The sequence below is a fragment of the Perognathus longimembris genome, chromosome 26 (genome assembly GCF_023159225.1).
Source record: "Perognathus longimembris pacificus isolate PPM17 chromosome 26, ASM2315922v1, whole genome shotgun sequence".
Classification (NCBI taxonomy): domain Eukaryota; kingdom Metazoa; phylum Chordata; class Mammalia; order Rodentia; family Heteromyidae; genus Perognathus; species Perognathus longimembris.
The window spans coordinates 1,014,228-1,086,316 of NC_063186.1; the positions used below are offsets into that span (position 1 = coordinate 1,014,228).

The 72,089-nt window shown below is 45.1% G+C and overlaps 1 protein-coding gene across 2 annotated transcripts; it reads right to left on the bottom strand.

Moving 5' to 3' along the window:
- Positions 1–4,535: 4,535 nt before the first annotated feature.
- On the bottom strand, positions 4,536–40,449 carry Agtr1 (angiotensin II receptor type 1). 2 transcript variants are annotated; one of them, XM_048334613.1, is made up of 4 exons: positions 40,401–40,449; positions 31,030–31,113; positions 7,105–7,216; positions 4,536–6,585 (listed from the first exon to the last, which is right to left on the bottom strand). In XM_048334613.1, exon 4 carries the CDS (start codon positions 6,537–6,539, stop codon positions 5,460–5,462), a length of 1,080 nt encoding a protein of 359 aa, XP_048190570.1. In that variant the 5' UTR covers positions 6,540–6,585; positions 7,105–7,216; positions 31,030–31,113; positions 40,401–40,449; the 3' UTR covers positions 4,536–5,459. The 2 variants fall into 2 exon arrangements, with proteins under 2 accessions (XP_048190570.1, XP_048190569.1); XM_048334612.1 differs by lacking the exon at positions 7,105–7,216.
- Between the last annotated feature and the right edge of the window lie 31,640 nt (positions 40,450–72,089).

Consider the following 72,089-nt stretch of genomic DNA (forward strand, 5'->3'; position numbering starts at 1 on the left):
TACACTGCAATGAAATTTTGCAATTTATGGCTTTGTACTGATCAGCTCGTGTTACTAGGCAACAGCCTGTGTGTTGCTCCCTCAAATTCTTCTTTAATGTCTGGCATCAGTACAAATGCTAGCTTTAAGAAATCATAATGAACTATTGTAGACACTGATGTAGAAAGCGAAATGGAAGTTGTGATGTCGACAAAGGAAGCAATGTGAAAAAAATACCTTTGATGGAAAACAATAAGAATATTTAGAGCTTAACTCTATGCCCCTCGTGGGGAGAGAATGGTTCCACATGAATTTAATGGTCATGTAGCTGCTTGGCTGTTAAGTGGGCCTGGTTTGGGGCACTTACGCCACCATATTTGTGATGGTTATTTTAATTAAGTACCCTGCAGGATATTCCATGACTAGGCACATGTGGCATTGATGTCTGCTTGCTGTGAACCCACATGCCTTTGAGAGAAGATAAAGCCCAGAAAGAGATACAGCAGCTCTCTCCTTCCATCTTTAAATATAGTCAGCCTGAGAGAGTGCGTGGCTACTCAGACTAAATCTTAGAATACACACCAAGTCTTAGCATTCTCATTCCACAGGAGAGAGATGATAGCATGTTCCTCAAAGCAGCACCGAGTTAAAAGGCAAGGGAAGCGCAACGGCGTCCTCAGGAACGCTTGGTGGCTGAGAATGAGTCAGGGGTATCCTCGAGGCCACGGTGGAATGTCTGTGCTGTCCTTGGCTCGTGGTTTGGAAGTATCTTCTGGTATGAATGATTTCGGGGTTTGGAATTTGTTATTATTCTCAGGCAGCATACACAATATTTCAAAATTAGTCCCTGTGCCAAGACCAACAAAAGTCATCGTTTGAGGGGAAGCTCCCAGAGTTTTATTTTAACCCCAATACTGGAAATGCTTGAGATGTGGAAGACCTTCCCCTTACCTGCCAAGGTGCGTGAGATTAGAGTTCACATTCTGGCAGCGGCCTGACCTGAGGTATTCACTGTTCCTCACCATTCAAGCTGAGATAAGTCGAGAGAGATCTGGACCCAGAAGACCTTTTCATAGGAAGCACACCTCTCAGCCCCACTGCACGGGGGTCTGTAGCCTCCCATGGTCCTCAGGAGAAGCACCTAGAAACTTTAAACTTGGGAGCACTGTGCCAACAGCACTGTTCTTGAGCCGGCCCTAGGCCTCTCTGCAGCAGGCCCTTTGCTTTGCAAGCTCGGAAAGACCATTCGTGAGATATATCCCAGTTCATTGGATGCCTTAGCTCAGATCTATTTCTCATCTTAGAGGGAAAAAATGTTTATTTATTTTTGGCACTGGGGATTGAATTTAGGGCCTTGTAGTTGTGTAGGCAGGTGCTTTTCCTCTTGAGTCATACTCCCAGTCCCTGCTCCCCCTCCTTAACTGTGTTGTTTTTCATGTAGGGTCTCCAGTATATGCCCAGGACATTCTGAGCTGCACTCCACCTGCTTACACTGTCTGTGTAACCGGGATGATAGGCGGAAGCCACAGCACCCAGCTATCCATTGAGATAAAGGTCTTACGTTTCTTCCACCCCAGCTGGCCTAGTACTGTGATCCGTCAGGTCTCAGCCTCATGAGTAGCTAGGATTATAAGTGTGAGACACCATGCCTAGTGTATTTAATTTTTCGAATGAAGCCTTTATGGGACATAGGAAAAAAAATCAAGAATTTGGCCCGGGGGGCATGCATGCTTCATCATCAGGAAGCAAAGTGAGCATAATAGCAAAATGGCTTTTAATAGGTTCAAAATTAACATCATTTATTCATCAAATTTCTATCTCATGTTATAGATAAATATTTTTCCATCATGCTGCTCGAAGGGAAAAATCTTATGGTGCTTAAACTCTTAAAGGTTTATTTATCCAAAGCTTCCTTGTGTTTGAATGATTTAGAATTAAATATGGATAAGGCTAAATTGTCTCCTTCTGTGTTACATATTTTGAAAAAATAGCTGTCATATTTCTAATTCTGTCTATCTCCATCTGATTGTGGAAATTTAGTTTTTAGCTCATTAAAAAATTTCTCAAGCATGTTGGGTTGGCTTGATGAAGGAAGGCCTTTTCTTCTGGATTTCAGTGGCAGGCGCGGGGGGGGGGGGGAGACAGAAGGCTATCCTTATTGGGTCTGTGGAATCTAGAAAGTTCCCAGGCCACTGGGCCTCACGTGGAGGGTTAGTGGGCTCCCAAACTGAGTTGACACCCTTCCCTCTCAGGATTTCCTGGCCCAAGTTATGCTTTGTTTTTTTTTTTAAACAACTACTCAGGAAACAGAAGAGCATGTCACCATCTTGGGGAGATCTGTGCCACCTCAGGCAGATCTTTGCCACCTTGGGTGGGGGAATCTGTGCCATTGTGGGGATCTGTGCCATCTCGAGGAGCTCTCTCCCGGTGGACAAAAACTTGTAACCGTGGGCTTTTCAGTGCCCTCCATCCCACCTAGCTCTGGGTCCTTTTCCATGACACCTCTTCCCCCTGGCATACACATGGCAGGGTATCCCATCCCTCGTGTTCAGAAGGTGACATTGCAGAGGCTTAGTCCATTTGATTTAGATAGGAAGTCTTGGGACTAGGGTCCTATTAACTTGTGCTGGATGGCTGGTGGACAAGGTGCCAGGCACGAGAAGAAAGAGCAGGAAAAAGCACTTAGAGATGAGCTACAGATCATTGTATTCTGGTCTCTTCATTTCAGACATGGATGCTGGGTCCAAAGTACAAGGTGGCCGGTGATACAGCTGTGTTTCAGAGACTGGTTGAAACAGGTCCTGGAACATTGCCGTCCCGGTGAAGATGGCTTCCCCAGCTGCATGGGGTCCCAATCTCACATCTCACAAATGTCAGCCCCAAGAGGGGGCCAAGTATTCAGCTTTAGCCACCTAAACATATCTTTGGGAAACGAATGGGTATGTTTCTACCTTGGACCAATTTATTGTGGCCTAGGGATGTACTTCAGCAGAAACCAACTCCTTGTGCCATTGTACTTCCTTGGTGAAGTGGAAATTTTCCACTGTAAGGGGAGAAGGGACACTGCAAATGGTTTGACAAGTGTCTGATATACAAATAGACAACGTAATTGTATGTTAATTATATGTTAAATTAAATTGAATGCTGGCGATGAACTCAGGACGTTGTACTTACTAGCCAAGTACTCTATCACAGAGTTAGACTCCCAGCCCATAAAGAGTGTATCTTTACTGACACATCAAAAGTTAATTTGGAAATTGGACTCTGATCATGAACTCTGCTATTTGGTTTCTTCCATTTCCTTAATCCCTTTTCATCTATCCTTCAATCCCCTTAAGACCTCTGATGTCGTCCTACAGTGGACAATTTTTCCTATCCTTCAGCTTGAAGTACCTAAAATTCATGAAATTGTGCCCTTTGTATACCATTTTTTCTAGCTTGCTTCTCTCCCTAAGTTTGGGTTTCCTTATCCTCTGATTGGTCTAAGTCCAGATCCAATATGGCCTTAGGGCCCTTGGTATCTACGGGCAGCTCCCTGGGAGCCCACAGCCTCATGTCTCCCCTCATTCTCTGTTCCTTGCTTGCTCCTGGTTTGCTTTGCTCTCTGCCCTCAGGGATCTCACCTTTTATATAAACACCCTTTTCCCACTTTTGTGACTTTCCTGAGTTGCTTACTGTTCTCTGGGTTCCTAAGTTGGCACACATTGTTGGGGAAAACAATTCCTTAGTGCTTAGTTATGGAAGAATCTGTGGACGTGAAACGGTGAGTCTTTCCACGGCCATCAAGTTACTTCTCACATGTCTATGTTTCATACTGCCCTCCCCAGCTGGTAGAAAGCCTGTCATACCTTGCGAGTGGTACATGACACAACTCTATGACATGGCAAAGCCTGTCATGCATTGTCAGATCTATGTCCATAAGTCTAGTTCCCCAAGAGCAAGTTAAAGCAAGCAAAATTCATTAAACTCATGAAAAAGAAGGGATTTGTTCATGAGGTAATAAGAATTCAAACACATAGCTTTAGAGTTCTGTTGGGCATCTGGATTTTTAAGGGACATAATGATATTCCAAGACCAAGGAGTCTAGTTATACTTAAAATATGTTCATGAAGAATAAGTCGCGGCAACCCATCACATGTTGGCACATGACCTGTGCTTAATATTAAGCAGGTCTCACTGAATGAGAAGGCATAGCCACCAAGCTCATCAAGATCTGTTCCACAAACGAGACAGGTAAAATTACAGTTTAAGGAAACAAAAATGAAGCATGACATTGTGATGTTCTTCCCAGTAATTACATTAGATAAGGGATATCTAAATATTGTTATCTTGCAGAATGTGGACTTTTTGGTGTTATATAAAAAGACTTGTGGACGTTCATAATGTTACTTCCATGTTGTTCAGTAAAACAAACTACTTTCCTCTTTATCTTTTCGATGGCAGGATACCAAAAAAATCTGTAATTACTACTAAATTGCTCCTTGTATAGACCTGGGAATTAAAATATTAGTTATTTTAAAATAAATCAGCATCTATTTTAAGTGATGAAGGATACATACATTGCAATAAAATTACTTTATTTCAAGGGAAATACAACTTTGTCAGATTTAAATCAAATGACCCCGGTTTAGGGATATACATATACATGTAGACCACGTACTTTTCTCCAACAGTAAAGATACTCTTTTGATAGTTTTTTTAAAGTCATAAAGCATATTTTATGATATACAATCTTTGTACCACAAACTATATACATTTCTCAGGTATGGACTAAGGCAAACGGACATGACTGGCAAGCCACAATTGTACAATACAGATAATAGCTTTACAAGTTTAGCTTTCACGTGAGACTTTAGGAACACCATGAGACAAGTGACCATTTTGCTACGGTCGGCAGTGTGCCTGCTTAAGACACTGGCTGAATTCACGAAGGTTCAGAAACTCGACAATTCCAACATAGGAAATCTTTGTACAGAATATACAGTAAGAAGTGCAACTGGGCCACAGTCTCTGACAGGTAAGCAGACACGAACACTTTGCTGCCTTTTGCAAGCTAAGCAGAATGACCTTGAACGTCTGTCCTGCTGCTAGTTCTGTGCCTTTTTGTGGAAGTCAAAACTGACAGAACATGAAGAGCTGGTGGTGTGCATGTGGGCAGGGGAGTTTGGGGAGAATGCATTGCTGCCAGTGGGATCTTCAAGGTCCACACCAGCCACCAGTTTCTGACATCATTCTTTGAATGGCCATCAGGGATGCCATTGGAATCGTGGCCAACTGTGGCTTTGTTTTGATGCAAAGGCAGAGAGGAAAGCTTTTATTCAGAGCTTTAGAGAAGTAGCTGGAACTTTCTTGATCCATTTTCTGCTTAAATCCAGGCGGTTGCTACTCCTTTGGTGTCAGGGTACCTGGGAGGAATGTTTCTCTGGGTCCTTCTTCCTGGTCCTTTCTTTGGGTCTCTTCACAGACTGGCTTTGTCAGCCTCACTCTACCTCAAAGCCCGGGGCTGGCTTCTTGGTAGAAGAGCCCAGGTGATCTGAAGGACGGTAGGAAAGTGTGCTCATCTTTGTAGAGAGAGTTGAGTGGGATTTGGCCTTCGGGGGAATATATTTCAGAAGCTGGAGGAAATACTTTTTAAACTTTTTCCCCAGAAAACCGTAGAAGAGGGGATTCAAGCAGTTGTTAAAATAAGCTAAGCAAATGGTGATGGGCAGGGCAGTGTCCACAACGTCGGAGACTGTGCAGTCACGGATGACACCCAGCTGGATCAGCACATCCAGAAAGGTGAAGATCTGGTGCGGCACCCAGGAAAAGAAAAAGAAAAGCACGATCGCCATGATGATCTTAAAAATGTCGTCGTTCCTCGGCTTGTTCTTCTGGATTTCATAGGCCCTCTTCAGCGCTTTCCAGATCAGGGTATAACTGGTCAGAATGATCAGAAAGGGGAATGTGAAGCCCAGGATATTTTTGGTCAGGCCTAGTCCTATGGGGACGGTGGAGTTTTGAGACTCGTAGTGGAAAGCACACACGGTGATATTGGTGTTCTCGATGAAGTAGACATTTCGGTGGATGACAGAAGGTAAGCTAGCCAAGCCAGCCAGTAGCCAAATAACAATGCAGGTGATTTTGGCCACCAGCATGGTACGGCGGAGGCGTGACTTCATGGGGTGCACAATGGCCAGGTAGCGATCGATGCTCAGACACGTGAGCAGAAACACACTGGCATAGAGGTTGAAACTCACACTGGCGGAGGCGATCTTGCACAAGTAGTTGCCGAAGGGCCAGCGGTATTCCATCGCTGTGTAGACAGCCCACAGGGGCAAAGTCAACAAAAAGCACAGGTCAGCCAGTGCTAGGTTCAGAAGGAAAACACTGGCCACCGTCTTCAGTTTCATGTAAAAGTAGATGACAATCACCACCAAGCTGTTCCCAAAGATTCCCACCACAAAAATGATGCTGTAGAGGGTGGGAATCATGACAAATATGTAGCCATGTCTCCCAGCTTTTGGGCAGTCATCCTGGATTCTTCTGATGCCATCTTCGGTAGAGGAGTTGAGAATCATTTTTATCTCCTGGGATGAATGGTCTCAGGCACTGTACCAAATGCACCTGGAGAAAATGGAGATGTAAAGGTTAAGAAAATCCCATAACTTTCAGTTGTAAGCAATTTCATTTCTCAGTTATAAATCCAGTAACTCAACTCTAGTCTTAGCAAAACAAAAAACCCCATTAGATTGTAGTTTTCTGAGGAGACACAGTAAACAGATGAAGTCAGAAGTTATACATTTAATTTCTAGAACACATTGCCTTTGTAGACAATGGTAAGTGCCTTCTGAAGAAATGGAAATACATTTCTATGTGGTTGAATCCATGTGCACACTGAAACTGTAGAAGGCTCTAGCAAAGCAAGTTATTCAGAATAACTGGAGAAGTTTTCCTGAAGTAAGCAAGGGTAATTACTTTTATCCTCCAAACTGTGAAGTAGCCACACTGTAGTCATTAAACACTTAATTTCATTTCACAATCTTTATTTTAGTATAAAAATCTTTAGCTGCATCCCTTAAATGGCCAGACTTTAGGTTATTGAGGAATAGGTTATTTAACAGGAATATGAGGGTAGCTCAATACCTCCAGGAATCACATTCCTTTCATAGTTGTACAGCCTCTTCAGGCAGGATCTGCTTTTTATTTAACTTCCATCTCAGGCTGGCAAACCGTCTTGAATATCCAGCTTGCATTCCTGCTAGCCAGCAGTGGAGTTAACTGAGGCTATTTGTGTCTCAAAGATGTCAAATGAATAAAGTCAGAACTTGGTCAACAAAACGTAACTGTAGCAAGGGTCTGGGTGATCACCAGTTCTTTAAGATTTTAGGAAGAATCAGACACACAGGGAGAGTCACAAAGAATTCTGCAGATGTTTATGAAATGGGGAGGCTGGTGGACCTGGCGGCATCTTGGCCACATGGTGGGTAAGGAATTGGGTTTAACTAGGGCCATCTTGTCTTCATGGTGGAGGAAGGTGAAGTCCCACCTTCCAGATGAATTCAGGCAGAGTAGGGGACTTGGACGACGACAGGTTACTGAACCTGTCAATCCTGTGCCTTGAACTTCCCACTGTGAACTCATAGTCTAGAAAGCAGAAGATGGAACGTAGGATGAACTCTGTCCAACCAGGCTCTAGGGAGGGTTGACTAGTTCTTCTTCAGCCACTCTCCCTGCCCCCAAGGCCTTGCTGACTCTCTTCATTCATCTTATTCTGGTTATTGAACTCTTGCCAGTACAGAGGAATGATTTCCTTAGATAAATATTCTTTACTGAAAGTTAATTATTACATGAAAGGTTTGGGGGCTAGCAGTCATCCATGCCTGAACAGAGATTAATTTATCGATTTGCTATTCTAATGCCTACTTGTCATCCGCTGGATTCTGCCTAGGATGAAAAAATTAGAAATGTCAAGGCCAAAGAATCTCAAGAGTTGAAAGAGGTCCTGAATGACGTCCACGATTGGAAATCAAGACTAGCTCCGCTTGGGCAAAAGGACGCTGAAAAATAGGAAGGGCAATAATACAAAAGAATCCCTTGGGAGCCCTGAACTGTCGGGGGACAAGGAGGAATTCTCTTCCCCCACCTCCTGCCCCTTGCGATCCTATGCTGACGTGGACACGAGTCAGGTAGATCTCTGGGTCCTGTGTTAGGAGTGGAGTTTTGTTAGTCTGAAACCCAATATTGACAATGGGGTAGGAGGAGGAAATGGTGGTGTGTGAGAGAGGAGCCGCTTAAGCTTAGCTTTTGACTCCCATCTGCTTCACCAGCTGAGACAGCCTCTCCTTCATCTCCACAGATCCACACTGACCAGCACTGAACATGGAAAGAGTTATTCTCAAAGCATGAGGAGCATCCCAGGAAATTTACTGACTCATTACTTTAATGAGCATGTCGTATATTCAGAGACAGTGGGCATAGCACTGACTACATTAATTAGAAAAAAAAATTTTACATAGGCATTTTAATAATGACCCAAACTCCTCATCTTATAAGGACACAGATTTTTTGTCATATTGGAGAGTGGAGGAATGCTTGGAGGGATTTTAGGGGATGGAAATCAGAGCTGCAGACAGCAATCTAGCAGGCATCCATCCATCTGTCTCATAGTCCCTGAATCCCTGTGCTGAGTAAATGTCATGGACACAGAGGGGAGGCCAGTGCCCTTCCCCTCCTTGGTGTTTAAGTCTAGCTGGGGGGCAGGAAATTTAGGAACAGTGTGCCATGGCAGGGGTGCCTGGAGTGTCTGTGCTTTCAGGAAATGGAGAAGGATGGAACTCTGGCATAGACCACAGATAAGACCCCCCGCCTCCCCAAGACTGAGATGAACAAACAGGGGACAGTGGGAGCCCTTTTTCCACTTTGGAGCTGGTGGAGAGAAGCTAAAGTGGGAGAGGGAAGGAGAGCGGGAAGAGGAGGTAGGGAGAAGGAGAGAGGGAGAGGGCAGGAGAGGAGGAGAGGGGGAGAGGAAGCACCAGGGCCTTCTAGGATCACCGACACCCAGTTTTAGTGACGGTAGCTGCGTTTCAGTGACACACTGCTTCTCTTGCTGGCAGGGCTATTGGCAGATGGAAAGATGATCAAGTCAGGAACTGACTGGTGCTAAGTTATAGTTAAATAGATGTAAGAAGTTCTGCATCCCACTTCACAGTAGGGGACTATAGATAATGACCACGTGTTGTATTATTTCAGAAACTAGAAGGTCGGAATGTTTTGACCATACAGAAACGAGAAGGATTGGAGGAGAAAGGGATGCTTAGTCCACTTTACCCATTACGTAATGGGCACAGGAGTGGTTCCCAACTCACATATACAACTCTAATGGCTTCATGAATTTGTTAAAAAAATAAATGTAATAATGATGCAAAAACTACAGGATGATCTCCTTCTTCCTGTTTCCCGACTTCTGGGTCTTGCCATGTCTCGTACCCAGGCCCCCTGCTTATGCAGATCCCAGAGCACCATTTCCCATGGGAAGAGAGAGCTGGATTCCCATCTTCCAGACTCCCATCATGGCGGGCCATGCACACCTGTGGCTGCGGGCACCTGAGCCTCTGTTTCCTCATCTGGGGGATGGGAAGAGAGTCTTACTGTCCGTGACCACTGTAGGAATTGAATGAGACGAGTCGAAGCATGGGGTGTGTTTCAAATGGGAAGTGGGAAGTGTAGATTATTCTTTTATGTCTTTTGAAAGTCAGGCCAGCGTGGACTCATGGCAGCCAGCAGTAAAGAAATTATGAGAGGAAAAAAAAAATGGCTTGCCATTGGTAAGTGCTTTACGTTGCCATTTAAAGGTTAGAAACTCCAAGCTGTTCTTCTGAGGTACACGTAAAAGAAAATCTTAAACAGCTGAACAAACTTTCCATGAGTCAGTCAGGTGGGAACTTCCCATCTGCTGCAAACACAGAAGGTGGCTCGTGGCGGCCGAGGTGCCTTTATTCCACTCTCACTTGCATTTGTAGAAGATGCTTTCTGCTTCCTGAGAGCTTCCCTTGCTCCACAAGACAGGTGTATGAAAGGATCCTTCCTTCCTTCCTTCCTTCCTTCCTTCCTTCCTTCCTTCCTTCCTTCCTTCCTTCCTTCCTCCCTCCCTCCCTCCCTCCCTCCCTCCCTTCCTTCCTTCCTTCCTTTCTTCCTCCCTCCCTCCCTCACTCACTCCCCCTTCCTCCCTCCCTTCCTTCCTTGGCTTGAGTGGATGGCTGTGAAACTTGCTGCTTCTGGAAGACTTTTTATGGTAGTTTCATGGCAGTTTATGAACTTAGTTTTAAACTCCTACTTCTTTTTTTTCCCCTAAAGATACTCTACATCAGGTCCACTACCCACGGGTCTACTGAAGTTTTCTAGTCCTCGGTCATGAATAGGCTAGGATTTTCTAGTTCCTGTCTTTCCTTTCAGTTGCCTTCAGTATACAAGTCTAGTGGGCCCTGACTCCCACACTGTGAAATCACTAGGTCTCTATCTCCATTGTGTATCCACTGATCCATTGTGCAGACATGTGACCTGGTAGGTGCCGTTTGGACCAACAGAAAAGGCATTTCTGTGACGGCTTACTTCACATCTTCATGTCTAAGTTGCTGTGCACCTAATGTGGAGGTGACAGCTGAGTTGCTGGGACCAGACAGATGTTGTGCTATAGACCTGTCTGCACAGGGAGTGCCCAGGGTCTTCCCAGCTGAGCTTGCTACAGGCTGGGGACAGAGGAGCCAAGCAAACCACCTGGCATGGTGCAGAAAGTGTCTAGAATTGGTTTTGAGTCATAGGTGTAGGAAATCACAATTCCACAGCTGGTGGGTCTGGTTGGACTTTCCCTCCTGAAAATGCATTCCTTGGAAATGATTTTGCTCAGTCTTGCCACTCCAGGGTGAATATTTTCCTCCACACAGAACATATTTTATTAAAACTATTGATGTAAATATGTAGTAGGTACGCAAGACACAGTCTCTTCAAATTCAAGGAATAGCTCCACGATGTGTCTCAGAGATAGATGGCCCTCAGTCCTCTTCCCACGTTAAGATGACCTACTGTGCTCTGACCACCCCCACCCCCCCACCCCCCCCCAGAGAAGGGAAAACAGAGCAACCAACTGCCTTTGTTCTGCATGCACTGGTTGTACTCAGCTATGGTGATGGGGGCTAAGTCTTTTGCCATTCCCAACCGGCCCACCTCTTGCTTCATCTAAAGTAACTCCAGATCCCAGGAACCCAGCCTCACGAAGGGGAATTCAGAAGTCCTTTCCAACCTGTGACAGAAATGTCAATGAAAGTCATATGTCAATCCTGCATTTCAGTTTCTTGGCAATTCTTCAAAACTGGAACACCAAACCCAAACTAAATTTCTCCTTGCTTTAGAAACCCCTTCCTAAATTATAGTTTAAACAACTCAGTTGTTATCCCCAAACAGTTGGCTGTTCATATATTTACTTTGTTTTAGAAAGAAAAGATAGGGATGAAAGAAATGCAACCAAGTCCGACTCGTGTGCTTTACAAGCCTTTCTTCGGCGTGCTGGGTGAGCAGACCATGGTGTCACATCCACTGTAGTCCTGGAAGCCTGGAGGAAGGCAGGCTCCAGAGACTGGGAGAGGAGGAAAATGAGAACTCCCTTGGAAGGCCGCCTGGGTATAAATGAATGCCTGTCCTTTTACACTCCCAAATTCTTCCAACATATGAACTCACAGAATTTCCCCACAAAAAAGTCATCCCCCATTTCAGCAGCTCAACATCCTGGCCGCCAGGGAGGGAACTCTTGCTTTCAGAGCATGAGTCCTGACGGTCCCCGGAGGGTCTGGAGGTCTCAGAAGAGAGGGGCAGCTGCAGCCAGTGTGGCCTCCTGCAGTGATGCCGTGTCATCTTGTGAGCAGAAACCCCAGCCCCGCTCACGGGACCACTTCACGTCCACATCTCTGAAACCGTGTTCAGTGGCGGAAGCTGTCCTTCTCCCGAGATCTCACTTTAAGGGGAGCATGGGAAAATGACTGCCTAGACAAGGGAGCATGAATGAATTATTATTATTTCTGTGCTGTACTTGAACTCAAAGCCTCAGTGCTGTCCCTGAGCTTTAATGCTCAAGGCTAGATAGAGCTCTACTACCCGAACCACGGCTCCATTTGGCTTGCTTTGGTGGTTAATTGGAGAGAAGAGTCTGAGAGACTTTCCTGCCTTGGCTGGCTTTGAATCTTGATCCTCAGATCTCAGCCTGCAAAGTAGTTAAGACTACAGGCCTGAACCCCTGGTTCCCAGCCTGCATAAGTCTTTCTCTTTTTGCTTGAATTTTTTCACATTCTATATCAAACAGATGAACTCTGTATTAAAGACAACAAAATAGAAAGACTTTTGACCTTTCACTCAAGATGAATGAAAAAACCACCATATAAGACTATTATAGTCATAGTTCCCTCCCTCCCCTTATTCTCTCTCTTGTTTCCTGGTGACCCAGGGTAATGGAGTCAAGGGTACAGTTCTGTTCTTATCTGTTCTGTCCCATTTATGACTAAAGCTGAGAGTGTCAGGCGCCTGCTTTACTTACAGTCACTAAGAGGTGAGAGGTACAGACAGATGGGTTCACGGTTGAAAAAATTAAAAGCATGTCCTCAAGTTATGGAGTTATGATCACTCTGTCCTCTAACTGTGGTGTGTGCTCATTGTCCAGAGAGCTCATACTACATGAACCGCCTCTCAGATTTTTTGTGGCAAAATATAACTTTTTAAAGGTTAACAGTTGATGTGGCTCATTTGCCCAGACAGAAACATGCAGCCGAAGGTAGAGAGCTGGGAAAGAACATCACAGCAATGTGTGATTTAATATTTGGAGTATTATATTACCTATGTGTTGAAGAGTTGAGGGGCTAATGTCCCAAGAAAGGAAACACAGTGAGAGTTACATTGATTTGACTTGATCTTAGTTGTACTTTTTGTGAAACCACAGTTTTGCATGCCTGGATAAACTGAGAGACTGCAGATCTATCTGGCAGAGACATCTCTGCCCTGGCAGAGAGCCTGTTCTGCTGCTAACTAGCCACGCGATCTTAACACCGGTAAATGCCACCTCTCACTTGCTGATTCCTTAAATATTACCAAGTATTTAGTGTGAGAACACCAGCACCTGCTCTCACTTCTGTTTCACAGTTTGACATGATTAAACTCAGGTCCACGGAAGGTAGAGAATACAAGCTTTTTCTGACACGAGGGAAAGCCACAGACATTTAATGAAAGAAACCTCCCATCTTGAAAAGATGCTGGGAAAAATTGAATTCCAAGCTCTGGCAGAAATACTTTTCTTCATGATTATAATCTAATGCTTATATTAAAAAAGACATATTGCAAGGCATCTTATTAGTGCTGAAGGACAAAGGTAAAGCGGTAGACATTGAACGTCTCCATTCAAGACGGTGACAGCAGTGTTTGGCTCTGAGTCCAGATGTGATCACAGACCTTTTGCTTGGCTTACGGAGTGTTCGAAGCCTTTAGGGTTTGGTGCTCCGTCATTTACTGATCTCCACCATTCCCTGGGCTCTGATTCTTTAGTCAGCACTGTCCAAAAGAAACGTAACGGGAGCCACATGGGTGATTTGTGATTTGCCGTGCCATGCTAGGCGCAGTACTGTGAGCCGTCAGCACTCAGGAATCTGGTAGAAATGCAAGCCTCAGCCTTCACCCCAGACCTGAGGGTAGATTCAGAAGACCGCTTTTAAGGAACTCTCCAGGCACTGCTTGAAAAACACGGCACTGCAGGCAGCTAAACGTGCGACTCTGGCTTATAATTATTATTAATAGAAATAAATTTAGGGGAACAACCAGAGTACCCTCAATTACGGTATTTTAGTATGGTCTTACAGAGGCACTAAAAAGTGTGGGCTGGCTGCAAAAATAACTAGAGCAAACAGGCTGGAGGTGTGCATTAGAGCATTAGAATACCTGCTTAGCAAGTGCAGAGCCCTGAGTTCAAACCTCAGCACCTCAGATCAAACCAAAGCAAGCCCACATAAGAGACAACATGGAAGCATGGAGAAACTCCCAAGGACGGCTTAAGAATTAGGCTTCAAAGTGTGCATTTCTTTTACCCACTAAGGACTGGAAGCTTGCCTAGCAGGATGCCAGCTGATAAAAGTCTCCTTTCACCTCTCACAAGAAACTGAGTTTCTTTTAACCTGGGCGGAGTGAGGCTCCATTTCCACGCTGCTAGGGAAAGGAAGATCTGTGCCTGGGGGGAGGGAGCTATGGAGGGAGGGAGCACAATGCTGCCATCGAGACAGAGAGAGAGAGAGAGAGAGAGAGGGAGGGAGGGAGAGACAGACAGACAAAGAGAGAGAGAGAGACAGAGAGAGAGACAGAGAGAGAATTAGGGCAGTAGGAGAGCTCCACGGTGAAAACCGCGTGGTCTGGCGCCGGCACATGACTTCGCGACCCCTGGCTGGGGAGCCTGGCTGGCCGCGGCACCTGTGACTCATTCCTCGAGAAGGTGGTGACAGTGGCGCTCATGAGGATGATGAAGGAGTTGCAGATATCCCCACACCCTGCCCGTGCACTGCTGGGAATGTCAAACGAGATCGTGGATGAGGAGGATGAGGAGGGGCTGGAACCTCAGGACTCCCTGACTACGTGTTTCCACAGCAAGCACATTTGGGGTACTGCACGGGGTGACGCACGTGAAGATGGAGTACAATCAAGGGTGGACTTGAGGCGCCAATGAGCTAGTGGGGCTAACTAAACACGTCTGCCACTTTTCCAGGTCCTCTTGTATTTCTATATGATCTGAGAATGTCAAAATTAAAATGACACTAGTCCACTGGTTGTAATACAAAATTCAGACCATTAACTTAACGTCAGCTCCGTGTGCTTTCTCATTAAAGAACTTGTGATAAGTAAGAGGCTTGGAGGCCAGGACAATTAAAAGTAAACAACACTTTAGCAACTCAAACCTAAGGTGACATCCTGGAGAGTTACAGACGTCACCGGTCAGATTTGAAATGGAAATAAATCCCCAGTATTTTTGTGTAATCTGAGAAGGACTTTTTTTTTTTTAAGAGCTCTTTCCAGCAGGGCTGAATAAGAGAATGCCCAGTGTTTGCCCTTGGATGGCTTGTCCCTCCTTGAAGCGAAAGGCGAAATGCCTCCTTGGGCTGTGGAGTGGGCAGAAGGGGCCACTGGGGGGTGAGGAGGGCCTGTCTGAGCGCACAGGGCCACCCCACGCCCACCTCCGGTGTCCAGCCTTGTTCTCACCTGACGCGTGTCCACTTTTATCCTAAGCGGTGAAATCGTTCGGGTGAGCAGCTGTGGATGCTGGTCCAGTCTTCCCGACCTCCGCGCTAGCAGCAAGCTTGTCGCTGCTTTGCGGTGAGGGTTCACCCTGTGCTCCGGCTCCCCCGCCGCTCGGCCGGCCCTCTGACTCCCCGTTGTAGCTCACGACCCCAAAGCAACCGTGGTCAGGGAGTGGGGCCCGGGAGGAAGGAGAGGACCATGATTCCACTGGGGCCAGCAGAGATGTCCAATGACAGACAGATGCAGTGGAAACACCGACGTTCTCGTTTTTATGAACAAACAGTGCTGGCTGAACTTCAGTTCCTTTGTGATTTCAAAATAGTTGCAGTGACTTCGTTCCAGCCGAAGATCATGGCTGTTTGAAATCTTTTGTTTGTTCCCTCCCCCCCCCCCCCATCCATTTTTGATCCTTTGTAAGGGGAGTGTGTCTTATGAATCAAACTGAGAGGGAGAAAATGAATTCTCATCCTCAGGCCTAGAGAAATGTTTGCATCGGACTTGTCTACATGTAGAAGTCGCTGGGAGCATGTAAACGTTTATTTCTGGGCCATTAGCTATGCGTCAGAGGATGGGGATGCCCTCTGACCTTTCCATAGAGGAAGGCAGGGCGTGGAGAGATGACGGAGGATGTCAGTCTCATCCTTCCAGGAGTGTCACTCAGACACGAAGTGGCAGACAAGGGTCTAATTAAGCCCATCGAATACAGAACTGCTTTATTCTCCTCTGTATTTCTAACTCTCAATAGCTAGGCTCACCATGAAGAGTAAGATGACTGATGTTTAAATGAGTATTTACTATGGGCTGAAGGTCATGCTGAATGTCTCTTTTTTTGGCCAGTCCTGGGCCTTGGACTCGGGGCCTGAGCACCGTCCCTGGCTTCTTCCCGCTCAAGGCTAGCACTCTGCCACCTGAGCCACAGCGCCCCTTCTGGCCGTTTTCCACATATTTGGTGCTGGGGAATCGAACCGAGAGCTTCATGTGTAGGAGGCGAGCACTCTTGCCACTAGGCCATATTCCCAGCCCATGCTGAATGTCTTAATCTCTATGAGAGCCATTTCTCTTTTCCAGAGGAGGAAGCATGATGAGAGAATGGGTCCCTAGATTTTTCTGACCTTCTGTAAGTTGTGTTACCAGGCTATGTTATTGTCATTAATACATACATACAATACATACACACACATCTTTAGTCTCAATCAGGAGTAACTTTTCCTTCTGGCACGCTGACACTCTGATCTCATTTTCAACAGTGGCAGGGGAATCTAGTGGGTGGACACCAGTGGTGGTAGTAATTATTTGGCTGGTCCCCGGTTACCGCGCTGATGGCTAAGTGACTCTAGGGATCTATAGGGCGGGAGGCAGCCATCTAGTCTGGAAGTCAAGCTCTGCCCTCTGGTGGCACAGCACTGTTCTCAGTGGGGCCGGGAGAGCGCCCCTTCTGCGTGCTTGGGGTTGCATTGGCATTTGCAGAATCTGAATGCAAATCCAGTTGTGCGTTCGCTTTTAGGCTCCTCTCTGTGGAACAGCATGTGGCACACAACATGCCATCAGGTCTCTCATTCGGACTAAACCAAGCAGAGTGAGGAGGAGCGAGGGAACATGTACCTAGAGACAAAACCGATACTCTTCATAGGTTTGCAAACCAGAGTTCTGTCACAGCTTGATTTCTTGCCACTTGCTGCCTCTACAAAATTACTCTTCTCACCCACAGGGGCAGACGATATTCATTGTTGTAGCCCAGAAAGAACATCCCCAGGGGGGAGGAGGAAGCTTTCTAAATAGCAATGTCAATAGATTTCTATGACCAAAATTCCATGCCCACAGTTTTAATAGCTTGTTGGTTCCTGTGGTATATTCCCTTCAAGTTTCTTATAGACTGGTTCAGGAAGAAAAGCACCAGGACATCTGAAAGAGTGGCTCTGTTGGGGGACATCACGGCCCCTCTTTTCCATTAAGAACTCGATTCTCTTACTGTGGAAACTCTGTGGACCTCTCTTATCTCTGAGCGCAGCCTTTTCTGTATGCCCGTGCCAAACGGCTAACGTTTGAGTGAGGCATTTGAAGTCATGCTACGTGACTCCATGGGAGACTAACAAGGTCACTCACAAGGCCTTTTCAGGGAGAACATCAGAGCTTTCAAACGATGCACACAGCCTGTCCTGGGTAATCAGGGTAAAACAGAAATGAAGAAAAAGCCAGGAAGTAACAACAACAACAACAACAACAACAACAACAACAACAAAAAGACATGATTGAATGGAAGCAATCAGAATTAGGAGTGAAGAGATATGGCAGATGCCGAGGTGGGATCTTAATATGTAAGTCCAGAGCTCTGAACGCATGAGCAACAGAAGAAGTTGAAGCATGAGAATCAGTCAATTGCAGAATTAGCAGGGATTTTTTTTAAAGGCTTATCGCAAACACTGGCCAACCATTAGGGACGGGGTCTCAGAGTCTTTTCCTTTGCCTCTCTAGGAATCAGAACCTTAGGCAAATCATTAAATCTTCATTCCCTGCAGGTAGGTATCTGCTACTGATTAAGCAGGGAGTAGCAGATTAATGTTGGGTGAGGATAGCATGTCATACCACATTGTTTGGGGCTCTAGTCCTCACAAAACTTCCTGAACAAGCAAGCTGATGCTTCAGATTTATTGGAAAAAAATGGATTAACTCCTGTGAAAATATTTCAAATCCTGTAAGAGAACAACACTCGTATTTTCATTGATGGCTTATTTGACTGAAAGAATGGTCCATGGTGCTGTTCCGTGCACCTTGGACAGGAGTGGAAACCCAGGTGGAAAATGTTGTGTGATGGATACGAAGGCGCTGCCATGTTGGGGGCTGCTTTCTTGGTGACTGCAGTCTGGACTGAAGGATGGCTCATTCACAGAAGGCGGTGAGATTTGCTCCATGAGCCAGAGGCAGGCTGGGAAGGTGAAGAGAGGGAGGGGAATGGGGCTACACAGTAGTTGACCCCCACCTCTGGAAAGGACTCTTTCCATCCAAGAGCCCTAGTATTCACCATATATTATGCAATAGACTTCCAGGATCAAACACAGCAGGTAGGGAAGAGAATTGTAGCTGCTGCTGGACAACTGTGACCAGAGCACCTCGAGTTCCCCTTCAGAGTGGCTTCCATCTAGAGAATCTCAGTTCCGGTCCTAATTGTGCCCTCTATGTCTCTACTTACTGTGTGCAGTGCTCAGCTGACCCCTTGGACATGCCTACAGTCAGGACAATCCCTTCGTAGCCTTGTACAATAATCCCTGTTGTTTGCATCCTTACTGGTTCTGTTTCTATCGATTATTTTTCTTGTTCTGAATTAGTTTCTTGTCTGCAGCTTCATAATGAAGGCTAAGCATGGTGGATTTTACTTAGTTGGGTAGTGGATATTTTTTCTATATTAAGTCGCCAGTCTTGTTCTGGGAAATGGTTTTGTTTGATTCTCTTGGCTCCAGTTTTTAAGTTTTGTGAAGTAGAGCAGCATTTCGTCTGGGAGTGATTTTGATTGTGCTCCCCTCCCACCCTTTTTCCTGAAGCAAAATCTTTCTGAAGATGCTACCTGAGGCCCAGGAGTTGTGAGGTTTTCCACTTTGCCTGGCATGAACAGGAGCTGTTTCCTGGCACCTGGGGATCTCTGGGTCTTGTTTCCTGTACGCACTTCGGTCAGTCTCTCGCGTGCACTGAGACACGGTGGTGATATTTGTAACTCTCCGGCACCGTTTCCTGGCTCTCCCTTGTGCGTTCTCATCTCTGGCCTGCAGCGCCCTCTCCTCACATTCGGGGACCCTGGGGCCCCACCCACGGTTGAATTTCTCCCATCGTGGCTGGAAGCTCATTCCGGGCAGCGAATCTGCAGATTCCCTTCATTTGTTTTCTCCACCACAGGGACCACTGCCCTCTGTTATCTGATGGCTGTGGTCCTGAAAACCTTTATTTCACAGGTGTGTCCAGTTCCTTAATTGTTTTTGGTGGGCCCAGAGTTTGGGTCCTTGTTACTCCACCTTAGGCTGAAGGAGAAGGCTCTGGGTATGGGTTCTGACCTGTATCTGACCCTGCTATTTGATGCTGGAGGATTACTAAGCCTCATCTCTTTCTTTGTTGATTATGAGTTAGCGATAATACAACAGTGATTCGTCAGTGGCATATTATATGGGAGACACATAACCATGCCTACACTTTATCTGCCTCATCTCTTTCTTTGTCGATTATGAGATAGGGATAATGCTACAATGAATGGAATATTACATGGGGAAGATGTTATAATCCATAAGATTGGGCAAGGAAACAACACATACTTGGCTTTTGTAAAGAGGACTGAGCTCAGAGGAGCTCTTTTTGCACCAGCAGGAAGCACTCAAGACCTTTTCTCTTGCCCAAACAGAGAGGCTGGCTTTATTTATTGTCCTTTTGCCAACTGATGACCTGGACCTTCACCTTTGGACATGCTGGCAAAGGGCCTATAGGCCACACAGAATGCTTAGCTTGCTTCCAGCCCAAACCCATGGGGCACATGGTTTGCCAGAGATAAGCCGGCACAGGACTACAGAACCTTCACCGGGATGTGCAGGCGGGGATAGACATCTTGTATTTTATTATTTATACCTTAATTCAAAGTCAATGTCAGTAAGCTGTGAAGTAAAAAGGAGGCATAAAACTATTAATTGAGAGCATGATTACCAAAATACGGTACTCACTCAGCATAAAAGCACTACATTAAGATTTGAAAAGAATATCGTGTGTGTGTGTGTGTGTGTGTGTGTGTGTGTGTGTGTGTGTTAAGAAAAGCTATCTTCTGACATAGTAAAATTCCAGCCTACTAATACAGTAGTATGAGTGAAAAAAAAAGAATTCTATGGCTTTTTTTATGGCATGTTTATTTAGGCCAAACCACTGTGAGGCAGCTAGATTAATTACTTTTATACTGTTAAGTACTGTACATAGTTAATTATTTCATCTAAGTCGTGTTTGAGCCAAACCTGTGAATTACGATTCACGCCGGGCACTGATGATAATTCATGGGCTCCCTCCATGCTACCGCCTGTTAGTATATTTTGTTTTATTTGAAACTAGATGCTAAAAGTTTGCAAGAGGCTTTTAAGGACTGCCCCATGACATGAATTCTGGATTTCAAAATTAAGGTTGACAGCATGCTATGGCGGGGATTTATTTAGAGGCAAAACCGGAGTAGCTTTGCTCCCCAAAGCCATTTTCTTATGTCTTATTCTTGTCTGTTGACCCTTATGGTTTCAGCTTGTGCTTTTTTTTTTTTTAAGTTGTGATTGGTTTTATGGTGTGACGTTCTTTGGGCCTTTCTCTGCGCATCTCTGTATGACCTGTGCAAAACTTGATCTCAGCCCCTCTCCCGGCTCATCCTCATCTTCATCAGACATGTAGTGATGGCTACCAGGGCCTGGTAACACCAGGTGCTCACGTGGCCGGGCATCCCGTGGCCACGAACTCACCCGGCTACAGAGACCACAGTGGGTCCACCCTTCAAATGCGACATCTGGTGCTCAGGGATATTTGTACACAGTGAAGTGGAAGGGAGTTTGAAATGTTTCATACGTTCAAAAACGTAAGTCTAAACTATGCCGTGGATATCCAAAAGAGAAGAGGGAAGACATTAGTAGAAAGGAAGATAATAAGCACCAGACAGTGGCTTCCTGGGATCTGCCTTCGCTCCTGTTTGGGGGGGGGGGTGGTATTCCCAGCAGAGCTACTGCACCCCTCACCCCACAAACAGCGTGTGAAGACTCCCCAGGTGGTCACTGCAGTCTGAGCAGCGCTAGAATAGAGACACAGTTAGGAATCACTCTGGCCGGGGCCTGGATCTCATTGTTTCCCTTTCCTATAAGCCAGGATGGGTGGCAGCCCTCCCCCAGACCCCAGGCGGGGGTACTGGGGTCTGTCGCAGTTGTTGATACTCTTTCCTTAGTGAGATTTTGGAGTCTAGAGGAAGAAAAGTCCCAAATAGTGCAAAGAAAAACAATGTAAACTTCACATAACACAAATCTTTCTCAGCTCCATTTATATAATCTTTTATTATTATTGTTGTTATTATTATTTATTTGTGTTTGTGTGTGACAGTACTGTGGCTTACATTCAGGGCCTGGGCACTGTTACTTAGCTTTTTCACTCAAGGCTGGCACACTACCACTTGAGCCACAACTCCACTTCCGAGCTTTTTTGCTGGTTAGTTGGCGATAAGAGTCTCACAGACTTTCCTGACTGGGCTGGCTTTTGAACCATCACCCTCAGACTGTTCAGCTTCCAGAGGAGCTAGGATTACAGGTGTGAGACACTGGTGACTCGCTCATTTATCTAATTTTTAGTAAGAAAAATAATATGGATTCAGGTTTCTTTGCTGGGTCTTTCTTTGCTAAGCTTGTCTATTATATATCTATTGTCTACTAAGCACATTTTCAGTTTTTGTCTGTTCCTTTGAAATGTGCAAATATTGCCAGGACTACTGTCCTGCTTGAAGCACAATTCCCTTTTCTTGTGGAGGCTTTCGAGTTGTTCAACCACTAGAGGTCTGTATTACCTATTTAAAAAAATCATAACCAGCTCAGACTTGACAATTTCAGTGCCTAGTTCTAAGATTAGCATCTGTTTAAGACATACACCAGGAAATTAAAAACAAAACGAAACAAGAAGAACTCATAAGACTTTCAGAGACAAAGGACAGTTGGTAGGGGCTCTTCCTTTTGGGAGGAGAGCAAATGACTTGGCTGTTTGACAAGTCTGTGAGTACTCCCTCCCTTGGCTAGGCAACAAATCATAGGAACAAAATTTATCTTCTGCAAGATGCCTGTGCAAGATAGATAACCTCCCTCTTCGCATTTATATCTGTGTTGCATCATTAAAATTTAATCCATTTTGTTCTACTGCCACAAGACAAAAAGTGATTGAGCCAGTTCTCATTGAGTTCATTTATAATACTACTTTTTTAAAACCACTTTTGTGAGGGATTTTAAATAAAACTTCTCTGATTGATCATACTATACTAGCTTAAAAATTAATGTCCTTTGAAGCTCACTTTTTAATCTCCAGTGTGATTCCACACAGGAATGCATGAGGCCAGCTCTCTGGGGGGTCCCCACTGCACGTTGAACCCCCAAAGCATACCCTGTGTTTCATTCTTACTTGCAGTCCCATTTGAGTCTAACCCTCTATAGGTCAGCCATACCCCAAGGTTTGAGATTTCTAGAAACCTGGAAATGAGAGTTCCCAGTCATGGGACCATCCTGATCAGAAAAGACAAAAAGGGACTCTGCATACACTGGTCCGTATGTACATATTTGAATGAAATGGATGAAAATATCCCAGACATAAAAGCTATAATTTACCAGGGATGGTACCAGAGTCTGTATGCCCCAATTCCAATTACACCTGAAGCGTATGGAGGAACTGGGGCTTTGGTTGCCAGGTGAAGGGGGATGCTCAGAGGCTCCTTCCACTTAAAAGGCATCATTACATAGTGCTCCTGTCTCTGCAGCTCAAGCTGGTCCAGCACAGCTTCCTGCTCAGCCCCACTCCTCCTTATTAAAACACAACAATTTGCAAGCGGAATTTGGCAGATCAGCTGGGCCCATTACAAAGGCTAATGTTTAACAGGAAGGAAAATAACCCATTCCAGGCATGTATGTATGTATGTATTCACACACACACACACACACACACACATACACACACACATATATAGCATTTGCAGGCAAAATGGAGTGTTTTATATATCTTGAAACTAGGATTCCAGTATAATTTTAATAAATATCTTTTTACATGTCTGGTCTACAGAATCCCAATGATTAATTCTGCAGCAGAATGAAACTAATTCACAGTGCGGTAATTCCTACTACAGGCCACGTTGTTGAAAGTAGCTAAGTTTTCTCTATTTCCTGATGCCATTTCTGCCTGTGGCTGCTGGCATATGAATTAGCAATTTCCTCACTGAAATGAGACAGAAAAATAATCTGCTTTTCTCTATCCTAAACACTCCCCTCCTAGCCCCTCCACTCTTCTTCTATTATTCAAATGGTGTAGCTTATAATTCTGCCCACTATCTGTATAACCTGTAATTAAATCCTAGCACAGTGTTCACTTACATGAGGAAAAAAAATGCTTTGATTGTAGCAATTAAACAGTAACTGTAAGATTTTAGGCACTGGAGACCTGGTTGGGGAGAAACGGATGGAAGAAAGGTAGTAGCTTGAACCCCAAATTTGGGTCCTGGCCGTGGTGCTGGTCAGCTATGTCGGGGGCTTGGCTCAGCCTGACAAAGGTTGGATAGCCAATTGGCTTTGGGTTTGTTGATTGTTGCTGATTAGGAATGAGAGCATCATGAGCGACGGACAGGACCCCTGATGCCACAGAGTGTCCTACGAACAGAGAGTGGCGCGCTCCTGTGCTCTCTGCCTACAGAGTGTCCGCGGCACACAGCTCTGGGGCAGGCGGTGCCTCCCAGAAGAGCTCTTAGCAGCAGGCCCCGCCCAGGGCCAGAATCAGCCTGAAGTGTCCACCCTCAAAACTAGATCACAGCTTGGGAGGGCTTCAGCGATGATTCATTCTTGGACCAGAGATTTCTTTCCCTTCCTTATTTATTATTTATTTATTTTTCTGAGTGAGAAGAGAGTGCCAGTTAGGTATTTTGAAATCTCTCTCTCTTTCTCTTTTTAATCTGGATGATACCTACATGTGAGATGCCAGCAGACAAAACATTGGACTTAAGTAAGAGTCAACTTGAAACCAGACATTTTGGAGAGTGGTTAAAAACTTGGAGGACAAGAAGCGGCTCAAATTCAGGGAATCACAAAGAAATAAAAAGAAAAAAACCCTTGTGAACTCGCTTAGGATGCAGTTTTCAACCATTTTCATTCTTCTCCCCCTTGTAACTTAGAGTTCTCCAGTGTGTTGTATCTGTTTTTCTTTTTCCAGGAGAGAAATCTATAGGAGGGAGGCTTGAAGGAAGTTGTGGCTGGATTGCTTTTTATTTAGAGATGGAATCCTGGTTAAATTTCACTCAGCTCATCTTAGTACCACTGGGATCTAGGACTACAATTGTCTCATTTTCACTTTGAAAGTAAGGAAATCAAAACGGTGGGCAGATGCTGACTTAGAACTAGAAAGGGTTTGTTCAGAGAAGGGCTGGACTTTGGCCGTCCAGTCTGCATACAGCAATTTTTGAGGACACCTTGCAGTTATAATAGCAGTTCGTGCCTTGGAGATTTACCTGCACACAAGATCAGGTCAGCTTGGTCTAGCTTGCCTGCTTTCGTGTGGGGAAGGGGTGCACTCTTTGCTGGGTTCTGTATGGTATATCCTCAACGTGTTCTAGCTCTATCAGAAACAGTGTTCTATCAGAAACAGGAGCACACCGGGAAATCCACTCCTGCATAGTTACAAATAAATGACTGCATTCATGCCGTGAACTTGCTCTGGGACCTGGAATTCCTCTAGTAATGTTCATTTGGGTTACCATTCAGTTTAGCAACCCGCTGGTAATTCAGAAGGGACCCCCACATCTCTGTGAAGTCAGCACAGACCCCTCTCCGGAGCCCTCTTTTTAGATCTGTGAGTAAGGATAATTCCATTATGAGATGGGGAGGGAGAGGGGAGCCCCAGTGAGCGGCTCTGTAGTCCCATTTCTCCCTCTGTCCCTCTCTCTGCAGAGATTAGTGGGTTCTCTGAGCATGAGTCATTTCAATTTGCTGAAAAATCACCTTGACATGACACAGTTTGCTGCACAGTACAACTGAACTGTGTTCAGCAAGTTCTCTATTGATTGACAGTTGGCCAAGTCTTTATGGCTCAGAGATGAGTGAGCTTGTATAAACGTATAAAGAGTCCATAAAAATCACAGCTTCTTATTAAATGGCTATTTTTGGTCAGGAGGAACTACTTTCTTTTTTATGGGAAATACAAGAAGAAACTAGGTTTTGTGTGGCCGAATATTTCTGAAATTAAAGATGTTTCCTAGTAAATAGTTTTTAATTACTGATTTGCTCAAATTTAGAACAATTCAAAATATACTTCTTTGACCAAAGGATTTCTTATAATAAATACGAATGATGCGTGCTGGTGGCTTACATCTGTAATCCTAGCTACTCAGGAGGCTGAGACATGAGGATCGAAGTTCAAAGCCAGCCCAGGTAGTAAAGTCTGTAACTTACCTCCAGTTCTCTACCAAAATGCCAGAAGTAGAGCCAGTGGCTTGAGTGGTAGAGGATGAGCCTTGACTATAAAAGCTGAGGGAAAGTGCCCAGACCTTGAGCTCAAGCCCCCGTCCCCATCAGAAACCACACTTTCCAACATCTTTCAGGCAAGAGCACTTCCTGGCTATTACTGGAAGCTGCACCCTTCCTTGCCCCTGCTCAGAGCACCGCCCCTTCCTTGCTCTCTCAACCACCTCTAGGGGAGGCTGTGAGGCAGAAGCCCACTGGGGACCCTGACATCACACCCGCTGGGCAGCGTCCCATCACAGACCTGAGTTTCTCCCTTGTCCCCACCTGCCGGAAATAGCTACAAATTCTTTTGCCGGAGCTAGGAGAAGAGGAGCTGTACAAAATCAAATTAGCAGGAGAGAAACTATTAGTCTTCATTTTCTTGTTTCCAACCTGCAAACACAGATTGTTAAATACGCCTGCTCCCTAATCCTCATTAGGGAATCTTGAAGAATTGCAGGGCACATAAGATGCCTGGGGATGATGAAAAACAAAACACTGGTTAAAAAAAAATAGCACAAAGCCAGAATAGTTTGTTCTCTTCAGACTATCCACAGTTCTTGTGTCTGTGAAACATTTCATTAAATAATTTTAATCTTACATGTGGATGAACAGCACAGACAGGATCCCAGATGTGTCTTTTTATGTAAGGGGGAGAAATTGTAGATGACATGATTGTGCATTTAGTCCTGGGACTTATTAAGTATGTTGGTGTATTATATGCATCTAAGAAGGAAGAGATTTTGCAAAAAACAATCTCATGACAATGGGGTACAGCCCGACTCTTATTGCTTGAAGGGATTTGTTGTCAGGACTAGAGCTAAGGAACTGACAGATTATAGGCAATGCCAGGTGCTGGTGCTCACACCTGTAACTCCAGATAACCAGGAGGTTGAACTCTAAAGATCTTGGTTCAAAGTCAGTACGAGCAAGAAAGTCTGTGAGATTCTTATCTCCAGTTACCCAATTTGAGCTGTTGCTCAAATATCAGTATCACTAGTCTTGGGGAAGAAAAAGCTCAGTGGCAGGACCCTGAGTGGTGGGCTGATTTCTTCTCAAGAAATTTCTTTCTAAAACCTGCCATTGGTGGAATACTTGGCCCTATTTCAAAGCATTTTATTTATTTATTTTCAAGGCATTCTTTTATCAACATCCAGGTTTTAGGATTGCATCCCTTTCCCCTTCTGCCTACTACTGTAAACCTCTGTTAGTTCCTCCTTATCCAGGCCTCATGTCCCTTCTGGCATGTTCTCTTCCTGAGGTTTCTCAGGATGTCAGTCTGCTCGGGGCCTTGGGCCCTACCTGGTACAGCCTCAGGGCTTTGCAGTGCGGGTGTGTGTGTGTGTGTGTGTGTGTGTGTGTGTGAAACAATCTCTTCCCAGGAGGCCACATGGGTCTTCCTGTTGAGTGTTTTCCCCCTGAGCCCTAGCACTGTCCAGACCCTTGCCAGAACTGGAATTTGAACTTGGGGCCTCACACTTAGTAGGTAGGGGTTCTTTCCACTGAGTCATGCCTTCAGTCTTTTTTATTTCTGCTTATTTTTGACATGGGTTCTCGCTTCCTGCCTGGAAGGCTATCCACCTATATTAGGCTTCCTGTCATAGCTAGGATAGCTTGTATACTCCGCTTCATCCTCAAACCATAGTCCTCCCAATCTCAGCCTCCCAATTAGTTAGAATTACAGGTGCCAGCCACTGATGCCCAGCAAGGCCAGACTCTTGTCTGCAAACGGGCTGGTGGCAGATGTCACAAGACCCTCACTGAACAGATGACAGTGGGTACACTGGACTGTTGCAAACTGCGTTCTTCAGTGGGGACAGCCGTGTCAAATATCACCTCCACTCAGAAAGATTTGTCCTGGCTTGATGTGGCTTTGATATTCCTACTTCAGATGCAGAGGAGAGAAACATCAAGGTCACCCCGCATCTGCTCCTGAACTAATGTCTAGATCATGGTAGTTGGGACATAAAACGCCACTGGGATCTGGGTAGTTAAAGAAGAGTACGCAGCCTCCGATGGAGGCCTCGGAGTGGTGGGCCTGTGGCAAGGAGAGTGCATACAGGGCTGAACTCACAGGCACACATGATTTGACAAAGAAGTAGCAAATAGCCCTCTCTAAATAAACCCTGTAGTCACAAAGGCCTTCTGCAGTGCCAGCTGCCGTCAACAAAGATGATATTCTCTAGGTCATAGCTTTGTTTTCTCTGATCACTTTTCCTACTACATACCCTGGCTTGGATGTGTGCCTGACTCCGCATTCAGAACTTATCAAATCTAATTACATTTCCTTCCCAACGAAATTGTCTGTCACCTTCCCCTCTTGGGAGAGAGATGGCCCCTCTCGAGTCTTCTGCATCTGATTATTGCAAACCTAATTGATTTGCGACATTGCATTAATAAAGTTAACTAAAACTAATTATACATATTGAATAAAAGTTTCCTGTGAAATGAGTTTTTCTATTTAGCTTAAGGGTGCTTAATTGCTAGCATGAATTGCCGAGAAAGTTAGTAGAAGCACTTTCTCTTGGGATGTATTATATCTATACGTATTTATTCCCAACCAGTATGGAATGATGGATGGGGACATGAGGAAACCCAGAAAAGAAAAAAAATACCAAACATAGAAGATTTTGAAGTATATCCCTATGAGGGTAAAAAAAATCACAAAGTAGGTTATGTAAATCTCTTCGTAGATCTTTGTGTTAAAGATTTGTCATATTATCTTAAGGAATCTACAAATGAAGTTATATTTCTCACTGTAGAATTCAGGTATGTTTGGTCAAAGGTCTCCAACTAATTACACTTAAATGCTGGCATGAGTCTGGGAAGACGAATCCTCTGACTCAGTTTCCCTGAGCCTAGGTGAAATCAATAATTTCCACAGGAACATTTCCAGTGTTCTTTATTCGTTCAGTCGTGCTTAGATAAACACACTGCATGCAAAGAAGAGATGAGGAGCCACAAACCGTTCAGGATTGGTCCATCAGCATTACACAATAATTTAACTGAGATGCTGTTATCCTCTGTCATTAATGACTGAAATTGGCATTGTTGTTGGCCGTACTCCTTTCTCTTTTGTCTTTCCCCCTTTGGAGAGTGTCTACTATGTAGACCAGGCCAGGCTTGAACTCAAAATCCTCATCTTCCCCAGTGCTTGGATTATAGGTGGGAACCGCCACGCCTGGCCTGGCTCTGCTCGTTCCTTGCCAGCACTGATCTTGTGTGCGGAACTATGCTGTGCTTGCCTGGAGCCTCGTCCTGGTTGGGGCTGGAGGATGCAGCATCACCGTGTCCCTACGTCACAGGGCTTCTGCGTGAGGCTAGCCTATGTTCAGAGTCTGGAAAGGTGGGGAAGGCCTTATTCCAGTGACGCTATCCTTACGAGGTAGGCATTGCGGTGTGGCATTCTGGGTATCTTAGACTTTTATGGTATGTAATAATAAATGATTACATGGCTTGTCTCCTTAAAAGCCCTAGACAAGTAAAATGTCGAAGGGAAAAGGTGACCACGCTCTTGGTATAAGCTAAAAGTTCTTGCTGCCAGCAAAATACAGCCTCTAAATTTAGGAAGCTAATTCTCTTGGCCCTTCTGATTGTAAACTATTAATAGTAACTTAACTCCTATGTAGCTACATGCTAAGCAGATCTAGATGTGTAAATAAGCAAAGGAACCACATTCCTGTAGATAAACTGTGGTTCTGTAGGGTAAACTTGTTTGTACATTGCATTTTTAAGAAATCAAGAACCCTAAACACTGGAAGAGAAAATATGGCTCCCTTATGTTTAAATAGGCAAAATTAGGAAAAAAGATGTATGAGAGCTATAGCCCAGATCATTAACACTAAGAAAATTAGAATTTCAAAAATATTTGAACCTTTCCAAGAAAGTCCCAAGCACATAAGCCTTTCCAGTGGCCATGAGAACGCATAGCGTTACCAGTACCTTTGTTTCTAGAAGTCCCATCCAGCTGACCTTTCTGTGTGGAGAGAGACATCTGTGTCTGTGTTGTCCACTGCCTACTACCCATGAGGACTCAGCGCTTGACTTGTGGCTAGCCCAACAGAGGGACTGATTTTTAAAATTTAACTTCGACGTAGTTAATTCATGTTTGAATTTAAATGGCCACGTGGAGCAAGTGGTCCAGACCTACAGATTTTTAAGTCATGAAGTAAGGCTTTTCTTTTCTTTTTCTTTTTTTTTTTTTTTTTGCCAGTCCTGGGGCTTGGACTCAGGGCCTGAGCACTGTCCCTGGCTTCCTTTTGCTCAAGGCAAGCACTCTGTCACTTGAGCCACAGCGCCACTTCTGGCCATTTTTTGTATATGTGGTGCTGGGGAATTGAACCCAGGGCCTCATGTATACGAGGCGAGCACTCTTGCCACTAGGCCATATCCCCAGCCCAAGGCTTTTTTTTTTTTTTTTTTTTTTAGCCAGTCCTGGGCCTTGGACTCAGGGCCTGAGCACTGTCCCTGGCTTCTTCCCGCTCAAGGCTAGCACTCTGCCACTTGAGCCACAGCGCTGCTTCTGGCCGTTTTCTGTATATGTGGTGCTGGGGAATCGAACCTAGGGCCTCGTGTATCCGAGGCAGGCACTCTTGCCACTAGGCTATATCCCCAGCCCAAGGCTTTTCTTTTTTAATGTACTAATGAGGCTCTCCTCATTTGTCCTGAGATTTCAACACCAACTCTTTGGCCCTATGCAACAAACCTTGCAATGCTGTTTGCACAGTGCTGGTTGAAATCAATCAGAGATCAGAGTTCTGTAGTCATAGGTTGGTAATAGTTTTAAGGGGGTATTACAGAATTATGAAGGTCTTTCTGCCTTTCAGTAGTGTCCCTGGCCTAAAATGGGGCAACGTTGCGAGTCTGTGGCAGAATTGGTAAAGCACCTGTTCTTTAACAAACAAAAATGAAGCACACTGTGTGTGTCCATCTGAAACTTGAAGGTGTGAAAAGCTTAAACATTTGGAGGTATATCTTGTTCAAAGTTTGGTTATTTTTAGACAAAAATGTTTTAAGTTTTTAACACAAATATGTGCATGTTAGAAACAGAAGGTTTTGGAGAGACAGCGCAGCGAAGGTGGGCCCAGCCATACTTCCGGCAGGAGACAGGATAGAGAAGGTTCTGGGTCATCTGGTTCTACCAGTATGGGCAGCTGGGCATCATGCCCTTCCTCTTGGTATTCTTGTCTTGCCATCTTCCTAACTGAGATGTGCATTTTATGATACCATTGACTAAAACTAGGCCCATTCCAGACTTCCCAGCCTAGCCACACCTCCACAAAACAGAACAACGCATGCACGCACCAAAACAAGCCCCCAAGACAAACCCTATAGAGGCCCAGGAAAAGCACTCTGTAGCAGGTGCCTGAGGCAGTCCGGAAGAGTTTCTAACGCCAGTCTATAGAGCATTTTCTGGGAAGTGTTTCCTGCACATAGACTTGAGCCGCATATCAGAGTGGAACAATGGTGTGCAGCAGTCTCCGCTGCCTCCACCCCTGAGCTCCGAGAGCAATCACCATGGATAGGAGACACTCACCGAGTGGTGACTTTCTGGGCTGGCATCGGTGACTTACTCGAATAAAGACCCAGCCATCTTAGGTCAGTCTGCCATAGAGCAAATCTGCAAGAAAGAACAGATTGAAACAGTTTGTGAATGTCGGTGGCATTTTGGTGTTTTTTTTTGTAACTTACTGAGTAAACATTAATAGAATATATTGAGTCTATTGGAAGAGAATAAAACCATCTGCTTCACATCAAGATCATATTCTTCTTCATATGGACTTGGATTGTGCTGAATGGTTTCCTGGGTGTGTGTGGTAGGGGAGTTTGAACTCAGGGCCTCAAACTGGCTATGATTTCCCTAGTTGTGAGTGAGGTTGTATTCTTGTTTTCAGAAGTTACTCTTTTGCTAGTTTTATCAGCCATCCCTTCACTTGCTTTCCAATTGGTAGTCCCAGTTAAGTTAAAAACTCACACTTTACATGACATGTAGAAAACAGCCGTCCCAGGTTTTCATTTGCATATATAGTGTACTTCTGTTACTATTCACCCCATTGCCTTTCCTCTCTTCTCCCCATCCACTGGCTTCCTCCCCAAAGCAGACCATTTCTGATGTAGCCAAATTCAATTTTTTTCTTAGTAAATGTCTCAAATAAGATGTTCTTAAGTTGAAGATTTACTCAGGAAGACTATAATATAGGGTCCTTAGAAACGATACAACACCTTTACTAGGGTATGGTAATCAGAAACTGTCAGACTTACACTAGCAGGCCACAGAGAGTTAACAGTGGTCCTTTAGGGCCTGAAATCCAGGGCTAGTTAAGAGGGAAGCAGTAGAAAACCCAAGACAAACAGAAAGAAGTATGAAGCTACGGATTCATAAAAGGAAATTTGGAAAGCATGTGCAAAAAATAGAACCTGAAATTAAGAACCCTGAAAACCTTCTTAAGATGGGTTGTATGTTTTTCCTGACATTTCTCTCCTGCTCTGTGAATATGCAAGCATTTAAAAAGCACATAAATGATTTCACTTACACGTCAGCACTAACCTAACTAAGTGGCTTTCGTTAGAACACGGAGGACCCTCGACTGGCATCCCAGGCATCTGGACAAGCATCTATGAAACCACGAAGAATAAATAGAGCTCATGACTTAGGGCTCCATAGGCTGCCTTACTCACTTAACTCTTATCTTGATGTTAAATATTTATAGTAGTATATGTTATGTTATCTGTATTTTATTTACATAAAATCTTGGCTGGAGTGACAGAACACTGGCTAGCAAGCATGAGGTTCTGTACTCAAGCCCCCCCCCACACATTGCCCCCAAATAACAGTAAATGCTACGGGGGCTGTGGGTTTCTAGCACACGCCTTGTGGCTGCTCAGTCCTGTTGGCCATCCTCTTATCTTACCAGATCGGAGGTCAGGACAGAGTCAAGAGATCATGGGTCATGATCACATCCCCTGCTTTCCCATTGCTGATGAGGTGGCAGCAGCGACCGCGTGAGGGCTGAGGGCTGGCGGCGACGTGGCGCAATGTGTTCTGTGTGAAACAGCCCTGGGCTGGATAAAGCACTCGGGGGGCCATGGCTGGGTTAATGGGGCGCCCCTGTGCTAAGTCAGACTGTGGACGTTTCAAACACAGAAAAAGTATTTGGATTGGGTAACAAGAATTCGGGTCAGAAAGGGCACTTAGCCACGGCAATCGAGTTGTAAGTGTGCGGCTAGAAGAGATTTACAAGGAGAAATTCCGTGAGGGTTTTCTACCAGGATAGAATGCAAATTCGGATTGTATTTGCCAAGGTTCACATGTCCTTGTGCTCAGGAACACCTGTGGACCACAAGGCCTGCTGGCACCCCGTCCTTCTCAGTGCTGAGCGCATCTGCCTGGTCGGAAAGAGATGCCCTCTGGGTGCCTCTCGGCATGATGGGAGGGAGTGAGATGCCCTCTGGGTGCCTCTCGGCATGATGGGAGGGAGTGAGATGCCCTCTGGTGCCTCTCGGCCTGATGGGAAGGAGTGAGATGCCCTCTGGTGCCTCTCGGGCTGATGGGAAGGAGTGAGATGCTCTCGGGTGCCTCTCGGCATGATGGGAAGGAGTGAGATGCCCTCTGGTGCCTCTCGGGCTGATGGGAAGGAGTGAGATGCTCTCGGGTGCCTCTCGGCATGATGGGAAGGAGTGAGATGCCCTCTGGTGCCTCTCGGGCTGATGGGAAGGAGTGAGATGCTCTCGGGTGCCTCTCGGCATGATGGGAAGGAGTGAGATGCTCTCGGGTGCCTCTCGGCATGATGGGAAGGAGTGAGATGCTCTCGGGTGCCTCTTGGCATGATGGGAAGGAGTGAGATGCCCTCTGGGTGCCTCTCGGCCTGATGGGAAGGAGTGAGATGCCCTCTGGTGCCTCTCGGGCTGATGGGAAGGAGTGAGATGCTCTCGGGTGCCTCTCGGCATGATGGGAAGGAGTGAGATGCCCTCTGGTGCCTCTCGGGCTGATGGGAAGGAGTGAGATGCTCTCGGGTGCCTCTCGGCATGATGGGAAGGAGTGAGATGCTCTCGGGTGCCTCTCGGCATGATGGGAAGGAGTGAGATGCCCTCTGGTGCCTCTCGGCATGATGGGAGGGAGTGAGATGCTCTCTGGGTGCCTCTCGGCCTGATGGGAAGGAGTGAGATGCTCTCGGGTGCCTCTCGAACTGATGGGAAGGAGTGAGATGCCCTCTGGGTGCCTCTCGGCATGATGGGAGGGAGTGAGATGCTCTCGGGTGCCTCTCGGCCTGATGGGAAGGAGTGAGATGCCCTCTGGGTGCCTCTCGGCATGATGGGAAGGAGTGAGATGCTCTCGGGTGCCTCTCGGCATGATGGGAAGGAGTGAGATGCCCTCTGGGTGCCTCTCGGCCTGATGGGAAGGAGTGAGATGCCCTCTGGGTGCCTCTCGGCCTGATGGGAAGGAGTGAGATGCCCTCTGGGTGCCTCTCGGCATGATGGGAAGGAGTGAGATGCCCTCTGGGTGCCTCTCGGCATGATGGGAAGGAGTGAGATGCCCTCTGGGTGCCTCTCGGCCTGATGGGAAGGAGTGAGATGCCCTCTGGTGCCTCTCGGCCTGATGGGAGGGAGTGAGATGCCCTCTGGGTGCCTCTCGGCCTGATGGGAAGGAGTGAGATGCCCTCTGGGTGCCTCTCGGCCTGATGGGAGGGAGTGAGATGCCCTCTGGGTGCCTCTCGACCTCCTCTGTGTGGTAGGAGGGCAGACTTGGGCTGACCGTGCCATCGTCTCTCACTTAGAGAGTTAGACCTCGGGTTCCTGGTGTGAGCCGCTGGTGGAATTCATCGAGGAGAGACCCCGGCCTCCCCAGTGCTGATGGAACACTTCTCTCCTACATGGTCTCAGGGAGCCTGGACTCAGCCCCCTCACCCCTTGCCCAGGGGGCGATGCGCTTGCTCTGTTAGCACTACAAGGTCTAACAGAGCGCCCTGACCCCAGTGCACTCACAAAATCTACATGCCCCAGGGAGAAATGTTTCTGCGACTGAATCACTGGGGGAGTCACTGGCTTGAAAACAAGTCACCAATTCCTTGGGGACTGTTTAGTACCGACATTCAACTATGGCTCTGTAAACCATGTTTGTGGTAGGTAAGCATTGACATTAGATGTGGAAAAACCACATCTTGTGCTTATGTCTGTGCGACTAGAGAGACAACTTTATAACGCCAGAAGCACCCATTGTTTACCATTTGCCTCCTGGGTAAAAGGTAAATAGTAAATCTTAGGTACGTTATGTGAAAAGAGAGCACAAGTTAGTTTTTAGAAGGGTATCATTCTAGCCTAGCCACAGTGGCTCACACCTGCAGTCTTTGCTGCTCACGGAGCTGAGACCTGGACCATCATAGCTCATGGCCATTCTGTGCAGAAAAGTCTGTGAGACTCTGTCTCTGAAATAACCAGCACAAAGCAGGACTAGAGGCATGGCTAAATGCCAGCTGAACAAACAGAGCTGAAAGAAAATATTCCTTCTTCACCCAAGCTTGACTGAGGACGCTGAGATTGCAGCATCCTCACACATAGGAAGAACGTACTTTTGGAGTTTGGATGCACTGCCATTGGTGTAGTATTTTTTTTTTCTTTTTCCAACTAAAACAGGAATTTCTAGAACTCTGCAATATTGCACAAATGTTACGAAATGTTCCATTTCTAAGAAAATTGTATATTTTTTAATACAAGGGGAATAGGATTTGATTTCAGATGATCACTTTAAATAAATTCTCAGGTAATTCAGTTGCCTTAAAAAGTAGGTGGCCGAGTCTGGAGCAGCCACTGTGGGTAGCAGCTAACAGCTCATCCTTCTCCTGTTCACATCACCACATGTGGTCGGTCACCACATTTGGGCAAACCCCTTAATCAGTCTCGCAGTTTCTCAGTATCACAACTGATAGAGTAAGGGCAGAGTAGTGGAGTACTTTATACAGTTGTGCAGATTAAATAAAAGCCTCCATCTGTGTTTGGCACAGGACATGTAATCAATGAATGTTAATTTTAAGTGTTATTTTACTTAAAGGCCAAGAAAATAAGCTCTAGGTTATCATTGAAACAAGCTGTAGGTTCTGCACACCAAGCTTCTCTTTTCTGTCTATTGAGTTATCTGGGGATTTTGTTAAAACAGATTTTATTTGATGCGTCTGGGTGAGGCCCAGTCTGTGGACGAGGCCCGGGATGTGCTGACAGGGTCCTTGCTGCTGCTTTGTGATAGGATGGGTGTTGATGGAGGGATAAAGGATGGGGTAGAATGGAAGTGGGGGGTAATGTGCGGAGATTTACTGTGCCTCTGAGGCAGTGCTGATATTCCCACCTGACTCTCCCTCCAGCACTGTAAGGACCAATGTTTCGATATGTCAAATGTTGCTGCATCCATCAGTTTTTTTGATACATCAAAAATCTTATTGCTCTTTCCCTCCCCATGTCATTATTGCTTCAGATTACAAGACAGTGTTGATGTCTAGCTCAACAATTAGTAAGACTGAAGCATTAACTTCAAGCCTTTTTATCGTGTTAATAGGATAAAAATACTTAGGTGAGAGCCAGGCACCAGTGGCTCACATCTGTAATTTTAACTACTCAGGAGGCTGAGATCTTGGGATCACGGTTTGTGAGACTCTTGTCCCCAATTAACCAGCAAAAAGCCAGCAATGGAGCTGTGGTAGAGCACTAGCCTTGAACAAAAGAAGCTGAGGGACAGCATCCAGGCTCTGAGCTCAAGCCCAGGACTAACACCTGTGGGTGTGGGTATACATACACACAGAGACACATAGACACACATATATACACACACTAAATACCCAATTGAGATTACAAATAGAGTCAACAACATTTCTCCCCTAAAATGTCTGGATCTGAAAACATATTAAACATTTCTCATAGCTATAACTGAAAATAACTAACTAACCAATAAATCATCCAATCAACAGGCAAGAAAATCACTGCTGGGTTTACTCATAGAATACCAGGATGTGTTGGATGAGGCTTTACTATCAAAGGAATGGCAGCCTTAGGGAGAGGAGCATTATGGTCATTATGGAAGGGGTTGGAAACACACACATGCCAGTCAGGGTAGAAGTCCTGCCCGGCCCGGAAGGCAGGACAGAGGAGGGGTGTCGTCCATTCCTGTTCCCTTTCTAAATATGTGCTTAGCTTGACCAACAACGGGACAGGGCAAAGACCACTTTTGCACTTTGATGTGTGAGCTCTGGTAATCCTTCTGCAAGGATCTGCTACTGGCGATGCATTCCAGAGGCAGAGTCTTCATTTTCCAAAGCAGATAAGAAGGACTTTGATCAAGATAAAGTGAGGAAACTTATCAAACAGTTTAACAATCACAAACCCTCTTTAGGAGCACAAAGCCACATGGATATATCTTCCCATGTTCTTACTCTGTCATTGACCATTCATAGTGCTTACACTGATCGATCTAAATAAGATTTTAGCACCATTTGAGAGATAGTATGGGTACATAAAATAAATAAGAAGCCACGGAGAGTTGTCCTAAATGGAAGGGTGATTAATTTCTGTGATTTAAAATACAAAGCAAATAGAAAAGCATACTCATTGCCCACTCATTGCCCAGGTTTTAAAATGTTATATAAGTATTTAATGTGAGACCAACAATGGGACTGGAAAGATGAGTGTGTGTGAAAAGGACACAGACAGGTTGAAGACATGCATTTCTATTCAAGTCATGTGGATGATGGACTTACTGATGAACTAGACAAAATCCAAAACAGAATCAACCCCTGTCAAACGGATCTATCAGAATCACATAGAATTGGGCGGCACATACACCATGCAATAAATTCTGTGGGTAGGATATTATGAAAGATAACTTTAGTTTTAATGTGCCAGAAAATATTTCCCTTTGTGAACACATATAAGAAGATTAAACTTAGCAGACACCCAGTTTAAGTGCAGTGGGAACTAGGAGAATTGGCCACTTTGCCTTTTCTGTGCCTACTCCAAACAGGCACTCTGTTTTCTATTTCCAGTTGTCAAAACTGACATTAAAGTAACAACTCACAAATGAGACACTTGGAAAATCTGTAGCTCTTAGATGTCTCAAAACACATTTGCTGTGGTTGAAAATACTGCTTTTTAGAGCTCTCCTGGGCTAATAGTGGTCACTTGCCAAATTAGTTCAACATTACTATAATTCCCTACAGACACTCCTAGGTTTAAGGTGGCTTTAGATATTATTAAAACCCTTGATTTTTTTCCAGAAGGTAAAATTCGCATAATGAAAAAGTAGAACTATGATGTGATAGCTAAATTTAGGACAGAAAGTAAACAAGATTTGCTCTGATTTATCAGATATTTACTATATTACTCTAATAAGCACTTACAGGAAATGAAACACAAATCATGTAATCCAAGGACTTCAGGTAATTACCCTTGGAGCTACTTTAAAGAAAACTAATAGCGGTTTTCAATGGCGACACATTTTAAAACCACCATGTCCAGTTTGCTAAGCAATATGAGAAAAGAGTCCTGCTGCTAACCTGGTTTGCACCCTTTGCATCGTCTTACTTGTTGTTCCAGCCCCACATTTATGTATCGCCATACCTAGTGTGTCTACAAGACGGCTTTTCATTTTTTATAGCACTTGGTCTTAAGCTTCTAAATAAAAGTCTCAATTCACGAGCCAGCTGGAGGGACGGACCATCATTCCCCACTCATGGCTTAGCAGGGAAAGGCCAGAGTGAAAGAACAGGAGTGCAGCCCTTAACTGGGGAAGACAGCACCTCCCTGTCATTCGCTTGAGCAGGACCTGTAGCACCCAGCATGGAGAGGACTCACATCCTGCCTCTGTGAATGCCAAGTTCCTTCTCAGCTAAGCGGCTTACCTGGGCTTGAGGGAAGTAGAAGATTCAACTTTTCTTCCTTTGTTTTCCCTCAGCACCAGGCAAAATTAGTCATTACCATTAATTAGTCACAGCAACAACACAGTACTAACTAGCAACAACAGCAACAGCAGCAAGAAAAAACCCCCTACAAAATTATATACACAAATGGACATAATTCTGACTCCATACCAGAAAGAACACAAAACTGGAAGCCCAAACAATGCACAGATGTCTCCATTTTTGAGCGCTGAGTAGGGTAAGGCAGGCAGGAAAGATGGAAGCTCTGGGTGTCACAGCTTAGTGTCAGGGGTGAGGCAGCTACACCAGTGGGAGAAACCCCACTCTGTTCTGAGATGGATGATGGTGCCGTTAACTCCGAGTTCCCAGATGAACAGAAACCAGAAACCCAAGACTCATGGATGGAAACAAAGAACTAGGAGGTCCTGGGGAAAAGCAAGAATCAGGACAGATGACAGCCCCGAGTCTACTCATCACAGGAGTCTAGTACTCGTTAAGACTTTGGGGTCAGTCCATACTCCAAGCCTTCAGCTGCCAGCCCTGATTTGGCTGGCAAACTTGGAGTACCTACCACTGGAAACAAGGTTTGAGATGGGCAGTTTTGAGGACTCAGAACAGCAGCTAACCAAGGCACCTGGTTTAGACTTCAGTTTTTAAAAGCAATAGCCAAGAAACAAACAACAACAACAACAACAAAATCAAAGAGTTTCATCCCTGGAGGAGGGGGCGTAGAGAGAGCCTTGAAGTTCAGAGCTGTGAACCACGCAGCAGCAGTCTCCATTCCTTTCCCCAGTGCCACCCCCCTCCTTCTGGCTGAGGAAGAGGAGGGTCCCAGGACATGGCCAAGTCAGGCACAGCACGGCGGAGGGAGACCCTGCCACACCGCCAGGAAACACCAGACAGAGCCGGGCACCGCACTGAGCATGGCAGCGGTGTTTGGTTTGGTTTTCTTTTAACACGGGGCATGGCACAAAAGTGCTCTAGCACTGAGCTACATTCCCAGCCCCCTGGGTACCATTGCCAGAGAGGTCAACCGGGAAAAGCACCTGGAAAGGACCAAGAGAATTACGCTGGGGGTGGGGAGCGAAAAGCCCCCTTCAACAAGAGCCACAAGTTCCCAGCGGTCACGAAATCAGTGCATCATGGTGTGGGGGTTCAGCCTGGTGTTGGGGCTCAGTACCCCCCCCCGCCCCTTCTGTTACTTTCTCTTCTTGGAATGAGACAGGAAATGGACAGTCAACCTCTGAAATGTGGCCCTGGGGACAGTGAGCACCCGAACTTTCCGGAGGGGAAGAGAAGGCTCCGGGGCAGGGCTGGTGCTTTCTGCCCTCCAGGAGGTCCTTAGCTGAGGAGGATGAGGTCAAGAGATGGAGGGGGCCCCGGGGGCACCCACAGCCAGGTCTCTCATGGCTGCCCAGGGCGGGCAGGGGGAGGGGACGCCCTGGGGGGCCTGCTGGGGTCCTCTGTAGCCCCTGGCAGCCTGACACCCCGAGACACCCAGCAGACACAGAGCAGGGAACTGGAGAGGGGGCGGCTGCCCGGCCGCGCTGCCCCGGGCGCCGGGACCGGAGACCTCCGCGCACGCCCTCCGAGCGGGGCACGCGGGTGGGTGTCCCGGCCACGGCTGTCCCGGGAGCACCTGGCAGTGTGGCCCCGGTGGGGGCCGTGCCCCTAGCCCAGGAAGCCGGGGGGCCGCCGGGCTGGGCCCCCTTGCCTGCAGAGGCAGAACCAACTTCACGCCACCGCCGCCGAGGGCTTGGGGCACGGGACCCACCCGGGGCGCACGCGCGCGCTCGCGGGGGCGCATCCAGCGGAGCCGGGGCGCAGCTCCACCGAGCCCGCTCACAAACTTTGCTGGCCGGCTCCGGCTCCCTCTCCGGCCCGCGCCCCACAGGGGCTTGGGGACACCAGCCCGGGCTGCCCGCCCGCCCTCCGCGCGCCCGGGCGGGGACACCCCGGGACGCCAGGCCGAAACTTGGCGCCCTCGCCCCCGGGTCCCTCGCTCGCTCACCGCGCCCCGATCGCCGCCGCGTCCGCCGCGTCCTCCGCGTTCCGGGCGGTGCAGGTCCGCGTCCGCGTCCGCCGGGCCCCCGGGCTGCGCGGCGCGGCGCGGCGCTGAGCTGCGCTCCACGCGTCCCGGGCCCGGTCCCACCCGGCTCCCGCGCCCTGCAGCCCGTCCCGCCCGCTGCGCCCGCCCGCCCGCCCGGAGCCGCCAGCCACCCGCAGGACCCGCGTTTATAGCAGGGGCGTCGCCGTTCCGGGAGGAGGCTGCTCCGGTCGCCTCCTCCGCCCGGCCCCGCCCCGCGCCTCCTCCTCCCCCCCGCCCTCCCCGCCCTCCCCGCCCTCCCCGCCATCGCAACCCCCCCCCCCCCCGCCCTTCTTCTAAGCATGAATTAGGAAATGTCCTGGTCCTGTCTGTGAGGAGCTGGAGATGGGGCCGGAGGGCTGGGGACCAGGAATCACTTGGGGAACAGTTTTGTACAATAAAAGGGTGGGCGTTCACTTCCTGCCATTGGACATGCCGCCCGGGTTGCATTTTTACTAATATAGAAAAAAAACCCAACTTATCAAATATCAACGGAATAGTTGATAAGAATAAGTTATCCTGCATACACTCTTTGCAAAAAATAAAAATAAGGAGTGGGTTCCCACGCCGGCCTCTGAAGCAAAGATGATATCACAGTGAACTGCAGATGAGGATCTTGGTGATAGTTCATAAACCTGCCTGAGAATCCTCAATGAAATGCTGGCAGTTCATATATACATACGTACATACACACAGAGAGAGAGAGAGAGAGAGACAGAGACACAGAGAGAGAGAGACAGACAGAGAGAGAGAGAGACAGAGAGACAGACAGAGACAGACAGAGAGACAGAGAGACAGAGAGACAGACACAGAGACAGAGACAGAGAGACAGAGACAGAGAGACAGAGAGACACAGACAGAGACAGAGAGAGACAGAGAGACAGACACAGAGACAGAGACAGAGAGACAGAGAGACAGACAGAGACAGAGAGACACAGAGAGAGACAGAGAGAGACAGAGAGACAGACAGAGACAGAGAGACAGAGAGAGACACAGAGACAGAGAGGCAGAGAGAGACAGAGACAGAGAGAGACAGAGAGACAGAGAGACAGACAGAGAGACAGAGAGACAGAGAGAGAGACAGAGAGAGACAGAGACAGAGACAGAGAGACAGAGACAGACACCGAGACAGAGACAGAGAGACAGAGAGACAGACAGAGAGACAGAGAGACAGACAGACAGAGAGACAGAGAGACAGACAGAGAGACAGAGAGAGACAGAGAGAGAATACACCAACCAAGGAAGATTTACGCCAGGAAATCAGGACTAGCTTACACAAAGCCAATGACTGTGATAAACTATTTCAATAGAACCCGATTCAAACACTCGTCCCCAGGAAACCCCCTAGGAGTCGATCAATAAATCAAAGGGTCGCATCAGCATGATATGGAAAGGCGTTTGGCCAAAGCCGTCAGCTTTCCACCGCAGCAGCGCGCAACCGACTTCCTGGGAGAGCCAGGGCTGCGGGGAGCCCCCGGGGCCGCGCCGGGATGGGTGGGGAGGCCTCGGGTCGAAGCTGAGGGACGAGACCAGGTCCTGCTTCTGTTCCACTCCGCGAGGGGTTCCAGCCAGGGCGAGGAGGCAAGAGAACCAAGGCAGAAATCCCTCCAGACGAGGGAAGAAGGCTAAAAAAAGTATAAGCAACGACTGGCTGGGCATGGGTGAAACAAGGTGTGAGATACAAGGTCCATGTAGAAAAGCAGTCGCATTCCTGTACATCAGCAATGGGCATTCAAAAAGCAAAAGTAAGACAATAAGGCCATTCAGAGATAAATGTTCCTAATAAATATTTAGATAAATATACAATTATGTAAACGTTTATATTAAAATAATATTAAAACAATATTTGTTATTTATAACCATATTTACATTAAAATAATGTCTATGTAACTTATATAAATAATCTTGATGTTAAAATGATACTTATTATTATATAAATTATTATATAAAATTACATTTTAATTTATAATATAGACTGTCTATAATGTGTAATATATAAATTATATTCATAAATAATGTACTATAAATTATAAAAATAATTATTGATGTATCAGAAATAATAGATTATATAGGTTAGTACATTATATAATGAATATAAATCTTTATATGGAAATAATATATTATTTTAATTACTATTTAATATGTATTAGAACTTTCTTAATACATTGTCTTGGTTTCTAGCTCAGTTGTAAAGTTGGGATTCAGTCCTTAAAACTGGGGTGTGGGGGGGGGAGTATACAACTTGAATGACGGAAGCCAAAAGCCATTCATTTAGACCTAAATAAATAGAATGATACCCCCTGTTTATAGACAGATGGTACTAACTCAGTAGTAGTAATAATCTGCCAATGATGGTGCCACCCATATTGAAATCTCAACAAGTTCCCCCACGCCTGCCAGGCACGAGAGAGTGGCATGCTGGAGGGGCTGTCGCCTGTCTGGAGCTGAGGACGCAGGGGCAGGACCAAATGATAACCACTGCTCAGGGGTTCTTCTCAGGGTGACAGAAGTATAAATTCCACTGTGATGGTTCTACAAATTTGAAAGCATATTGAAACCATTGAGTTATACACCTTAGATGGGTAAATGACAAAAGTTATTTGGCAACTGTCATATATTGCGAGGACTTAGGTTTTGTTGCTTGTGTTGTGAGTGTGTGTGTGTATATATGTCTGCGTGCGTGCATGTGTGTGTGTCTGTGCTCATCTCGAAGCTTCAACTCAAGGCCCGTGCACTGGGCCGTCATTGAGCTTTTTTGCTCTGCGTTGGCACTTGAGCCACAGATCCACTTCCAGGACTTAGATTTTTCTGAATGCTCATAAAATTAAAATTTCTAAATGACCTGGAATGTTGTCAGGTTTGTGGAGAGCAGGGGTTTCTGCAGGAGGATCTGGTCATGATGCAAAGCTGTGTAACCACTCCTCTGTACATTGTACATGTTCTCTTGGGCAATAAACTTGTTTGCTCGGTTTTGTAGTTGGACTTTTGGGATTTTATTAGACTTAACTCAGAGCTTCATAGATTTGGAATCATTTATTATAAGTTATCATAATGCCTTTCTACAGAAGCCAAAATTAGATGATCACCAAAATCTAGAGTCTCCTTGTCACTGCAATTTCAGACCTTTCCACCTTTAAATGTATTTAATCCTATGCATCGCCAACCATAGTCATTCTTGTGCTAAATTTCAGCTTAAGTTTGAGAAGTGATATTGTTGTTCTTAGGACTGGAAATTTCTTAGAGAGTTAGTGCTGAGTTCTGGAGGGTGGGGTTTGTTCCTGGGGCTCTTCTGTCATGTGCAAGAAGTAGATGAGAAGGAAAGTTTCCAAGATGAATGATGTCATTGCTATTGGGATGAGCTGGCTGAGTAATGGTATGGCTCATCTTCGGGCTCTTCTGGACTGAGCATCCGTCCTTTGAGAGTCTGGAATCAGAAATGCTCCGCTATTGAATACTTCACCAGTGTCGGCATGACACCCTACGTGGATCTCGCATGTCATGAAACTTGGTTTCAAGCGTAAGATTATCCAAATTTTGCCCAGATTTATACTCTGCTATGAGTATAAGGTGTATATGAGATAATTGTATTTCTTGTGCAGACTCCAGTCTCATCCCCAAGATACTATGCACAAGTGAATATTCCAGAATCAGAAACAGTTTTTGGTTCTCAGCATTTCAGATGAAGGACGTGCACAACTTCTAGAACAGCACTTTGGTCCTGTGACCAAGGCTGCACGCGTAGCACAGTGACTAGAGGCAGAGAATTGAAGGCTGAATTTGCGATTTGTTGGCCCTGGGCACTGCTCATCGCCTGTGGTTGACCTTCAGGCTAGTCACACTCCCTAAACTTTTTGTGGAGATGGAGGAATGAGTGGAAACGGCATGAATTTATGGAGAGATGTGTGAACTAGGAGTCCCAGATCTGCCATCCATTTTCCGTCTCTCCAGACCCCCTTACATCCTGACACATCCTTACATCTTTAAAACAGGGAAACTTGATTCGCTTCCCTACAGCTTCTGGATTGCTCACGGCTGCTGACATTTCGGGACTTCATGTGTACTAGTTTTCAGCTTTCATAAAGATAGCTCAGGATGCAGCCCCTATTAAGCTGGCTTGAGAGCAACTCATCAGCAAGATCAGAGCAATGGCTAGTTGGGAGGTGGGCAAAGATGATTCGCTGCTCCCTTGAACTACTTGGGGCCCATTGTGTTGAAGATGTCTTTTTAATAGCAAGTTTGCCCAAAATACTGTCTTTTCCAGCATGTCAGCCAAGAAATAATGTTGCTTTATCCTATAGGATTGTTTTCATTTGTGAGGCTTTTTTACATAGCTATTGCTAGAATTTAAAATAGACAAATCCAGTTCCTTTAGGGTGTTAATACTTGTATGCTCACTCCCCAAATGGTTTTGTATTCCAGTCTTGCTACATGAGATCATGCTGCTCCATTCTCATTAAATTGTTCCTGCCTAAGCACATCCTGATAAATTCTATTATTATTTGTTCTTATTCTTCCCTAGTATTGATGTTAACTGCCTGGTAATTTCCTGGATTTCCCCTTTGGCGTATCTTGGAGATTAGAATAGTTATTATTGTAATTATTTTCTTGACTCTTTTTGTAGTCCATCGATCACTCTCTATTTTTTTGGACTTGTTTATGACTTGGACAGCCAGCATGTTTTATTGCGAGGATAATATTCTTAGTATTTATTTGCAAAGAGATTTCTATGTCACTGAAGTATACTTCAAATATACTAAAAATAAAAGCAGGATTAGTGGCTAAAATGAAGCATTAATAGCCAAACGAGTCATTTGTGGCAAATCATTTGGCTTCTCTTGAATGAAAACAGTGTAAAAATCACGTTACTAAAATCAGTCGCTTAAAATGTAAATAAAGTCCCGAAAACCAGCAACCAAAATGTAGTGGAAAGGATCCCATGATTTGTTGGATATGAAGAGTGGGGGTGGGGGGTGAAGGCAGAAAGGAAGTTGTTTTTTGTTTTTTGTTTTTTTTGGTCCAGAGATTGGGTAGGTGGCCGTGCTAGTCAGCGAAGTCAGGAATGCGAAGAAGGAGCGAATTTTAGAGGGAGGATGGGTTTCATCTTAGACCTGTTCAGTTTGCTTTCCTGAAGCATGTCTCCCAGTAAAGCCAACCCTGGCTGGGGTAGTATGTGTTTGGAGGTGATGTTTAAGACTGTGGAAGGCACGGGGTGAGGAATCGAGGAATGGTTGAAGCGGATCACTGGGAATGCACGCATCTGGGGTGGAGGGGAGGGTTGTCCGCAGAGGAAAGAGCTCGTGCTTGGCCCACATGGAAGCCGTGCCATCCTAGCATTTCATGTGCTTTTTGTATCTCTTGTCTGGAGTCTCCACAGCAGCTAGGGAAAGGTGCAGCAGGCGGAGCAACATCGTGAAACCTGGGCGAGGGCAGGGTTTAAGTTGGCTCTGGCGTAGATAGTCTGGAAAGAGCCAGAAAGGAGTAAGTTTAGACTCTGCAGCCAAACCCGGTCCTGTGGCAGCCACTCGGCTCTGGCCCAGACAAGTGACTAGGTGTGGCTGTGTTCCAATCAAACTCGATTTGTGTGTACTGACAGTGAAGTATTGCGCTTTTCACATGTCATAAAAAATTGTTTTTTTTTTTTTTAAACTTAAAGCCACTTAAAATGTGAAAAACTATTTCTAAGCTTATCAGCCAGACAGAATCAGGGACTGGGGTGTGGCTTGCTTCTTGGTTTCAAGAGGGGTGTGAGGTGTCCAAGGCAAACAGACCCGTCCTAAAAATACCGCCTGCCTGGCACAGGGGCCTCAGTGGATGACCAGGAGAAGTGGTGCCGGTGGGGGGGGGGGGCAGGAGACCCGGTGGCGCTGGTTGGGATGCCAACAGGAAGCTGAAGGGGAACAGAAGACAGAAAGAAGGGGACAGTTTCAGGGGGGCGGGAAGGCTTCGGGAGCTTTTTTCCGTCTTGCCTTTCCATTTTATCACGTTGGCTCTTTGCTCTTGGTGGTCTGTCTGTGGTTTTTCTTTTATAGGCAAGAGATCCATGTGAGGAAGAGAAGAGATTGCAGGCTGAGGAGGGAGGAGCAGATGCTTGGCAGGGGGAGGGCGGAGGGGTCCGTGTTGAGGCAGACAATGGGCGGATTTTGCATCACCGTCCCTTGGTTGAGGTTTCACGGGAGCCACACTGTTCCCTCTCACAGTCCTGCGTGTGATTCACTCTTCTAAGACAGCTGTTAATCAGGAATTCAGCTGGATCCTTAAAACAACCCGGCCTGACAGATGAATTTTAAATTGAAACTTGCATTACAACTCTTAGCGATATGACCGTATTTAGGTACTCACTCTTTAGGTGCTCTCCTGTGCTCCTGTACTGATGATGTTACTTGTAAGGTGATGGTTTTAAAATGATCCTTTGTAGCTACTGGCTGCTCTGAAGAAATGGAATATTGCCAAGGGTGAAAAAAAAAACACCTCTTGCCTGAAATTTGTAAATCTCAAGGAGTAGGAGTCAAATACATTGTGTGAAGATGAGTTGATTCTGTGAGCAGATGACCGCACCGACTCAGGATCCTAGTCCATTTCATGGGAGTCTCTTCCCGCCTCCCCCATATAACTGTTTTCACACTGAACCCTATCTTCTACCCTGAGTCCAGAGTTACTGCAAGCCAATTGCGTGTGTGTGTATGTGTATGCGTGTGTACATGTGTTTGTATATGTGTGTATTAGGCGTGCCAATGTTGTTTTAATTATTATTTAATGCTTTTCCCATGCTGGCATTCTCTCTGGAGACCTATCTGCTTCTTGTATTTTGTATTCTGTTTCTTCTTGTTCTGTGATATGGAGACAAATTGTCTTCCACAGTGGAGGAACACCTAGGCTGAACATTTTAGAGCTTGAAGAAACAAAATGTTCTGGATTTTCCTTCCAATTTATTGTCTCTGATGAGTGTTATAATTAAAGATTAGAAAGCAAAGGGAGTTATTACAGAGCCCAAAGTTTCCTGGAAAGGGATTATGCATTTAATTACTAAGAAGGTTCCTCATTATGAAATTCAAAATTTCTCCAAACAACTGAAATTTAGGTAATAACCTCAAAGCATTTTCCACTGTGAAGTATTGCCCTCGTGTCGGAGAACATATAGAAAAACATGTATGGTATTAAATAATCACCCAGCAAATCACCATGTAACTGGCATTCAAGTGGAAAGAAATAGGGAATTCCTAGGATCAGATGTTCCCCGGATGTCTGTCCTGTGGCCCCTCAGAGGTAGCACGAGGCTGGCTTTTATGTCAACCGTTTCCTGTCTTTGGGGGGACTTTCTCCTCATGTGCCTCCCAGGCAGACTGGGCTCCAAGCTTCTCCCAGGCCAAGCTCTACTGCCAAGGCATTTGCTCCACGCTGTGTCTTTGCCCAACCTCCTGTGGGAATGTCCACATTATATGCATAGCTCATTTTCATTATGATGGGGTATTTCACTGTTTGAATGTATCTAATGCCTGTGTACTGTCAAGGTTAACTACAAGGATCGTCAGAGGTTATCCTGTGTATGTCGCCACTAAACATGCTGCCCAAGAATTTACCTCTGAAGTGAGATAGCTGGTCGGCGGGGTGTGCTGAAATAACAATTCGCAAGTCTAAATTATCTTAGAGATGCCATTTCTATACCTGGTGCCAAGACAGGCAGTCCTGGGTTTAAACTCAGAGCCTTGGTGCTGTCCCTGAGCGTCTTTTTCTCAAGACTGATGCTCTCCTGCTGGGGCCACAGCTCCACTTCTGGCATTTTTTTTTGGTGGTTCACTGGAGGTAAGAGTCTCACAAACTTTTTTGCCCTGGCTGGCTTTGAACCATGTGACTTGGGCAGTGAGCACTGGTGCCCTCCAGCATCACCCCTTTTTTTGCAGAAAAAAGAGTCTGTGTAGTCAGAACAGAGGCTGCATAGTCAACTTGTAATTGCTCTGCAGCAATGACTCTTTCAGGGAAGGCACTTGAATACTTTTGCTGTTTTTGTGGGTGGGGCTCGGCGAACTCCAGAAAGCACCTTGTTTGCATCCCCAATTCTGACCTTAAGTTCCAAGGGAGGAGGGGCCAGGTGTGCTGGTGTGGTGTCCCCGCACTTTGTCTCCTAGGCGTGTTTCCTCCCCTGCGCTGGCTTGTTGTTTGTTTGGGAGATGGGCCCCTCCTCTGGGCATCACCAGATCGTTTTTCTGGTTAAGTTCTGGTTGAGTTTGGCCCACCAGTGATTGGAGTGGCTTCCAGTGCTGAAGTCTTACGCATTTGGCTAACAGAATACCCAGGCAGGAGATCTGAGTGGGGTGTTGGGGGTGGGGGTCTTTCTCCATGACCCCTCCCCGTTTTGGCAGGAGGTGTTTGATAGTTGGTCCCATGTCTCTATGACTTGGGGTGTTGGGGGTGGGGGTCTTTCTCCATGACCCCTCCCCGTTTTGGCAGGAGGTGTTTGATAGTTGGTCCCATGTCTCTATGACTTCGCTTCTCTCTGGGAGCCTCATTCTCCATGGTCAAGTTCTTGCTGAGTTCCAGAACCACCATTTATCCTTCTCATCGCTTCAATCTCTGTAGTCACATGTAATGCCCACCTAAGCAATGTTCTAAATAGCATTGGATTTAATTTTAGCCTTAAGTTCATTGAAAACATCCTTGCAAATATAAACAGACAAGGAAGGCTGGGCGGTGTAATTAGACACGGGTGATGAGCAAGAGCGTGAGTTGAAACAGACATGGTTTAATGAGCCCAGGCGAGCCCGCTGCCTTGCCTGCCGTCTGGGGCTGGCTCTGATTATTCAGCATTTTCAAATCTCCAGTACGGGAGGATTCTTGGTTATCGCGCGCTCATGAGGGTGCTCCGGAGGCACTTCCTCCTCTTGTATACCACACTCACACGCGTCGTTACACGGCCAAACGTGCCACCCGCAACCCTGCATCAGGAACGTCTACCTTTCAACCAGCCATAGCAACCAACCATCCCTAGTTTCTGACAAGTACACACGTTGAATGAGCTGTCCACAGGACCGTCCTGGGATGGCGGGGCACCGAGCAGGTGTGGGAGATGCTAACCCTGCCGCTGCTGCGGATGACCTGTGCTGTGTCCCTGGATTTGTCTTAACTTCAGAATTGATGAAACATAGGTTACCAGTGACCTGGCTTTTTCCTTGATATTTTGATTTTTTTTTTTTTACCATCCCACATAGGATGAGTAAATTAATTATTGAAAAGCAGTTGTGGTTTTGATATTTTGGATACAGATTGTAAAGCTAGATTATGTTGTGTCTGGGGCTGCCACCAAGCTACTAAGCCACCGTTACAGTCCTGAATAGGCTCTGGAACCATGAGCAGGCCAATGTACAGACAGCCATTTTACCACTGTCCTCGCCTGACAAGAAACATAAGGCTTTTTAAAGTGAAATGGTTTAAATATAATTTGTATCACATCTTGGTAATATTTGTACCTAGGGAAATATGGAAAAAAGACATGAGCTTTGTTTAGCCCATGTTATAGAATGAATAGAGGTTCCTATTTCCTTGACATTCTGGTATCTTTTATACCTTTGAGACCAAAACATTCTTATTTTCCTATCTTTGACTTTTAACTACTTAGAGTTTGTAAACTAGTGAAATTTCTGAAGATTTAGGATGAAATTTAATATGTATGCATTTGCATATATACAACATATATACACACCACATACATACACATACATGTATGTATGTGTACATATATGTATAGATCACAACATTCTGAAAGTTATATATATTACATAACTTTCTGAAAGTTACATAATTGCTTGCTCTGGTTTCTGTGCTACCTCTTCGTCCTCTGATTCCTGACAGTATTTAATAGCATGTGTTCATCAATACTTGGAAAAATACAAGGTAGGAACCAATTGACATCATGGAAAAAAACCCAGTGCCAGGATGCCAGCAAGACAAAATGGGCCATCAGGAAGGTTGACAACAGAAAGAGCAGGGTTAGCAGCACCCCATTAATGTTTTCAGATAAAGTTATTACATTTCTTGGGGGTGCTTTTGAGCTTTGCAAAAAAAATGGCAGAATGCACAGGGCAGCATGGAGTTTTGCATGGAGCCTGGCACACAGCACATGACATGCATTTGTTAGTCATATACTACTTCCTATCTCTCAGGAGACAGCTCTCCCCTAGCTCTGAGAGTATGTCATTCATATATTCTTTCCTTAAGACTTGTGAGCTGTATACAATGTGTTTATTTTACTCGTCACAGACACAGTAAACACAGGAGCAAGGGGTTTCCTAGACTGCAGAGTTGAGGTGGAGGTCCTAGCGTTTTCCAGCAGGTGGAGGCTGGAGGGAAGAGGAGAGGGAGAAGGGCGCAGCATCGTGGGGATGTATGAATCACCGCTCGGGTGAAATGCCGTGGGACACTTGAGGTCATGTTGGGGATAGAAGCTGAGGGAGATGCCTGCACCCGGGGCCTGAAGCCCTTCCCAGGGAGTAGACAGTCACCCCTGAGCTTCAGGGCTGTGTTTTATCAAGAAATTAGGTGGAAACTGGGTGCTAGTGGCTTACATCTGTAATCCTGGCTACTCTGGAGGAGGCTGAGTTCTGAGTACCATGGTTCAAAGTAAGCCAGGAACTCTTATCCCCACAAAGAGCCAGAAGTGGAGCCTGGCTCAACTGTTAGAGTGCTAGCCTTGAGTGAAAAATATCAGAGAGAGTGGCCAGCCTCGGTACAAGCATGCACGTGCACACATATGCACACACACTCGCACACACAGACACACATGCGCACACTAATCAAGTAATGGGTGGTACAGCTGTGTGGATACTTTTATGCCTTTGTGGTTTGAAAGGACCTTGGTCTTTTGAACCAGAGTCGAGCAAGGAACATCTAACATTATCTATATAACCACCGAGAGTTACTTTTACCTCCAAAGCCCCAGAAAGTCTCTTATGTTCATAACTTCTACCAATGGAATCCACAGTTGCCCCAATAGTTTCCATCCACTTCCACCATCAAAAAAAAATCATGTTTCCAGGGACATTTGAGGCTCTGTCCAGATTATTGCTGAGTGGTTTACAAAGTTAGCTGGGACAAGTCAATAGAACAAATTTCCAGGCCATGGAAGACATTGTGCATGATAGTAGATGTGTGTGTGTGTGTGTGTGTGTGTGTGTGTGTGTGTGTGTGTGTGTGTTGGTGGCCCCATGGTTTGAACTCAGCGTCCTAAGTGCTCATCTTGCTTGTTCCCTGATGATGAACTACCTGAGCCACCCCACCAGCCCACCTTTTCATTGGTTATTTGGGGATGGAATCTCAAGGACTTTTCTGCCCAGGCTAGCTTTAAGCTTTGATCCTCTGGATCTCACCCTCCTGAGTAGCTAGGTGACAGGCCTTAGCCACAGCACCTGGTATCATATCAGATTTCTAAAAGCACATTCACAAAACAAGATAATAGAGGAAAATAAGTTCTTTCCCTGACAAAGAATGGAGATGCTTTTTTTTTTTTTTTAAATCTATTTGCAGAAATCTGGAATGTAGATATTTCCCTTTGGAACCTTGGAGAATGGCTCAATAAATTCAATTTTTTCCCCTCCAATATCGATGAGAGACTTTTAAAAATAAATGGGCTGCATCTTAACGACCTCTTGTAGCAGTCAAGGATAGCCATCATTAATCAATAATTTCTGGTTAAACTGATTGAATTAGAGAAAAGTGTAGTGACAAATTCAATTAAGAAAAGCCTACTAGGTATTGTTGTGCCTGCTATTCTGGAGGTATCTAAGGCACATTAGTTAATTTCCAAGCAAAAATCCATTATTCACATATCTTTCTGTTCTTCTGTGTTTGTGATGTGAGATGTAGGCTCAGGGTTTATCCAAAGAGAAGAGGTCAGATGGAAATGTTTTTGGTGGCTTTGATAAGGAATCATCGCCACGGCTGTGTTCTCATGGAATGGCTGTTCCCCAAACCCAAGGAGGACCCCCAAGTGTTGGTACTTGCTTCCTTTTCTTTCCTTTCTTTGGCCACATGGAGTTTTCTGGAGGACCAATCTGTCTCTAAGGTGGGACCTGTCTGTTACCTTAACTTCTGCCCTCCAGGAGACCACCATCTTATTGCAGAATAAGTAGGGGTGCACGGGACAAAGTCACTGAAGGCCAGCAAGTCAGTTGCCAACTGTAGTCTACCATAAAAGCATTTTCCTACCATTTTCATTTCACCTGACATTTGACACCAGGCCTGTCATGTTCAGAAATGAGGTTTTTGAAGTCGGCTCGCACAGAGATCAATGCTGTGCTTATACTGTGTTCCTTCTGTAAAACTCTCCTGATTTCACTCCTCTGATACAATGAAAAGTATTTACTCCTGTAATTTAGGGATCTCTAATGAACACCACCACATATAATCACGTTCTAGGAATTAAAATAAAATGCAAAAGGCATACAACTCCTGAAATTGAGTAAAGAAGAAATGAACCTCTTGTGTTGACAAGTAAGTATTCTATAATCAGCAAAGAATACCCCGTGGAAATACAAACTAAATTTTCTTCATAGATTAAAAAAGAGCATGCTTACCCAACATTATTCCTATCTCTTTGGGTTCCCAGGAGATTCTATTTCCAGGAAAATATCTAAAGGAATCTATAGGAGGTAATTTTCATTTGGCTCAAACGATGCACCTGGGATTTCTTTCAAATCAAAGCCTAAACAGATTAAATATACTTTTATTTACAGTCTCTTCCAATAACTTTCCTTAAAGTCATCAATGTTTTAAATTAAGATTCTTCTTTGTTGGTTTTTGTTTTTGTTTCATTTTATGACACACATTCTTACTATGTAGTCTTGGCGCATGGACAACTCCAGTCTTCCTACCTCTGACTCCTGAGTGCTGGGATTATAAGCATTTGTCATCATACCCAGCTGAAGTAAAGACTCTTGACTTATTTCAAGTTCTCTCTTATCACAAAAGCCAAGTAAAATGCTCCCAACTTTACACGGCTTTCTTAGTTTCACTATCATCTTGTAAAAGGAATGCACGATTTGTTGTGACATTCCTTTTCCTTGGTGTCCACAGTGATTTTATTTCTCATTAGTATTTAGTAAATACAAACACACTGGTATCGATAAAGTAAGCTTCCTTTTGTCATAAGAGATATTAGAAAGAACATACTATGTTCCCATCCTTAAATTAAATGTACTTAAAAACAAGTCATGGGCTAGGCCAGCTCGTACCTTTAATCCTTGGTATATACGAGTCCAAGATTGGAAGTATCATGGATCCAAGCTTGATGACCTGTCAAAACACATACACAGCAAAAGGGCTGGGGGCACGGCTCATGTGACAGAGCCCTTGACCGTCAAGTTCAGAGACTTGAGTTGATACCCTAGTAATGCACCCCCCCAAAAAAAATAACAAAACAGCAGTTAAACTAGAACCAATATGAAATGGGATGTGATTCTTTAATAAGTTCTTGGTCTTTTCTCTCTCTCCATTTTTTCCTCACTTCTTATTTTGCGCACTGGTTCCCATGCATGCCTCAGCAAGGCCTACAGAGACCAGCTCCGTGTCTGTGTTGTGCTGGTGTGCTGGCTCATAGCCTTCCCCAGACTCGGCTCTGCCCTCCCGGGACCCCACAGCTGGTGAGGGAGGGCCTCACACAGACTTCTGTCACTGGAGAGAGAGACAGAGAACTTTCTGAATTCAGCATATGTTCTCTAATGCAATTTAGAGCTTAAGACTCTTTTGAAGTCAAGGAAATATGAGTCATCACAGGGTAGAAACATCTGGAATGTAAATATGATTTTAAAATGACCCACCAGGAAGGACTCTGAAGCTAAAGAAATGTCCAGTAGCTTCCATGGGGTTTGTTCTGTTCCTTTGAGAATTATCCTCTGTGAAAACTTGTAAGCTATGAACCTTTGTCTGTTTTTCCCTAAGCTGTGTTTATGAGCTGCTGTGGTGAACAGAGATATTTTTCTCTATTAGATACATTCCATACAAGTTCATCCATTTACATACAAAACACTTGACCCTCATTTCATTTCAGTCTTCTTCTAATCAATTTAAATGTACGACCAGTGTAAGTCTCATATGTTTATTCATTCCACCCCTTCTCCTAAAATAACCCTCAGAGGAAGAGCAATTATTTTGAGAAAATAAAATTAAGTAAATAAGCACTATTAAAACAAAACCCAGTAGCCAGCCATATTAAAGATAGCTAGGGTTTGTGGGTCTGTGTGAAACAACAATAAATATTTATTGTGATGCCTTTTTTTATGAGCATTTCAGGGCCCATCTTCGGTATTAATGGCTTCTCAAGCAAACCTATGCATTAAGAGGAACTGTTTTCATTTAGATAAATGAAAGCAGAGGCAAAGGGAAAGCATGCAAGGTTCACCTTGTAAAAGTCACAAATTGGATACGAAGCACTGCCACGGGCAAATTTGAATTCAATAGAATCAAGTTGGCAGCATGAACATAAGGTAATGGCCTTATCAAATGAGGTTTTGCATTTTTTTTATAATGTACGTTTTATGGGGACTGATGTAAAATGACTTGGTAGAATAAAATATAATGTGAAAAGCAAAACTCAACAAGAGGCACTTTTTCTAAATTGCAAAACAACCTGTTTCAAATTTCCACCAAATGGAAAGCTCAGAAAGTTCTTCCCTCCTAATGCTTCATGAATCCATCCACGGCATTCCGTGTCTTCTCCAGTTTACCATCTGTGACTGGATTTCAAGGAAAGATCAGGGCGGTGAGAAACCTGAGCCAGCACTAGTGATAGCAAACCTCATAGTTTTAAAAATAATTGACGTGATTTGACCCCTGGCATTATTCTTTTGAATATTCATGGAGTGCTAGGCACGATTGTTAGTGTGCACCAGTGCTGGGGCTTGAACTCAGAGCCTGGGCACTGTCCCTCAGCTTCTTCACTCATCTGGTGCTCTAGCACTTGAGTCACAGCTCCACTCTGGCTTTTGGATGGTTAATTGGAGATAGGAGCCTCATGGGCTGGCTTTGAACCAAGCTTCAGGTCCCAGCCTCCCGAGGAGCTCGGGTCACAGGCGAGAGCTTATGGTACTCACAGGTTGTCTCATTTCATCTTTACAAATCTCCAGAAAACTGAAAAAAAAACAACAACCAACCTTGTCTTTTAAGACAAAATCAATATTTATGAATGCATGAACAGCACATGCCATAAAGATCTAAAATGGAGCTGCTGGTCTTTGTCTAGAGCCGCAGGCCGCCTTTGAGTCGAGGAGTCCGGTGAATGCCTGCACATTCTAACCTAGAGCAGTGCGTGTGGTTTCCTTACTGGAGCTGCAGGCCTGCGTGGCTGTTATTCACGAGTACGCAGCAGATACCCAGAGTCCTTTCCTGAACACAGCAGTCCTCCCCCTTCCAGTCCTTAATCCCTCACGGATCAAATTAGGTTAAAATAAACAAACATCTAACCAGCTAGGAACCTGACATTCCTTCAGAAGCTGTCTCTTACGTACCACCGCCCTGCTAAGAACAGCTTTGAAAAGAAGGAACGTGACAAATGTGCATGTTCTGGGGCTGACATGTTTATAAACAAAGAATACTAAACAACATACTTGATGTGCAAGAGTGGAATTATCAGCCAACTACGGAAGTCCTTGGCAGGACTGGAACCTCCCAGCAGAGCCATGCCGCAGGAAAGCTTATGGACTAGGTTTGAAGGGATTCATAAGAACTTAGAAAAAAAGAAGGGCCAGAATGGAGAGACAGAGTGGGGAGGGGGAGGGAGATTATAGCTTCAAAGCAGAGGATAGATCTATCTGGACACATGGTGGCAGATATCAGACTGTGGCTGACCTGAAAATTGCAAAGAGGTCTTTTCTTTTACTGCTGGAGCAGAAACTGCAGGAGGAAGAGGAGGAGGAGGAGGAGGAGGGGGAGGAGGAGAAAGAGGGGGAGGAGGAGGAGGAGGAGGAGGAGGAGGAGGAGGAGGAGGAGGAGGAGGAGGAGGAGGAGGAGGAGGAGGAGGAGGAGGAGGAGGAGGAGGAAGGGGGGAGTTTGTCAGTTATCAGGCTTGCTGACACCATAAGTGAATCTCCAGAATTCTGTTACCATCATACGAGCTTCTTTCTTGCTCCTGTAAGGGTTCATCGAGCAGTCCTGATGGGCTCATACCTTTCTTCTATACCCATGAAGTGATTTGAGCGTTCAGACTCCTTCCCTCTTGTCCTTCTGCCTACCCCTAGACTGTGTCTCTGCTTTCTGACTAGAAGAGGAGGGATGAGGAGAAGGCATGGCTAGGTCTTAAAATATCCTAATACTCCATGGGCAGGGGCCAATAAATTGATCCCCTTAGAGGCAAGCAGACCTAGGAAATGCACCCCTAGGATGGCAGCTGGCCCTCAGCACCGTGTTCTACTCAGAAAATGGGGAGCACCAAGTCTGGGGAACAGCTGTCTGTCTTAGCTATGAGGAACTACTCAGCCATCTGGCCTTGCTGACTACCTGCTGATCAGCACAATTCAGAGATGAAGCCAGAGCGGAGGAAGCATACCAGTATTGGCTGACTGAGGGGGCACGGATCGCAGAGGTGTAGGTTTCCTTCCCACCCACCCTGGAGTCCTTGGATTTCTTTTTTAAATTTAATTTATTTATTAATTGAACACAAATTTTTTTGACAAGGTGTTGTGCAAAAAGGGTACAGTTACATAGTAGGGCAGTGTGTACATTTCTTGTGATACGTTACGCCCTGTTTTTCTTTCCTTTCTCTGGAGTCCTTGGATTTTATGGCAGGAGTACAGATGCACTGAAAGAGCCATGAATTCGGGAGGTATACATATGTGGCCTCTGGGAGAGGGGAGATTTTGCTACCATGCAAATGTTTACAATTTCAAATTACGTGAGCGCTTACATTTATTGAATGCACTGAGTGTCTCATTTACTGAACCACACGCTCTGAGCCTTTGCTCTATAGAGATCAGGCGTGGTGCTTGAAGAGGAAGAACGCTGGGTGGGCGGGTGTGGGGGGGTGTAGAGGAGGAGCTGTCGGCTTCTTACTTTTCTATACCACCATTCTGAAGGGCTACCACAACAGCTCACCGGCCAGTGTCACATCCCCAGCCACAAGTGTGCTGACAGAGTACTTACTGTAGGTGACTGGTGCGACATGGTGGGGCAGGCATTAAGTCCCCATTCTGCGTTCCACTGACAATGATGGATGCTAAGATTCGGCTACACCCTTCTTTTTTTTTTTTGGCCAGTCCTGGGCCTTGGACTCAGGGCCTGAGCACTGTCCCTGGCTTCTTCCCGCTCAAGGCTAGCACTCTGCCACTTGAGCCACAGCGCCGCTTCTGGCCGTTTTCTGTATATGTGGTGCTGGGGAATCGAACCTAGGGCCTCGTGTATCCGAGGCAGGCACTCTTGCCACTAGGCTATATCCCCAGGCCGGCTACACCCTTCTTAAACTGGACAGGCCTCAGCAGGGTAAGGAAGCCAAAGAGTTTAGGCCTCAGAGAACCACAGGAAGGAGGAAAGGCAATAGGAAGTAGTCATCATGTTGACAGACACAGTCATATCCCCTTAATGAACTGTTTTAAACATGTTCCGTACCGACGGTAGCTAAACTACCTGAGTGTGCAACAGTGGCCTGATTACTAAAGAAAGTGCTTGGGCAGGGATTATCTATGGGGATGTTTTTGCATTGGAAACAAAGGAGAAGAAACATCGTGTGCAAAGCTGAGATAAGGAATGATAAGGGGAGGGTTTTAGAACTCAGTGTTCTTTTGTAGTTTAAAGATGCCAAAGCAACTTAGCCAGGAGTGAAGGAGAAAGCTCAGTGAGCGTGGCTGGTGCAAGTGCCTCTCCTGACTTATTTGAAAAATAGACATTATGAAATCACTAACAACCATTTGCCCCCGAATCAAGTATTTGTTTTGCTTATAATTTGCTCTACAAAACAGCACATTATTTAGATGAATTAAGACCACAACATTTCTAAGTTGCTAGGAGACAGGGCCCTGTCTTACATTTCTGCAGAAGGGACAATGCGATGCTATTGTAGATAGATATCAATTGCCAACTTCTAGAATAGCTTTTATTTTATTTTATCTTTTTTTTTTTTTACCTTCTGTCACTTTGAGGTCAGTTTCTTATTATGAATGAGAAGCTGCCTTTGCCCTTCAAGAAAATGAAATAAAACCAAAATAATCTTCCTTCTTTCCTTGCCTACCTTCCCAGCCTCGCACTCTAGCACTGGAAGAGTTTATTTTTGGATGTCATTAAATATAGCTAGTGATCCTTTAAATGAAACAGATTAAATGCCAAATGGCTTACCCTCTTTCACCCTTCAGTTTAGTCACCTGAAAAAAATTTCCCAATATGATTCACAATTCAAAATACGATTTATGAAGTAATCCTCCTAGTGCATCTCTATTTCTATATCTTTTTGGGGGGTGGTAGAGGAAAGTCTCCTGGGTGACAATGTCGTGGCATAGGCTTTGCTAAGTTTTTTATTAGCTTCCTCTTGTGGCACAGGTAATTTCTGTCTGACCTACTTCTGGTGTGAATGTGCCAGGTTTTATGGAGGGAGGAAAAGTACAATCACCCATTCACAAATGGTTGGTGTTTTACACTACTTACTGGTTAATTTTTGACATTTATTAAAAAATATCCCCAGCTTCAAAAGCTAAAAATATACTATAGTTTTGGCTATGTCCTAAATTATATATATATATATATATATCCATAAACATTATGTATGTGAAAGTTATATATATGAAAATACTGTATTTTTTGTATTTATACATAACATATATAGTATATATTGCATACATAATGTATACATAGTATATATAACTTGTATATAAAATTATGCATATACCATATGTAAACTATGGTATGTACTGTATGTAGTGTATGGATCTAACTTGATATATGAGATACACATACACATACACTCTGCTCAGAGCGGAGCGCTTGCAGTGATGTGCACCGTCCTGTGTAGAGCACAGTGCTGGTCCGGAGGACCCCCTCTCAGTACGTGACACGTGCAACTCACTAGGTGTGGATGCAAGCTGACAGCGCCACGCATTGAATTCAAGAGGAATGTTCTTTCCGTGGAAACCAGCTTCAGACATTGAAGAGAAGAACCTGAAGAGCACCGATGGGGAAGCATGTAAAAACTCCCGTGGGGGTTCTCAGAACAACGATCAATCACCCTGAACGATTCCAAGAGGCGTTGATGAAAATCGCTACATTTTAGTAGGGGCGATTACGAAAAGGTAGAATGCCCAAATGATAAAAATATAAGATTACTGAAAATAGGGAATGAGATTAGGAGAAAAGATAAATGTCAGTCACCACTGAGGCTCAAATAAGAAGTACTTTTCTTCAAGACCAAGAATCTGTGCTTGGATTCTCAGCTATAATCATCTTGACTCAAGGGAACCAGGCATTTTTTCCTCTGCAAAGGCACTATGATTCATCACACAAACCCAGAAACTGGCCAAAATAAATGGTGCAAAGATTCCTCTGGGAGAAGAGCTGCATGAGTGTGCATTTGATTTTCTGGTCAGTGTTCTTCCTACAAGTTAATTGTTTCCTTCCTTCCTCAGTCTCCACTCCAAATAAAACCAAGCCCAAACCCAAAATAAAGCAACTGTCCACCCTTGTCATTCAAGGCCTGCTGTTCCTGATAGGTTTACGTCTTTAATAAAAATTTACACCCATTCACGTCAGTGCCCCACTGGTGGTGCACCAGGAACCCAGGAAAATGTATCTCCAAGTGAATATGTATATGCATTTGAATCCCAGGTCAGCTAGAATGATATATCTAGCCAGTGATCGGGGAACCATTTCATGAGTCACCCGATTCATAAGCGATTTCACAGATAAGATTCTAGGCATTGTGTAATACAAAATTATGAGCTAGATATGGAATCCAGATCCACTTTTAACAAAAGAAGACTAAGGAATGGAAAGAATTTGCAAGCTAGCTAAATGCTTGTCGCTTATGACTTAATCTCCCCGAGATACCGTGTTTCCGTTTTATTTTATTTTACTTTCAACATGGAAAACCCTGGTAGTATATCCTGTCAGGAGCATGTTCATAGTGCTGATAGCATGATTTCTGTTCATCACCAGCCACTACTCTCAGAACTCTAAGTGGCAGGTAAGACCTCCAACGAAGTTTTCTTTCTATTTCTTCTTTTTGTCATCAACGGGTAAAGTGCATATATTTTGTCTCTGCGTTGTCACCCTTTTCTCACAGAATGCCCATTCTATTTGCCTAGACTTGTGAAATGACAGTTATTATATTTAAAAGAAATGAAGGCAGGAAACACTGAGTGAAGACCTGTGGCTCTTTCTGGAATGGGGGTTTGAACATCTTTGTGTCAGCTATATGCTCTGAATGTGTTAAAAGTGAGTGCAAAACAAGCTTGATGTTCTGTAGGAAACTAAAGAAGGGGGAAAAATGTGAGTATTGTGATTGGGGATAGGAGCTCTACTTAGCTTGCTTTTTTATTTTAAATTAAAAGTAATCTCTGAAAGGCTTGTTTGCGAGAGGCCTCAACAAAGCCGTTTGAAGTCGCGTGGGTGAGCCTCCGGCTTCGATGGGGGATTGTGAAATCCACACTTATGTTTGAGGCACACCGGTGTAGTTTGCCAAGCTAAACAGGAAAGCAGTGCTGCATATGACACTAGAAGATGGAGATAGAGAGAGAACTAGCTCGACTTTTGGTCTGGTCTGGATACCAGTGGCAAGAAAAGGAAGTGACAAGGAAGGGCAAGGTGCAGAGCTCACCCCCTTTCCTTCTGGAGACAGTCTGCTCATACTAATTTAGTTCCAGGGTAATGGAACTGCACACTCTGACAGCCCTACAAGCTTGATGTCAGGACAATCCAATAGCCAAGAGACAGACTTTTCACTTACGTTGTAGGATTTGAACGTATGCAGTACTTCTCTTTGTGCAGATTTCAAGCAGTTTATACTCTGCAAAAGACCCACTAGACAGAATTAAATGTATGTATTCTGCAAGGGTGCCATAATCCAAAAGCTCTCTGAGCCATGAATGATTTTGAACCATTGGCACAAAATAATAGATTTCACCCCAGAGTGTCAAATATATTTTGACTGGAGTTGAATTATTTGAAAATTTCATCCATTTATTACCTATCTATCAATCAGCTACCTATCTACCTATCAGCTATCTATCTGTTATCATCATCTATTATCTTTCATTATTTTCATTATCATCTTCAACATCAATTATCTATCATTGAATCTATCATCTAATCTATCATCAAATTTTCCTTCCTTTCTCTCTCTCTGTCTTTCTTTCTTATCATCTCTATTGTCTGTTTATCCATCCATCACCTATCTATGTAACTATTGTTCAAAAATCTCCCAACTAATTAAAAACAAAACTCCTATGATTTGGAATGCACTAGACTTTACTACATCATGTCTTAATCTTTATGAATGCTATTTAAAGCAAAATGTTTCATGACTGGGTAAGCCTCTATCATTATACATACTGTTTTTGTGTTTACTTCCTAGAAATACTATAATGTACAACTGTGCCTTGACACCCACCATCTTGAGCTGGCTCATCGTGTTTAGTTTCTAATAGATGCTTTAATTCTCTTCTTGCTTCCTCAAGCAAAAACAACTTATACTCATCGACATTAAATGACAGAAATCACAGTTAATGATTCTAGTTGAAGTCTTGTCTAAATACCTCATATTTATAACAAAAATAATCCTGTTCTAGATTGTAATGTATACTGCAATTGAAAAACACAAATGGTAGCAGAGAGCGTATTTTTTTAATGTCCTTAAAAATAAAAAGCTAGGGAATTAAATGTCTGCTAATGAAGTGTTACATTTCTTAGTTTTCTGCAACTCATTTTAATTGAAAAAAAGTCCCTTAAAGTGTCTCTCATTTCCTATTCTCACAAGAGAAATCAGAATGATCTATAAGAGAACATGCAGTTCAGTGACTATGGAACAGAAACAAAAGAGAATATTCTTTAACAAAATTCTTGCATTTCTTTTGTGTAAGCTTGGAGTGCAGGTGTTCCAAGATTCATTTTTAACAGGCCATTTTTTCCTCCCAAGCATTCAAGTTCAATATTCCGGTCATATAATCTCAGTAGTTTATGGGAATGACAAATGAACATTTTAGGCTCACCTGACCCCTGGCAACTTGGAAGTAAATTACCTTCCTTCCAAACAGAGCTCTCTATATGTCTCTCTCTCTTCCTTGAAATGCTGGATTAAAACAGCAAGAGGCCGATGGATGATAAATATGCTGTGTTGACACAGGGTTAAAGCAATAATGGAAATGTGTGAAATCCCAGAGAGGTTCACAGACCAGGTACAGTTGGATGGGAAGACTGTAGAGGACCCTGGAGGCAGATGCTACAGGCTGTGGAAAATTTGGGCTGCAAAGTGTCCAAGGGAAGCAGTGATGACTCTGCCTGACCCAGGCTACTTCATTTCTTCTCTATGCTCTGCTTTGCCTTGAGGCAACCACAGTGTATTCAGGAAAGGGTTGTTGGTTGCCAGAATTTCAGTTCACCTGCATTCTTTCCCTCCAGCCTCTAACGTTGCAAAGCACTTTCTTTGAAAGGAAAGGTACCTGGTCCCAGATAGGAACTTGGGTTTCACTACTCTTGCAAGCATCCTTGCTTCTGAACTGTAGGTGAATGATGGGTAGGTTTTGTAGGTCATCAGAGCACACCCAGCACAGCTTCACGGATGGCTTTATTCTGGCAAGCTCTCGGTCCTTGTACCCTGACCGTAGACCGATGGACTCTGGAAGCATTTGGGTGCCAGGAGAAAGGCCTGGCCCAAGGGGTGTCACCTGGTGAATTGAATTTAGGGGGACAGAGATTGTGGTACCTGGGAAAGCGCAGTCATTTGTGAGACACGCTTGGGGGCCCCACAGATACTCAATAGGGAACTTTGTAGCACTCTGGAAGTTTTTAATCTTTTTCTATAGCTCAGAGCCAGTAAAACACGGGCGCTTTAATCTCGTTCTTTCATGAGACCTGGTTAAAAAAAACAAACCTATTTGGGGATAAGGTAGCTGGAAAATGTTGCCTTCCTTGAAGTATCTGTGAGCTTCCGACTGTGGCACAGGTGCATAGCCGTTTTGGATGATATTCATGGCGGGGTAATTTCCTGATTTTGACTTCAGAAACTGTGCAGTGACTTTAGGGTCCTGGGAGTTTGGGTCGTGTTGTTACCTGAGGAGGACTGCAATAGGGAGATGTGGGCTTTCGATTCATCTTAAGCCACCTTCCGGGTCCTTGGGCTTGAAGCGTGCCTGTGCTGTGTGGGCTGGTTGCCAAACGGTGCCGACCGGCTCACCTGGCATAGCTGTCATGTGGTGTCCTTTGCCAGCTTCCCAGAGAGTCCATCTCTACGATGTTTACTCGCTGCAATGTTCTACTTGACCAGAGGTCAGACTCCCAGCACCCTCTGTTCCCTGGAATGCAAACCCAGAAATAAGAGGGGGGGAAAAGGCCCTTTGAGAATCCAGAATGGTTTTCCTGACCCCAGACTACAGCGTGGACTTTTTTCTTCTGGCGGGCTTACGGGCTTTCACTTAGAGGTTGTTTATTCTTCCTTAACCAAGGTCATAATAGTTGTGGCTTTTCTGGTTTCCTGGCGCGAAGTAGCTTCACAGTCACCAATTAGAATGGAGGAGAGAGAGCTAGATGCAAGCAAACTGGCAGTTGTTTGGTAATGAAGGAAGAAAGAGAAAATTAACAGACTTGGAACTGTGTGTTTTACAGAATAACATGGTGCTGGCCGTTCTTAATGACGGTGCAGTCATTCCAAAGTGCCAAATTATGTGCAGTCATTGCTGCCTTTAAAAATACAGGGAAGAATTTAATATAATTTGCAAAATTTTACATGAAACAACATAAAAATACGCTTAAGCATTAGACAGAGTAAATTTGAACGAACCAGATGATATGCATGTCCTGCCTCTTTCCCAAGGATGATTGCTGCATCTGAATTCTCTAAGCGATTTCTCTCTTCCTTTCTAATGGCCCTTGCTGTTTCCATCACTGTGTTACGGTCACTGTGGCTCAAATGAAAGGGCATTTAGCTCTCTCAGAGGCACGGGGAGGTTCCATTTCAGTCCCTTTCCTGCCATCAAGTGTGCGAGTTTGGTGAGTCAGTCGGTCTTTGCTGGAGACTTCTGACCCCCAAAATACAGGACTTGGAACAAGTGAGCTCGAAATTCTCCCAGTTTATGAGTTTTATACCTTGATGTAGTAAGTGATAAAAAAAATGCTATAACAAAGTGTAGTATATAGCATATAATGGAACTGGGCTAAAAATATTGAAGACATCTGTAGTTATGTCACAAATAATTGCACGAGCTGATAGAACCGGATGAATGTTCATTCCTTGCAGTAAACATAAAGGACATCATTATCATTATTGCAAGGGCATAGTAGGCATCGTTAGTCTTACTGACCCATTTTCCAGTATCCTTTTGGAACACTTGTGTTTGTTGTTACTTAGCCTTAGTAAAGAGTTCTGGTACAAGGACCTTTTACGCTGGCTCTGAGTTTGTCAGAGGACACAGGCCTGACCAATTAGCATAGGTCAGGCAGGATGACTGGTTCTTAGATAGACATGGGACCCAAGCTGTTCCAATGAACGTAAACGCCAGGACTTCAGAAGCTAAGTTATGCCTAATTAGTGTTTTTTTTTTCCCTATGGAAAATTGGATGAATAATAAGCAGTTTTTCTCCTTTCCATCTTTGGTGTTATACAATCTTTAGAATATATTCCTGACAATTGGTTCTTGGCCACTTGTCTCAAGGGAGTTGCATTATGTGCAAAGGTAACCAACAAGTGCTATGAAAGCCATTTGGGGAGAAGGAACGGTAAAGGGAGAGGATTAGAGATTAGGTTTCTGGAGGTGCTGGAGACGTTCTCTACATGTTGGGAGTAGTGAATGGGAGTCCTGTAAAGGGCATCTTGGTGGCTTGTCTGCAGATACAGTTAGGGACTTGCAATGTGGATTGAAGGAAAGCAAATGGCCATGTAGGATCAGGCATGTTTCTTGTTCTCCTAGTGCCATGTATAGCTCCAAAACCCATGCATAGTCTTGAAAGCTTCTGTAATGACCAGAAGTGAGCCAAACTTCCTGTCTCCTTCTTTACATCCCATTATCCCCACTATCTTTCTCGTGATGGTTGACAGCCCACTTCCTGCCCATGGTGGCCTACAAATCCAAGTTATAGATGGTGCTGAGCAAGGATTTACACAAAAGAGCAAGTTGTGTGTCAAAAGGAAACTATTTTGTATCTGTTTTATATTTGGGAGGCATGCCAAGGTAGATACTAGTATTTCAAGATATAGAATCCATTTCTGCTATTGTTGCTTGTATATTTTCCCTGAAGGAAACTACTGGGGAAATTTCCTTGTGCTGTAGAGGAAATAATTCCCATATAAGGTCCACTTGGCATTCTTTAGTTCTCCAATGCCACGGTCATTACTCGTTCTCCCATGTGTTCTGAAGTCTGGCATTCAACAAGTTGTATTAAAGTGACCACAACTTTCAGTGGCTTGTTTCATCTCTGGAAGTTTATTTTGGCCTCAGTGTTTTTCATGCATCTGATTATAATGACGTGTGTTTATAAACAGTGTTTGGGAAAGGCACGGTCGCTAGCTACTTAGTGGTTGCTTCTTCATTCCTGATGCATCCTGGATGTTTTGTTCCCTGACTTTTACCATGAAGGGTTTTGGGTGGCTGTTATTTTCATTTGATTGATAATAGGCTTGAGGAAGCTTCCTAAGGACATGTGTATGTACATACACACCCATATGCACACTAGTGCATGCACATGCACACGTGCACATACATACATTCTAGCATTCTCTCGTAGGCTCTGAGGCTTAATGGATTTAAGGAATGCTATGTGTGAGACATGTGGGGTTAGGGTTTCAGGAAAGAGTGGCGTTAACCTGTGTCCTCCCATTTCCCAGGTCAGGCCGGGGATAGTGCTGAATGCAGTTAGGGTATTGCAGAAAGGTCTCTGAGTTCGTATCTGCATTCATATCTAGATCTGTAGCAGATCTTTCTCTGTGTCTGTATGCAGGTATAAGCTATATCCTTACCTGAAATTTTGGAGGCATCATTGTGTTTTGTTGAGGTACCAGGAACTGTCAGTCAGAAGTCTGCTGTCTGCCTGGTTCTCACTTCCTGGTTGGTGTCCAGTTTTCAGAATGCTTTTCCTCATCCACTGAAGTCCACATCTGGACGTCTGGCATGTGAACCACCACAGACATGTCCTAGATATCTCTATGAAGATCACTCCCCAGCCCATCCCTACCACTCTGGGACTTGAATTCAGATACTTTCCCTTACTAGGGAAGGTGCATTACTGCTTGAGCCCAAACCCAGTCCTTTCTGCTTCAGTTATTTGTTTAATAGGGGCTCACATATTTGTAAAGCCAGCCAGGACCTTGATCTTCCTGTTTAAGCCTCCTTCATACCCACTACCATACCCAGCTTTTGATTGATTGATTGATTTTGTGTGTGTGTGTGTGTGTGTGTGTGTGTGTTGTGTGTGATTGATCCCCTGAACATTTTGCCCAGAATGGCCTCAAGCCATCCTCTCCTAATCTTTGCTTCCCTAATAAGGGAGATTACAGGTGTGAACCACCATACTCAGTTCCACCCCTACTCTGATCACAACATTTGTCATTCGCTGCCTCAGTTGCTTTGTCTTTCAGCTCTTCCCCTTCTTGTTTATGCCTTGATGAATTCTTTCCTTGTAAGGACTCATGTCTTCTTTGATCTTGAAAAATTTCTTTATCTTCTTGAACCCTTGTGTATCTATCTACCTTGAGCTTCCTGTTGCTTTTATGGTTTCCAGTTTTTGGTTTTTTTTTTTCCTGTTTTCATTTTAACATTTTCTCCACCTTATCTTCCACGTCACCAATTTAGACTTTGGCAATGTTCCTCTGTGACTCACCCTGCTAGAAATTTTTATTTAGTAATAACCTCCCAAACTGCTTTCCAAGAGCGTTTTCCTTGGCTTTCGACTGCTCATCTTTCATTGCTGCCTACCCCAGTTTCATGGAGGCAGGTGTTGCCTATTTTCTCTGTAGTGACTTTGGAATGATGTGAAACCAGTTTTCCCCCAGGTTGGGCTTCTGTTTACTGCCATGCTCTTTAGCACAGCATTTCTGATGCTTTCTGAGTCTAGGCTGGTCTTCCATATTTATGGAGGAAGAACACGGTTGATAACTCTGGACAGCTGACATTCCTGGGTCCTTCCTTATGCAGCCAGTTTGCACAAAAGCCCCCCACTGGGTCGGAGGAGGCTGAGAACTTCCTTTAGGAGTGTGTGGGAGATAAATAGACAGGTGAGCTCAGCCCCCATGACTGATGAGGTGAAGAATCTCGGGTTATGTTAGGCCTTTCTCTGTTTATCTCTGGCCCTAACACCCATGCTGGGTGGCTTGCCAGGAAGGCCTTTTGCTTTATTTAGACATATCTGTGCTGGTCCCGAGCCCGAGTGCTCGCGATCATTCTTTGCCCCTGGCTCTGCTCTGTGTCATGGGAGGTTGACTCCAGCAGGCTGTTTCTGGGCCTTACCCAGGCTGGTTCTGGCTGGGTCTGGGCAGGGGGACAAAGGCTGCAGACAAGGAGGCGTGCAGGACGGTGGCAAGACCATTCTCCTCCCCCTCCTGCAGGCCTTGGCTAGATCCCTAGACGCAACTTCAGCTCTTCCTCCGGCAGTGGGGCCCAGGGCCACCAAGGAGACGACGGCAAGAAGACACAAGTTCCTTGGCTGTTTTGTTTTTTTTTCAAATTTATCTTTGTGCCTCCACTTGTTCTTCTGTAAATTGGGAGCTGCAGAAGAGATGCCCTAGAGAAGTGAGCATTCTTGGTGTCTTGGCCATTGGGACGATCGTTTTAAAATTTCAATCACACGCCAGGATGGTAGAGAGCTAGGTGCCGGGGTGTGGTGGCAGCTTTTCCTACATATCAGGCAGGTAGGAATGTTCCCTTTCTCTCCTCTCCAACAGCCACATTTCCATTAAAGATAACTTCTCTGAAGGGTAAAGCAGCTAGGCACAGCTTTAAGCGCCTGGAGCAGTAAATTCATTTCGGCACTACTTTTTCTTTATAACAATCTCTGTAATACTCCAGAATAAATCTTTTCAACACAAGATGAGTGATGTAAAACGAAATGTTCCATCTTCCACGAGCCCTGCAAAGTTATTTTCTCATGTTTGTGGAGAGCAGCGTTGCAAAACCCAACAATAACATCGGGCGTGCCAGCTCCAGCCCATTGGGGTTTGTTTCATTCTAACCAATAATTCTACTTTCAGCTTGATTTTAACTAAACTGCCAGATTTGAGAGTAATTCCAAGTTTCCTGGAAGATATCTGATCATCAAGCTGTGTTTACAGCCTGTCTTTCTAGAAACCCTTCCTTCACCCAGAAATGCCTTAACATCTTGCCTGATTCAGAGAACTGAGGGCAATATTCTCTCTGTCTCCCCACTCCTCCCCTGGAGGTTTCTCTCCATCTTTTTCTTAATGACAAATATCTTGGGGAAAGAAAATGATACACTTGGATGGTATTTAGACTTTATGTTGTTGTTTTAATTTTGGCAGTACTAGGATTTGAACTCAAGATTTCACTTTGTCTAGGCGCACCTTCAGCCCTTTGTGGTCTGATTATCTTTTGAGCCTGGGTCAGGCTGGACTGTAAGCCTCCTATTTATACTTCCTCTGTAGGTTGGATGGCAGGTTCATGCCTTTGTGCCCAAGTTGAGATGGAGTCTTGTGAATATTCTGTTTTTCTGAGGGGGATGGGCGGGGGCTGGCTGGCCTAGGGCCTTGATAACTCTGATGCCAGCCATCCATGTGGCTGAGGTGACAAATGGGTGCCAGTACCCCGACTGTTGGTTGCAGTTGGATCCTGTGAATATTTTTCTGCCCAGGGTTGGCCTTGAACCATGATTCTCTTGATGGCTACCATCTGAGTAATTAGGATTACAGGCATGAATCACTAGCAGTTAGCAGATAATTTTTTCTATCTTTATGATTCTGGCTTCGCTATGAAAGTTAGCTTTTATATCAAAAGAAGTGTTTTCTACTTGATAGTTTGGTCCAACAGATATTACAGAGTGACATTTCTTTCTTCCTTAGGGCATTGATGAATCTGAAATTGCAGAACTGGGTCTGACATGCAAAAACAGGTCATGCCAGGTGCACAGGGAAAGGCTAACAGTCAGCATGGACGCAGAATTCACAGTACACAGTATCAGAAGAGGGCCACTTACAGGAATGCATTCTTTCGTAGAGACTGTAATACGAGTTACCGTTTCACATACTTTAAAATGCCTAGTTGAAAGAGTTCTGTTTTAGAAACGAGGAGGTATCTGGATATTTGTGCTTTTGCCACGTGCTAGCTGTACCTTGCCTGAAGGTAACGTACACAGAAGTGAAAGCGCTTCACAGGATTAACACATCATTTGTTGTCATTGCTGAATGTGGCTTAAGAAAATACAACCACAAGGAGCAAATAAAAGAGACCCAGGCCCAGGGCATTCCAACTAGAATACAACACACAGACAACATATCCAAACACATTGCGCTTAAAAATGCTTTCCAAGATGTCTTTGCACCAAAGAACACACTCCTTAAACATGGGAATAAACTTGACCAACATTTACATTTTTTTTTCTCTCCAAAAGGTTTGGTCCTTGCCAGAGCATACATCTGTTTATTCTAGAGTGCTTTCTGATCTGTTTCTCAGGCCTTCCAGAATTCCTTCTGGGTTTGTGCACATGTGGCGAAACTGTCTGGTTTTTATTTTCTTTTCTTTTAAAGAAAAATGAGTGAAAAGTAAAGTTATTCTCAGTAGCCCCCAAACCACTGAGAAGATGTCTATTTACGTAGTAACTTGTGTTCCAAACCCATAACCATTTTAGCTCCAGTTGGAGGAAGGAAAAGAACACATTGTCCATTAGAAGGTATCTGGGGTGTGTTTCAGGTTTAGTGACCCCCTGGAAACGAGGCCAGTGTGGAAGGGACCAGCCAATGACCAATGGCATTGTGGGGGGCCCTGGATGGCACACCCCTCTTGAACGGTCCTCAGTGCTGTCAAAGAAAGGCTTGCAATGGTGCAATGACTTCGGGGTAGGAGAGGCAGTGAGGAGAGGGATAAAGAAAGATGGAGGGAGAACAATCTAGAAATACATTACAGCTATGTCTGAAGCTGGCATACAGAATCCCGATGGAGACTGCGGATCCATGAGGAGGGCAGGGAAGGAGAATAAAGAACTTAGAGAATGTTAAAGCTAGACCAGGGGTGGGGGGTGGGGGTGGGGGGAGTGGCAAGCACCGGCAGGAAGCGGGGAAGCTATTGGAGAGAGTGTACAAGGGAAAAAATAAATAACATAAATAAAATAAATTATCCTAAGTGCTTCACGTTGATCTGCATGCAGAGTACGAGTTACAGGAAGTTAACAAATAACAAAATTTGCCTTCGTTAGTTTTGCAGAGGGAAATAAAAAACAAAAACACGATGCCAGCAAAAATATAGCATTTAGTCATTAATCCCAGCTTAATGAGACTAATGAAGTTTTAACGCTGGCTCTCCTATGCCTGCACACAACATCCCAATTAGCTCCGTTGAGTCTCAAAGAGCAGAATCTTCAGACACGTCTGCTCCAGGCAGACGCGCGTGCTAAGTCGAGCTCCTGAGCGGAGGCTGCGGAGCGGATGAGCAATCAGGCAAGGACAAGGTGTCCAGGAGCTGCTGCGCGGGAGGAAGTGACTCGCCAAAGGTCAGGGCGGGAGGCGCTGTGTGCGTGCACACACACACGCGCACACGCACACACGTGTGTGCACCCACACACGCAGCCTGCAGAATGGGATCACTTGGGGGGTACCCAGCTGTGCCGCTGGCCTGTGAAGCTGAACACGTGTGTGTGTGTGTGCCATTGCACATGTGTGTGCCCCACTGCACTGCCATGCCACCGCGATCCCACACAGACACAATCACTTCAGGAGGCTCGCGTTAGAGATGGCTTCCCCCCAAAGTTTCTGAACACGGCAACACTCACTGTGTGTGTATTTTAATCTGATTTTTTTTTATTGTTGTTATAAAGGTGAACCACAAACGGAAGTCAGGTAGCGTAGCGAGTGCTCTTTGTGTCTTAAAGGCGAGTCCCTGACCAGGAAATTCTCCCCTCCACCCCCCAGGATAGCGTTAAATGACGAAAGGGAAATATGAAAGGAAGTACTTTTCTCATTATGTTTTTGAAAAAAAGAAAGTCACGTTGGCCTGGGTAGAGAGCCATGTGCTGCCGCCTTGCATGCCACCCCTAGCTGCACCCCAGTTGCACCCCAGCTTTGGGTGTGCAGGCGCCTTCCGTGGCTTGCCGTCGCCGTCTCTGCCCCCTCCCTCCTGTCTCGGCGGGAGGTGGGTGAAGCGTGGGTGCTTCCTAATGCATGCTTTTCTACTTCTTCAGGGGAGAGGAGGCATGGATAATCGGGAGAGTGGGATAGCTAAAAAATCCTTCATTAAACAACTGGTGATGCTGGTGTAAAGTGGCAACTGCACTCAAGGCATCAGGAAT

Coding starts and splice junctions, on each gene's coding strand:
- Agtr1 (XM_048334612.1), bottom strand. CDS start 6,539: ATGATTCTCAACTCCTCTACCGAAGATGGCATCAGAAGAATCCAGGAT.